This window comes from Brassica napus, chromosome C1, assembly GCF_020379485.1.
Source record: "Brassica napus cultivar Da-Ae chromosome C1, Da-Ae, whole genome shotgun sequence".
NCBI classification, from domain to species: Eukaryota; Viridiplantae; Streptophyta; class Magnoliopsida; order Brassicales; family Brassicaceae; genus Brassica; species Brassica napus.
Window position 1 is genome coordinate 23,083,484 of NC_063444.1, and position 71,757 is coordinate 23,155,240.

Sequence of the window (71,757 nt, forward strand, 5' to 3'; positions counted from 1 at the left end):
AGCCATCAGGTTGCAATCCAACATCAGATCCCTTAAGTAAGGATCCGGCATAGCAGAACAGTTTGCTGCTGTTGTATAAGGCATCTATTTCCACAAGACTCTGTCATGAGGCTGAGAGGAGATGTTTAATCTATTCTTCTCAATCGGATACAAATGTGTTATAGTCCATAAGCTCGTTTAGTCGAGGTCCATGACCTAATAATATATATTCATTGTGTGATATGATCCACAACAACAGAGGTCATGAGACGACATCAATATAAGGATATGACTGCAATGAAAAACGAATATGGCATTGCCTAAGGCAATAGAGATCGATGACCACATGTGAGATTCATGAGTGTATTTGGCCACAGTGCCATAGTTAGATAAGATTGTAAAATTCATTACAACAATGATCATTGATCAAGTCATGATCTTGGACACTCATGAGACAAGTTATGAACATGTATAAAAGAAGTCTATGACTCAACATGGATCGATCAGATTAGTGCATAGTCGATGGTAGTATAGAGAAAACTCATACAGTTTGTTACCTATCAATCAGCATTTTAACATCGTCATAGGCGTAGCCAAAGAGAGTATCCGTGAGGATGTTTTTTGTCGAGGACCATAGTCCTACATGTCTGACCAAAGTATAGAGTGGTCGACAGCAAAGGTTCACTTCTTGACCATGTACACACGATGTCAGAAGACATGAGAAAAGACTGGAAAGATCAAAATGGTCCAATTACAGTTCAGTAATAAACTTGGCCGATTTGATTACTCCCTTCCTGCACGTCCAGGAAAGATCACGCATCAGATGCGTAGACTAAAGAACCTACACTGAGGTTCACATCAGGGGGAGTAGTACGTGTTGTACTCTTTTTCCTTCATAATGGTTTTGTCCCACTGGATTTTCCTGATAAGGTTTTAATGAGGTAACATTAAGCGTATTACAATCCCTAAATGGTTATGGGATCCAAGGGGGAGTGTTATAAATCAATTGATGGATGTCCATAACCGGCCCGGTCCATAACCGGTCCATACACTTAGAGAGAGAGAGAGAGGCGGCCGTGACCTTAGGAGAGAGAGAGAGAGAGGCGGCTTATGCTTTGGAGAAAATGAAACTCTATTTTCTTTTCCTTGTAATTGTTATCTTTCCATTATTATGTATTAGTAGTTTTCCTAATCCTAGTTGGTTTAGGTTTTTGGATACTTTCCTTTTCTATGACTTGTAATCCTTATATAAAGGAACTCATGTTATGATTAATAATACACAGACAAATTCCTCATACTTTTACAACACGTTCCGCTTTTTTACTGTTTTGTGATTAGTGACCTTTTCAATTTTCATTCCACGTACACAAATACGCACCGCTTTTCATTCACCTATCGCAACCTCAAGATCTGGACCAGATATAGAAAATATATTTTCTATGTTGCCGAAAGTAAGATTTTCTAGATTTTTTTCTTGTTTCACAAAGATAGATTTTTTATATTTTTAAGATACTTTTGTATACTTTTATAAAACATTAATTACAAATATTTGAATTGATTAGATTTAATTGGTGGAGAGTAATTGGAAAGTGTGTAAAAAATTAAATAATAAATTAAACTGTAAATATTTATTATATTTTTAATAAACGTGAAATCTCTAAAAAAATTTACTTTCGGGAATAGAGGGAGTAATAAATATGGCACTGAAAAACCAGTTAATTATTTTCACACTACATAAACTGTTACTGTGATATATAAATTAAACAAAACAAAATATTATTGAAGCCTACAACCGGTCATTGATTTTAGAGATCAATCAAGCAATAATGTAAAGAGATGGCCAGAGATTCCGTTTGATGAAGTGTATTAATCAGGCCGGAAAAGATGATACAAGTTTTTATTCTTCAAAAACAAAGAACATGTAGTCAACAATCTAAAATATGGTAGTCGTTCTCTCTCTTATCCCTCTTATGATATCTCCCTTTATAAAAACTAGGGATCGTTACCCGCGCCTTGGCGCGGGGTTTTTGCATTTTAATCTATTTTTTTCTATTGCTTACTAATCTAGCATTCAGTTGTTCAATGCATTTTATCTTCACCATCTCCTCTTGTCTTGTTTACATTTGTTTTCACGTTCTGTCGTTTGATTTGTCTTAGTTTTGGCTTGTGTAATAACTTAACCCTACTCATTCTTCTTTCATTCTTTATTGATTGATATTTTTATCTCGCTTAGCTCTGTGTTGCCACTAATTTGCTCGAATCATTTTTCATCATCTGCTTCGTATTCTTTTCATATTCATTAACTATTGTCTCCAATCTCTTTAAATCCTAAAAATCCTACATGTTCTTTTGTTTATTAAATCACATATTAAATATTGTTGAAACTGTTTATTTATTCTAATAAATCCTTACGATTATAACTAAGATGATATGGATAAAAGACTGATTATAATTTAGTTGAAATTAAAGTCTAAAGTAAAAGTTATTAAACTTGCAATCCTTCTTTTTGTCATCCAAGATAACTTTAGTCAAATCAATTATATTGATTTAGAAAACCCATAAGCTATTTCAATCCCAAACAACAAAAAAACATGCGCATTTGTTATTGACGCTGCGCCGGGTTTCCTTTACTATAAACATAATTGCTTGTCACAACTGTTAATAAACCCAAATGTGTTTACAAAAGCTACCCATATAAGAGTTTCATACTCATTTCTCTTTCTCTAGTCATCTCCTATGTTAGTAGCTATCATAATACAATCATCAAACAAAGGACATATCTCTTGGTTCCATATAGAATATGCAAAAGGACTGTTTTCTGCAAACTTCATGATCACTGAGTATTATAAATATCAAACTCTGTCTATGGTATATTTATATGTTGAGGTAATGCCTCGAAATGTAGCTTCCAAATAATGATTTCCAGGTCAACACATTGCATGTTAACCTCCACAATGGGATCATCGGATCTGCAGATACCGCTACATGTCGAGTCGAACGCAGCTACACATATGTTCCCTGCTTGTGTCTTTCATTCACAATATGCAATTCTCCCCAAAACTAGAATCAATGTTACATGAGGTAAAAGTTTTAGAGTCACAACAGACTTTGTATAACCAAGCCCAATAAACCAAGCACCCAACGTAACATCCCCACTTGCCTATTTGTGAAGAAAATGACTTGATCATTATATAGTAGCACCGAGAAGTTTGATGGAGAATGAGGTATGAATGCAAAGTAGACAAAACATTTAAAATCTTACTGATTATGGGAAATATAAGAAATCAATTCTCTTGAAATGACGTATAACTGTCCAATAGCGTGACAGAAGTACTTGTTCATGTTCTCACCAAACTTCCAATTCTAAATGTATATATAAATCTATTAAAGTTATTGTCAGCGTTCTGTTGTGATATTTGTTAGCTAAAATAATTCATCCAACATAATAGGAAAAAGAAACCAACGAAATTGTAAAGCTAACCATCAGCTGAGATGCTTTTGATGTCCTGACACATTGCAAGCTTAGTGATTTCACTGTCAAAAGCAACAAACTAAGCAGTCATATACATTCGAGACATTTATTTACAAACGCTTCCTAGCACAGAAAAGCATATTATTATGTTACGGATGATAAGTTTGATGCATAAATACAGTTTAGAATTTTTTTCAACTGAACATTTGTGCCTACTGAATTACCTTACAACACCCACTGCATTGTGATTTTGGCATGTTAAAGCTGAGAATCAACATTGGAGCTTGCGTTAGCATTTGGAACATGAAATATAGCACCATCAATTTCCAGTGTTAATTCCATTGACAATAACTGTGCAAAAGAACTCTGCTAGTAAGGTAATCGTGATTAGTAATTCTTTACATCTTAGTGTAGTACAACTTCAAAACGATAGACACTTACAATCGACGGCTCTCAAAGATGGACCGCAAACCATCTAATGATATGCTTACCTCGTCGTATAAGTAATCCATGTCACTTCCCTCCCACGGGTAACGTTGCTGGTGCAGATCAATTCCCTCCACCTCTTCCTCATCATTAGGATGCTCTGCAATATACCCTCTGTAAGGTTCAAATTTATGTCACTAGAATTATCAGAGAAAGAAATATAAATTACCCTCCAAATCTTCAGGAGACATTTTCTTTATTCAATGATCTTCATTCAACCTAACAACCATCAAAATAAAAAGAATGTGAGACACATAATCTTCAAAATCCAAGTTTAATGAATGGAAAAAAAAAACTCAGTAAGACAGAAAATGTCAAACACTCACTGGCTTCTTCTTCTTTTACTTCTTGGCTCCCGTGAATGAACTGTCAAAGCAATCATTATTTGAAGGAAAAAAGATTAAACAAAGCAACTGATGAAAAGAAACAAATATGATTCACAGCACATAAACTCTTCTTGAACATTCAGGCAACGGATAGTATGTCTCCCGTGTGACTCAGCTGAGTCCTTGATGGCATCCTGAACGACAAATGTCTTCTTCTTCTTCTTGGTTAGATCAAAGGGTGCAAGCTAAGGATGACCAAAGAAAATTAAAACCACACAATCATGATTTATCAGGCAAAATAAAAGAACTGATAATGAATTTATTAAAGATGGGGAGATGTAGAGACTAAAGAAGAAAAACTGATTCATGAAACTCAAAGAGTCAATCTGTGTTTCTTAGGTGAGTCATGAACCGATGATTAAAAATTGAAAGCCCTAAACTTCTATTGAAGAGAACGCTTACAGACCAAAGAGGTTTATTGGGCTTTTTTTTAACGAATCCCATTTCAAAAAATGAGTTATAAAGTATTTATTAAATCATTAGATAAAATAAATAAGTGTGGGTCCCACAGAAAAAACCGAAGAAACAAAGGTTTTCGACCTTCATAAATATATATTTGTTTCAGCCATCAATGTACAAAGAATCCTTTAGCTCAGTGGTATAAATGTTGTTGTTTAGATCTCAATAACCCGGGTTCGAGTCGCAAACTTGACACTTTTTCACACTTTTTAAAAGTGGAACCCACATATCGCTGACGTGTCACATCAGAAGTGATGCAACTGCCCTATTATAATGTAGATTTATTAATAAGAATGTTGCGAGTAAAAGAAGACATACATGGTATAACAAAACTTCCTCTTCATCTCTCTCCATGCACTCATCTTCGTCCTTTTTTTTTTAATATGTATATATTTATTTATATATTTTTCAACCCGAAAACGAGAATTTTAGATCCGGTTACAAGCCCACATTAAACAATGAACAAAAGCTCCTAAGTCTATGTATTACAAAAGCTAAATCTTTGTCATTTTCTTTGCGCAATAAACACATATTCAAGATTTTCAATCTCTCTTTTCTTGCTGCGATCAGATTTGATATAACTTCATACTATTACTTTCGCTTTCTTAGAACAACTTTATTAGTGAGTTTGTAAAAAAGAAGTTCGTATAAACAAAATAATAGTATTTAAATTAAATATTTAAATTTTTATTTAAATTAAATCATTAGATTAGTTAGATAATGACACCTGGAAGAAAGATGCATTTATAGGTTTATGCATTTAGGTAAATCAGAACTTTTTTTTTCTTTTTCTTTAATTTCTTTTAATTTTTTTTTTCTTTTTATGTTTAGATACCCTCTTCAACTTCTCAATGGAACTGCTCTTACATAAACCCTCTCGCGGGAGAATCTGCCTCCCCTTTCTTCTTCGCCTGACTAGTCGTTTAGTGGAGTATAAACGTATAAGATGTCATGGTGAAATACTTTTATAGAATGCACGTGCGTTTGGATAAAAAAAACAAAATACTAAGAAAATTGTATTCTTGTTATAAATCAATTCATGGATGTCCATAACCGGTTCGGTCCATAACTGGTTCGGTCCATAACCGGTCCATATACTTAGAGAGAGAGACGGCCCAATCCCAGAGAGAGAGAGAGAGAGAAAGGCGGCCGTGACCTTAGGAGAAAGAGAGAGAGGCGGCTTATGCTTTGGAGAAAAGGAAACTCTATTTCATTTTCCTTGTAATTGTTATCTTTCCATTATTATGTATTAATAGTTTTCTTAATCCTAGTTGGTTTAGGTTTTGGATACTTTCCTTTTACTTATCTTGTAATCCCCTATATAAAGGAAACATTTATTCATTAATGAAACACATAAATATTCAGACCTAAAGCCTTTGTTTTACAACACGTTATCAGCACGATAGTCCCTAAACACCCTGAGCCTAAAAACCTAATCGAAAAACTCCTAAACCTAAAAATATAGCCGGCGACCTTGAACCCTAACCCGACGAATCCTAATCTGTTCTTGCAAGCGTTCCAGCTCGTGTTCATCCGATCAGCCTCAGCCCTAAGGTGTTTCTGATACTAGACGAACACAGCCTCAGCTCCATCCATTCTCAGCTTGCATTCCGGACAGATATAGCTCGCGTCCCCCGATCAGCCAGCTCGCGACGCGACAGCTATCAGCTCGCGCGACTTCAACTCACTACAAGAAAATAAATGTATTGTGACGAAATTTTCCGTCACGATAGCAAAGAATTCGTAACAATATTATCATTGTTACGTTTTTGTGACCAATTATTAATGGTTGCAATACGTGTGTCACAAATTTTCTGGAGTAACAAAAATGTCACAATTTTTTGCGACTAAATTTTTTGTAACAAATCGTCACACATAGTTACGTTGTATATTAATAACAAAACTGTAGTAATTTCTTACTTATTAAATTGTATCAAACTGACTTAATTTGTGACTGTTTAATGTGACAACTATATCACTTCTAGTAACGGATATATTGTCACAAAATGTCACTAATATTGACGACTTTATAGTTTTTTTACTGTCACCGATACTGACATTATATATATTGCCCCAAACTGTCATTATTTATAACTAATTTAAAATCTTAATTTTGTAGCCTTTTTTGGTCAAATTTTTTTGTAGCCTATTATAATCAAAAATTTAGTCACAAAACATAATGATCAATGACGAACGAAATAATATTTATCCGTTACTATAATTGTGTAACAAAATTTTTGTATTTTGTAACCTTCATTATGTTATTAATTTGTCATAATTAAACCTCACAAAGTATGACAGTAGTAGTAACATCTCAGTTTCAATTGGTTACTCTATAAATCGAAATAAAAATAACTCGGTTTACAAAATGAAATTGGTTTAAAATAAAATTAGGTTTAGATAACTAAACCAAATCATTAAAAAAAATTCAACCCTAAAAAAATAAGCGGCAATGCCTGCCTCGCCTTGCCTCCTCCAGCCGCCATGTGTGGCCTTGCCTCCGCCGCACAACAGCCACTGCGACCACGGCTGGTCTTGTCTCCTCCACCATCAAGCTTCTTCTGCATCCTCCACCATCAAGCTTTTTCTGCATCCTCCACCCTCCTTTACAAAAAAACAAACAAAAATCAGATTCAAAGAGAGGGACAAAGACAGCGACAGAGAGATATATGTCAAACCGTGGAGTGGTGGTGAACGGTGAGCGTGACATCAAATGATGGAAGACAGAGATACCACTCATTCAATTCTTCAACCTGCACCAAAATCAAAGTCACGCAGAAGAGAGATGATGGAACTAAAATTTATAATAAACGACCATTAACGGAGGTGGTAGAGAAGATGGAGAGCGATGAAGGCAGAGATCTTGCGAGGGTGGAGAGATCTTCTGACGAAAGAGAAGAGAGGAGATGCGGAGGCCAGCAGTGAAGAAAGCTATGTATGGAGATCTGAAGAAAAGGAATAACTTTGGTCCCTTGGATCCAATCTCATCCGACGGTGAAAAGCTTGATCCTTGTGTTTGTGAATCAGCCAATAGGAATTTTTTTAGTTGTTATACTTTTTTTCTCAACTGACAGAATACATTTTATTCTTTAATGTTAGTTGTTTTAGAATTTTTGTTTCTAATCTCATTTTCGTACAGGGATAGAATTTTACTTTCTAATTTTTCTTTAGTTTTTATGTTTATTATAAGTTTTATTGTTGATAAAAAAAAGTTATTAAAATTATAAGTTTACTTCACTTAGAGTACATGTTATATAGTTCTAGAAATGAAAAATAGATTTAGAAATGAAATTTATGATATATGATTTGGAGTTTGAGGTTTAAGTTTAAAATTTAGAAAATATTTAAAAATAGTTTGAAGTATGTAATATGACTTAATGTCTTAAGATATAAGGTTAAGTATGAATATATGGTTTGAAGTATATGTAAGGTTAAAAGTTTAAGTTTAAAAACTTGGGATTAAAGATTTTAAGAGAATAAATTCTGGTAAGAGTTTCTTTCCTTCCTTCAAGATTCAACATATACCAAGAGCAACTAATCTAGTGGCGGACAAGCTTGCACGAGGTGCTCGGAGTCCCCCTTCAGCTGTGTTCTATGTTGATTCCACCCCACCGGTAGGCCTTGGAATATGAGTTTTTACCCGCGGGACCCGGCCCGTTTGACCCGCCGCGGGGCGGGTGCGGGTCGAACAATTTAGAAAAATCGATTCGCGGGTGCGGGTGCGGGTTATGAGCATTTTATGCGGGGCGGGTGCGGGTTGGTGGATTTTGAAACGCGGGTACCCGCCAACCCGCAATTTTTTTTTTTTTACATTTAAAAAAAAAATATATATTTTTTTTGTGAAAATGTATATTTTGTAAAGAAAATATGAGAATTTTAAAAAATAATAATCAAAATATTTTAAAATAATTAAAATTTTAATTATAAATATATTATTTATATTATATTTTACAAAAATTAAATTAAATAAATATTTTTTAAAATAAAAATATAACCCGCGGGTCCCGCGGGTCCCGCGGGTCCCGCGGGTTATCCGCAAAATTAAGCGGGGCGGGTGCGGGTACAAATATTTTTGTTTGCGGGTTGTGCGGGTCGAATTTTTTGACAAAAAAAAACTTTGTAACCCGCGGGTTGGCGGGTCAGCGGGGCGGGTTTGACCCGCAACCCAGCCCTACCCACCGGCTTGGCTTTCCGAGTCGGTAGGACCTTTATCTTAGTTTAGTTATTATAGTTGTCAAAAAAAAAAGAATAAAATCTGAGTTTATGTCAAAGATTTAGATTTTAAGTTTAAACTATTATATTTGAAGTTAAAATTTATGATATAGGATTTGGTGTAGTTTAGGGTTTAGATTTGAGATTTGGACTTAACTTAGGGGATTTGAGATTAAGTGTTTGGAGTATATTGGTTTAAATTTTAAAAATATATATTTGAATTGAAAGTTTAAGAATTAATTTCTAAATTTTAAGAAGATCAAATTAATTGTTTTGTATGTAAATTTAAATTTAGTGTTTATGTTTAGGGAATAGTGTATAGAAAAGTTTCATATTCAACCTCAAAAGAAAAATGATAAACAATGGTTTCTTTTTAAAACTCAGGATAAACCATTGTTAAAACTTGAGCTACATAAATAAACCTTACAAGATCACCCAAATAATTTTGCGCTTGAAAAGTTACGACATTTTTTATTTGTTATCCTTTTCAATGCATCCATCACGAACATTTAGTTTATATATCTTCATAAACGGAGTCATAGCCTTTAGTCACATAGTTGTCGCTATGGTAACAATAAACATAGTTACAATTATGTCACATTTTTTGTCTCATTTATTTTTGTCATATTTATGTCACTAAATGCGACATAATTTGGTTACGACATAACCGGTCACAATATTGTGACTAAATAGCTACTCTTTTTTGACATAATAGATCAGTTACAAATCGGTGTATGTTATGTCACAAATATGTGACTAAGAAATCTAGTCTCAAAAAATCGTAACAATAGCTCCTTTTTCTTGCAGTGACTCCAGCTCGTTCCAGCTCACGTCCGTTCGAGGTTCTCTTGGTGGTCCGGTTTCTACAATCTGCAAACAAAAGGTAACCCTAATTCTAAGAACATGAGAATTGAATTTGGATTGTTTGTAAAGATTGAAACCCTAAAAACTAATCTCTAAGATAAAATCCTAGGATAATAGATCAAACCCTAAAAGAGTAAATCGGAGCTCGAATAAGTCCTGATCCCATAAACCCTAAATTGAGATTGATCCATTGATCAATTAAAATCATAACCTTAAAGGTTTTGAATCTCAAATCAAATATCTTTGATCAAAGATCAAAGTTTCGAAATCCCTAAAACCTTAAATTGGAAAATCGGTTTTAATTTTGATTTGAAACTCAACTGTTTGTTTGATCACCTAGAAATATTGATTAGGATTGTTTAAACCTGAATCTGAATTTCTTGACTTGGTTAAAACCCTAATGACTTTGTTTTATCACTTTGAAATCGAATTAGATTGTGGCCGTGTGGCCTTAATATATTCTATGTTAAATTGTTCTAGATCATCATCCGTGGCTGTGTGGCCTTGTTGCATCCATATCCGAACCTGATCACTACTGATTGATTGCAATTGAACTTAGATCTAATTCTAGGGATGATGTTGAATTGAACTAAATAGCCGTGTGGCTTGTTCTATTACTTGGCGATTGGTTTGTTTGTTTGTTTTGATTGAATCATGAACTGATAGAAACCAACCACCTTAGGATTGCAATTACATGTAAAACTATATGCATTAACCCTAAATTGAATCTTGGCCATGTGGCTTCTCTTTCTTGGTCGTGTGGCCTAACCATTCCGATGCATTGTTCATACTCGCGGCCTTGTGCCCTTGATAGATCACATTGTTTGCATCATATGATTGAAAGCCGTGTGGCTTAATGCATCATAGCTTGGCCGTGTGGCCTAGAGAGACACCATATCTGAATGGTCGTGTGACCTTGCTTGCATATCTCATGAACCGATCTCTAGGATCGTTGTATCACATTACATGGCCGTGTGGCCTAAGCATCACATATAGACCTTGCATTCTCGACTTGTCTCGCACCATGGTCGAGTAGTAAATTGCTTTGATCAAGAGACTTATGAAATCATATGCACTGATTATTTGAATTGGTTGCATGAATTCTAAATCATGAATTGACTGATAATATGATTTCAGATGCCAAGATTTGAGCCTTTGGATTATGCCATTCTAAATCCCTCTGGAGAAAATTATCTAGAATGGGCAATGAACACTTCAGTTGTCTTGAAATCAAGAGGACTCGGTAGGAGTATCATTCAGGGTAATTATGCAACCGAAAGTGAAAAGTATAGGGCCATAACAATTATGCGCCATCATCTCACTGAGGATCTAAGAAATCAGTACCTAAATATTGAGAATCCTCGTGACCTTTGGACAGAATTAAAATCAAGATACAAAATGGTGTTATTACCAAAGGTCAGGCATGAATGGATGAGTCTCAGATTCCAGGACTTTGAGTCTGTGGATGAATATCATTTTGCTTTGTCCAGAATCGTTTAAAAACTGAGACTATGTGGTGAGGTGGTAACAGAGGAGGATTTACTGGAAAAGACCTTCCTCACAGCCGATCCAAGAGATCTATTGTTACAACATATCTATGGAGAAAAACGTTTCACCACCTATAATGATCTGCTCTCATGCCTAACTGAGCAGAGCAATCAGTTGCTAAAAAAAATAGTGAGATGAGATATCCTGAAGCAAATAAGACTGATATGGATCAGGATGAATCCAAGGCAGCCGTGTCCAATGTAACTGATGGTGTGGCCAGCATGTCTATTGACTAAAGAAAGATCTCGACATGCTAATTGTGTTTTAAGTCTTTGATTTGTGTTTTGCTTTAAACCTAATTGTCATTCACGATTTTATATATAATAATAGAATTGATTTGAGTTCATTACTATTATATCTTGCCTGGTCTTACTTGATAATGTGAATGATTGATAAAGAAATCGCCTAAAAGGCATTATGGTACGGTATAGTAGTCTAGTAAGAAATCTATGGCTAAGGCATTGCCTAAAGGACATTATATACACCCAAGAATATATGACCCATTGAGTTAATATGGTTTCCAAATAGAAACAATGGGCAAAAGGAAACAAGTTCCTTCAGATTTAAGAAAGAAAGAAAACGCCTAAGACCCTTTAAGAAAGTGGTCAAGACTATACCTATGTAATCTACTGATCAAAACTATGCTACAGATCAGTATGATAAGAGGCAAGCGCCGTGGTGATCATACTGATATATCCCACGAAAATTATACACTTTATGGCAAGACCGGATTAGCCATCCTAGTCTAAACTTGATGCAAAGATTGATATTGAGAAGGCACAAAGAGTAATCTCATAAGATCTCACGTTGTGAAACATGTACACAAAGGGAAACTCATTAGGCTTTATTGTCCTAAGCATCACGAAATTATAGTATGTTCATGAGGGGGAGAGAGGATAAACCCGTGATACATGATCAATACTACAAATTCGTGAACCATGGTCTATGACCATGATATAAACGGCTTGGCCGTGCAGTCCATTACCTATAAGGATCAGACATCCATCCTAAAGCTTAGGGACATCATGGATTCCCATCTCAGATTGAATACGGGTCATAAGCCAGACATACACCATCTTAAGAGACTTTGAATAAACCACCACAGACATATGTGCCATCTAAGATGGAACCTCAGAAGAGGATTGGGAATATATGTTGGATAAGAGTATGACTTTCTCCCACGACTTCTAAGAGACCTTGAGCGAAATATGGGTGATCAGAAAGTGGCCAGGTACACGGATTGTATGATCAATGAATCCGACTATCCAACATTAAAAAGAGAAAGCTATAAGCTGGTAAAGAGTAAAGAATGATAAGAAACAGAATGGTATCAACCATCATTGTCTTGGCAAAGATCCTCGGATTAGAATTATAGACGTCCGAAGAAAGAAAAGATTATACATAGCTAGCTAATCGAGATGCCAGACACTGACCCGAAAAATGACTAAGTCATAACCAGCTTAGCACCAAACGAAATCTGATGTCCTAGAAAGAGACACAGTCAAGTTGCTACAGAGTCTATACAAGATAGACCAAAGTGTTCCATAAGATTGGGAACCTCGGAAAGAAAAAGGTGCATAGAATACAAATCTGAGGTCATAAGGAAACCAGACCAGACATAGAGAAAAGGCTGCGCAGATAAACATTTAAGGTACCAAACCATGTAGCTTGGGACGCCAAGCTGCTAGGTAACAAAGGTCCTGGATAATGAAATCTCAAATCGATTAGATCATGTCTGGAACACAATGGAACCATATATAAGTGTCGACACATAAAGATATATTTGTACATAAGAGAGTAGCACTTGAACATAAAGATATAAACGACGATCAGAACCCACGAAAAGAGTACTCATAAAGAATAAATATTAGATTGAAAAGATAAACGTGGGGTTTAAAGTATCTATAGAGAAAGATAGGCGTATTGGCCACATACATATATACAGAAACGCCATCTTATATAAACTAGTGAAATAGATGGGTCTTGTGAGGGAAAAGAAACCGTGAGATATGGTACATGATCACAAGGTCTAAAGGTGTTCATGTTTCCTACTAACATCATTCGATCATAGCTTGTTACACAAGGATACTCACATAGACCATGGAACATATTATAAGGAGATAAACTCCTATGTGGTGGATGCTGCTACACAATTTCGAAATTGACAAAGGTCTGTTCATAAGAAAGAAATTAGATTGACATATAAAGATGTAGTAAGCAGCATATGGATCACTGGATAAAGGACAACATTGTTCCTAAGCTGTTCATGGACTGAAACAAAGCAGCTGCATATAGTATATAATACTAGTAAAGGAGTTCTATAAGAACGATCAAATTCAGTCCATATGTAAACTAATAAAGAAATTTGAATTCCTTGTGCTTATGCTAAACCAACCCAAAGAGAGGTTAAAAAGGTTTATACAGATCTGTAACACTAGCATGGACCGACTAGATTGTAGTACGGGCTAGTAGAAACGAAAGATCAGCCATCAGGTTGCAATCCGACATCAGATCCCTTAAGTAAGGATCCGGCATAGCAAAACAGTTTGCTGCTGCTGTATAAGGCATCTACTTCCACAAGACTCTGTCATGAGGCTGAGAGGAGATGTTTAATATATTCTTCTCAATCGGATACAAATGTGTTATATTCCATAAGCTCGTGTAGTCGAAGTCCATGACCTAATATATATTCATTGTGTGATATGATCCATAGCAACAGAGGTCATGAGACGACATCAATATAAGGATAGGACTGCAATGAAAAACGAAAATGGCATTGCCTAAAGCAATAGAGATCGATGACCACATGTGAGATTCATGAGTGTATTTGGCCACAGTGCCATAGTTAGATAAGATTGTAAAATTCATTACAACAATGATCATTGATCAAGTCATGATCTTGGACACTCATGAGACAATTTATGAACATGTATAAAAGAAGTCTATGACTCAACATGGATCGATCAGATTAGTGCATAGTCGATGGTCCGTTACCTATCAATCAGCATTTTAACATCGTCATAGGCGGCTAATAGCCAAAGAGAGTATCCGTGAGGATGTTTTTGGTCGAGGACTATAGTCCTACATGTCTGACCAAAGTATAGAGTGGTCGACAGCAAAGGTTCACTTCTTGACCATGTACACATGATGTCAGAAGACATGAGAAAAGACCGGAAAGATCAAAATGGTCCAATTACGGTTCAGTAATAAACTTGGCCGATTTGATTACTCCCTTCCTGAACGTCCAGGAAAGATCACGCATCAGATGCGTAGACTAAAGAACCTACACTGAGGTTCACATCAGGGGGAGTAGTACGTGTTGTACTCTTTTTCCTTCATCATGGTTTTGTCCCACTGGGTTTTCCTGATAAGGTTTTAATGAGGCAACATTAAGCGTATTACAATCCCTGAATGGTTATGGCATCCAAGAGGGAGTGTTATAAATCAATTGATGGATGTCCATAACCGGCCTGGTCCATAACCGGCCCCTACACTTAGAGAGAGAGACGGCCCAACCCTAGAGAGAGAGAGAGAGGCGGCCGTGACCTTAGGAGAGAGAGAGAGGCGGCTTATGCTTTGGAGAAAAGGAAACTCTATTTCATTTTCCTTGTAATTGTTATCTTTCCATTATTATGTACTAGGATATAGACCCCCGCGAATCGCGGAGGAGAAACGGTACTAGTTTTAAATATAATTAAAAATACTAATTATATATATAAATATTTAGAATGTAAATGATGATATATAAAATAATTTTTTAAAATTTATAATATCTCTAAAATTGAGGCTAAGATTAATGTATGGGAAATTCTTTAGAATATCCATTTTTAAGTTTTTGTCACAAAAAATCATTCAATGAAGAAAATGACCAAAATAAGTTTTATTAAAAGGTAAAAATGTATTTTTACCATAGGTTTAACTAATATAGACATAGGGTTTAGAGTTAAGGGGTGGAATTTTGCGATAGGGTTTCAAATTTTTTTAAAAAAAAAAAATTAAAATTTTCAAAATATAAAAGGTTATTTTGGTTATTTTTTTTTCTTGGTGGCTAGTATGTGACAAAAATTTAAAAAGAGATATTTGAGAGAATTACCCTTAATATATTCATAGAATATATAATATGTGATGTTTGAAAGGAACCATGCATTTGTTATAAATTTTGTCACTGAAATTAAAATATTTATTTTGGTAGAATTTCATGTCTTCAGTATAAAATTGCACAATTTTAGTGGTTTTGTAACTTTGTGATGAGCTAATATCATAGAGAAGAAATTAAACATTTAGTTTTAATATCATAAACACATTTTTTAGAAAATATTATAACGGGAGGTTACTGGAAGATGAATTTGTGTAGAGTTTGTGAATTTTGAAAGTTGATAAATTTTAAAAAATAATGTGGATTGTGAAAATTTATATACATCGACTTATAAAATTTGATCATAACTTTTTTAGATTGATATAGATTTTCATGAATTTGTATTACCTCTTTTCTATCATTTTTTTGTAAAATAAATATAGAATTTATTTATTTTTTAAATCATATAGCATAATTATTTATTTATTGCTTTCAAATTAAAAAGAAAATAATACTGATACATACAAAATTGAACAATTTTCTTAAATAGCCATTTTAAAATACTTTGTCACAAAAAAAACATTAAAAAAAGAAAATGACCAAAAAAAGTTTCTTTAAAAAGGTAAAATACAATTTTACCTCTTGCTGTATAGATGTAAGTAAAAAATATATATATAAAAAAATAAAAAGTTGGTTTTATATAATTTCAAATTATATGTTTTGAAATTCGAACATTTTTCTATTTTTTATAGTTTTTCTACTTTTTAAAAAAAAAAATTTCAAATTTTATTTTTGAAATTTGAAAATGTTTTTTGAAACTATTTAAAAAGTATTTTAAAATTATTAATATTTATATTAAAAATTTTAATATTTTTTAAAATAATTATATATGAAAAAATGTAAAAGTATATAAATGTAATGAATTAAGATCGGTCAAGTTTTAGGTTATAAGAAATATCTCTAAAAATAAAACATCCAAATGTCCTCTTATTTTCTTAAAAAATGTCCTATTATGGGAGGGAAAAGCCTACTTGTTGGACGAAACATCAACCCCGATTGGGAATGGACCGTCAATCGGCTGCGTACTATGGGAGGGAAAAGCCTAGACTCAATCCTCGCAAGGATGCTTTTCCAAACAACCGTGTACTACATCTGGAAGGAAAGAAATTCAAGGCGTCACCGGCAAGGAGGGATACAGACTGATCAACTAAGAAGATTCATAGACAAGGCGGTGCGAAACCGCATCTGCTCTTTGCGATACGCTCATGGCCACAAACTGGAAGGGCTACTTAGAAGATGGTTCGAAGTTACTCTTTAGTATTCGTATTCGATTGGTTTCTAGTTTGCATCTAAGACTATAACCAACTTTTAATCCTCTGTAAAATTTCATAGGTTGATCAATAAATTTCAAATTTCATCAAAAAAAAAAAAATGTCCTATTATAGAAGGAAAATATACAATAAATACAAATAGAACTTCAATTTTCACCAAATACATTTTATAATAATTTAGAGTGATGAATTTCTATCTATTTTCTTCTTTAATTTTATTTTTTTTTGATATTCTTTTTAGGAAAATATTCCATAAAAAATATTTCAACTAAATTTTGTTTAACTTTTTAATATCCAAAGTTTTTCGCTATCCACTTTAACACCTCAATTAAATATTTTGTCCATTTTAATACACAAACTTTTTAAAGTGTGCTTATTTTAATACCCAACATTTTTTTATTTTAATCAAAATATCAATAACTTTCAAACAAAAATTTAAAAATCTCTAAAATCTAAGAAAAAATCTTTTAAATTCCCACTTTTTTATTAAGTTATAGAAAAGAAACTAACTAAATTATGGAGAAATGTTTAAATTTATAAAAACTTATTTTTTAACAAAAAAATAAATAATTTTTTTTTTATTTCCAAAAATAAACCAAATTTGATATTTAAAATTTAAAATTTTTATTACACAATTTAAGACTATCTAAAATTTGGTTACTTTTATTTCTAAGACTTAAAATAAAATTAGAATTTGTAAGATTGTTTCGTGAATTTTTGAGATTTTAAAATTTTATTTGAAACTTATTAATAAGTCCAATAAAATAAACACAATTTGTGTATTACAATGAGCATGATTTTGAAAGTATGGGAAAATAATAAGTTGAGGTATTAAATTGGGTAGTAAAGAAATCTGAGTATCAAAAAACTTAACAAAATTTAGTTGAGATTTTTTTAATAGAATTTTCCCTTATTTTATGTTAGAATTTGTCAATGCTCACAATTTCTTATATTGAAACGTAAGGTTTTAATATTTAAATTTGAAGTTTGCTATGGTTAATTGGATTATAGTGGCTGATCATGAGACGTTATAATGGTTGATCATCCGATGGCTAACTATCTCACAGCAATGGAGCATTTAAACAATTCAAATGTTCATATACAAATACAATGGTTTGCTTAAATTATAAATAATTTAATTAAGTTTTCAATAAACTTTATATGTTAATTTCAAACATATTTGTGTTGGATTTTGAAAATACCCACAGATATTATATAGTAAACAAAATTTATAATGATTTTTTTAAGATTCCAATGGTATCGAGACTGAAATGGTCAATAATGTTGGGTTGCAATGGTTGATCATCATCTGTTGCATTAGTTCAACAGTTGGAACATTTATATTTGCAAATGTTTACCAAATTAGCTGCAATGATATAATCTACTCTATTAAAATAGATTCCTATTCCAACTTCCATTAAAATTGTCATTTAAGTTTTAAATTGTTTCAAATTTGTTAGTATATTACTTAATTTATTGATCATATCGAGTTAGTTACAATATAATTATATTAGACGCTACTATTACATTAGAACTGGACAACTTAAATTAAACCAACAATATACTACTCTATCTAATCTATTAATTTATGGTTCTATTTTTATCTACTATTAACAAGTCATAGTAGGACCAGTTAAAGAATTATTTATTACAAAATATTTGATTATTTACATTAATCATAAATCAACTATAAATTTGAATTTTATTTTTTAATTATAAAAAAATATGTTGAGAAAGAAAACAAAATCTTACAAAAATTTAAATATTTTATAAACTAACACATTAATTAATTGCGTAATTAGTAGCATAATATTATTATAAAACAATGTTAATTAAAATTTTATTATAAAACAAGAAAGAAAAATTCTATGCTATTTTTTTTATAAATTTATAATTTCTGTATTATATAAAATTAAACATGACGAAATTATATTAAATAGGAAAATTAAAGGAAAATATTTCTTAAATTGTTTCGTTTAAATAAATGATCACTCATCATTAAAATTGGTTAAAATTCGTAAACTATATAATATGCAAAAATAAATTTATTGACGTAGGTTAAACTTTTATATCTATAACTATATATATATTTATATATATATATTTTATTTATTTTGAAACTCTCAACAATATATTGTTTAAAAATATTTATATACAAAAATATAATAGTATATAATAGACGACTATAATGGTTTAATTAAATTGTTCTCTCTCCTTACTTCCAACTCCTCTTGTGTAGTATTTTGGAGACTATCTCGTCTTCATGCTTTTCCGTTAATTCTCTGTGATTTTGTTTCGTTGCCGGGTTGTGTAATGGGGTTGCTGATAAACTTTCATAACAGCCTAGCATATGTAAACTTAGCCTTCGTTAGTGGAGCTTAGCTTTATAAAAAGTCTCATTTGATAAAAAAAAATACATATTAAATTGCTGTAAATGATTCAATTAAATTTTCAGCAAAACATTTATTTTTTTTTCCTAATTAAATTATATATTCAGAAAAACATTATATAGTAAGTGTCAGTTCTTGTACATCTGAATAACATTTATTCAACAAACCATAGATAATATTTTTGAAACTTCATACTACCAGCAACCGGTTAAAAGTAGACTTTCTTGATATTTCTAAATTGTTTTGAAATTCTATAGATTTCAAATATCTTCACATAATATAATATATTTCTTTTATCAAATCTCAGGTTGATATTATTCTGAAACTATAATTTGCAATTGAGAATACGATATACAAATTTATATATTAAATGTACGCTCCTATCTGTAAGCAAATATGCTCGACGTTTTCATGCACATACTATTTTTAAATTCGTTGTAAAATGGAATAGGTTACTTATCTCTAATTTGTTATGACGGTGGTATCCACCATTTCAATCTTTAAAGTTAAGCTAGACGAACGGATCTAAACAAGTGGCAACTTCTAATGCTACGCATGAAGATTTGTAAAATAAAAAGTTCAAAAAAAAAAAAAAAGATTTGTAAAAGAAAGTTATCAGTGAAGACAAAAAGGATAAGAGATAAAAAGAAGCAAGTTTTTGTCCCTTTTTCTTCCACTTTGAAGTGAGGTAGTAGACATGGTTACTGGAGTTGAGCACATCATTATTTGGTAAGATGTTTTGTAGCAGTTCTCTAGTGTTGTCTATACGTTGGGATAAAAACAATGTGTCAGAGATATAAGGTTTCACTGCTGTTGCTTACATGTGGTAATGGATTGAATTGTGGATTTGGTGGTAAAAATTTCCGGTTCCGTCCCTTGAAAACAGGTGAAAAGAATTTAACAACGGTGTTACTATCTCTTCGGCGCAGAAGCCAAACGGAGAAAACAACATTAACATAGTTTCTTAACTTGCAAGCTATTAATTATTTCATCGTCAAGTTTTGGGATGGATACAAAGCTTCTCGCCACTTAAGCAAGAATCATGTCTCTATCAATGTTCAGTTATGAATTTCACCGTCCTGAGTTTGATAGACAACGACACTGTAGAAAATGAAGCAGTCTGACACAAAAAACATCAGAACCAAAACCTCACGCAAACTAATTTTTTTTTTTCAAAATTCTACCGTCATTGGGATATTTTCTTAGCAGAAAGAACCTGCTGTTGCAATCACTGAACGTAGTAGATGATTCCATCAGCCTTCTCGGTGATGACAAGCACCAAGTTATAACAAATACATCGAGCATAAAAGCCACGTCTACACCCAATAACTTCTTACATCCCAGAACAATCTCTTGAATGAGTTCCTTTAACTAATCTTCACATGTAACATTCAAGCAACAAAAAAAAGAAAACAGCAAAACTTCAAAAAACTAAGTGATTGGCAGAAACTCAAATAGCATATTCCAATATTCAAATGATATATTGATCACGTATTTCATGCCCTTTATGAAATTGTGACTATTAGTGGCCTGAACTCTTTACTCTGATAGGTTTTCTTGAAATTTGTGAAAAGGATTCTTCCAGTTTAGCAAGAATAACGTGTCTCAGCAAAAACAACATCTGATAGGAATCAAACCTTTAACCCTATTGCTATAGAAACATACCTTATTCTGTTGTGATTCGACTACGAGTCTGTAAGGATGGTCCCTCAACCTATACCATATCATTCATCAGGATCTGTCATCCCTTGTAAGCAAAATATGTTTCTCGGCAAACATAATCAGTTTCATTATTTTAATTTCTCTTTTTACTCTCTCTGTTTTCCTTTAAGTTTGTTTCATTTCAAAGAGCAATTGGTGGGAAGGAGCGAGGGCGTGAGGAATATGGTATTGATCAACGGCAATGAATGTCCAGAGAAAAAAGAATTTGACAGGATTTTTGGATGTGGGGGAAACAGAGAGAAGAAAAAACAGAAGAGACAAGAAAAGAAGGAGAGAAACCGATTAATGAACTACAAGAAATATACAAACCTGTAGAATTTATTATATTAATGAGTTTGCGAAAAGAGACGACTCTTGAGATAATAACGGTTTTGCGATTTGTGTAAAAGGCGCCTTTGAGAAGTTACGATTCGGTGGATTGAAGACGATGATTGTACTGAATCGATGACATCATAGTTTTATCCTTAACAAAATCTCATCCGTTTGATCTAATAACAGCAACAATCTTCACCGTGGGATTTGATTTTTATTTTCCTACAAAAAAATAGTGACATCAGCAATTAAAAAATTCAGGTTTGCTATTATATATAGATTCATTTCATTTTCTTTCTTCAAATTATCCTTTTTTGTCACAAAATACCTTAAAATAGAGCCTAGAGGCCCAGTCCAAAAATGGTCCATTACAAACATGAGTTTATGAGGACGGCTTTAGCTAAATCGTCTGCCTCCTCGTTGTTCTCCCTAGGAGTATGAAAAAAAGGCGATCGAAACAAATACAGAAGACAAATCATGGATGTCTTTGATGATTCCCAACAATTCCTTCCTTTGTGTCATGTTGTTGATTACTCCAATGAGCGTTAAGTTGTCAGAGCAGACCCAGAGATTTGAGATCCCTTGATTTGAATCCATGTAAAGCCATTCCTTGATCGCCAGAGCTTCAGCGACCAACGGTGAATCGACATAGTTGTGGACCGATGGTCCTTCCCTCACAGAAGTACTCGCTGCTTTGATTATGATCCAAGCTAGGCCTGACTTGTATCGAGTCGCGTCCCACGAAGCATCCGTCTTGCAGGTGGCAATCTGAAGATTGGGCTGAATTGATTCCCTGATTCTATTGATTTGTGTTCCTGTATGAGTCTTTTGGCCTTTAGAGACCGGCGATTGTGTCTCATTCCATTCCCTTGCTAACGCTAATCCTTTTGTTGCTATATCTTCAGGTTGTTCACTTTTTCCTTCAAAGATGAGTGTGTTTCGGTCCTTCTAAATAGACCAGAATACCCATGGGAGAATGGTGTTTGATACTTCAGTGGGGGGGGGGGGGGGGGGGGGGAGGCAGGTTGCTGAGCGAAAGTGTACCACCGTTGATCTGAAGTTATCTGTAACAGCTATGTGAACTACTTTTTTTAGAAGTATGTTACTCCAGATCTTTTTTTGCAAACGGATAAAGAATAAGATATGAATAAGAGATTCAATTTCCTTACATCTTGGGCATCTAATATCTTAGCTGATTCCTCCTTTTTGAAGGTTCTCGCCTAGGGACAAGGCGACTTGGATGATCGACCAGAGAATGACTTTCATCTTAGGTGAGCAGGAGATTGACAATACGTCCTTAATCCAGTTAAAATCCCCAATCGAGCTACTGATGTTTTGTTCTTGATTAAGGTTTGCCACTGAATTATACCCTGATCTTGTAGAGTAGATACCAGAGGGGAGAGGTTGCCATATGTAGCGGTCTTCTGCTCCTCTTTGACTTGGTTTGGGGCATTGGATTCACTCTGCAAACTCAGGTAGAAATCTCTCAATTCTTTGCTTGTTCCTTCTTTTTTATTGGTCTTTCTTTTTTGCTAGGTCGGGTCAATTCGGGGTCCATATGGATATACGGTCCACTTCCAACACACTTCTAAACTCGTATAGTTCTAGTCAAATGAGTACGTTTACCAAAAATAAATAGACCACACAATCTTTCATCAACTAAGGATGCGTAAAAATGCCATAGTATTTGTAGAATACCTTGATGCCCCTAAAGAAATTTAGGAATCATATGACAACAGATGATAGAAGATAGGGAAAAAATAAGGGTGAGGTCTCATCAGCATGTTCTTGATTAAGACTTTTCCATGTATCCAGTGCCATGATCTTGATCATTTCTTCGGCTTTAACTACAATTGCTTCAGCGGGAGCTGCTATCAGTATTGGAAACGTCTTCAGTTTTGGGCTTTTCTCTAACCGTAGCTATTGCATTGTTTGCCCCAATGATGGCCTTTTTGATCTTATTCATATTCTGATAGAAGAAAGAAGGTTTCATTCAATCTCATGGCTCACGCGCAACCCCTCCCTGCTTCTCCCTTCCCCCTCCCCCTTACCGTCCAAAACTCAGAGGCCGTATGGAGTATAGCCAAGTGGTAACGCACCAGTTTTTGGTACCGGCATGCAAATGTTCAAATCCTTTTACACCAGATTATGAACACCCAATCGGATCTGTCAAGAACGAGCTGACGACTACAAGGGAAGCTCTCATTAATTAGTTGATAAGGGGAAGCGGCTGATAGCAGTCCCTGAGCTAAGCCTTGGAAATCTAATGCCTTTCAAATCCTCCTAACCATTATCCTACTGCAACAATTCTTGCTAAGAAGAACGCCCACCCCTATCTGTTTGATAACAGTTTCCTCCTAGTTTGCTTGAAACCGATAATCTTGCTCAACTGAAACAAAAAAAAGAGCGACTTATTGCATTGCTCTCACAAACTATTAATTTTATAAGAGAAGAAAGATCATTAAAAAAAAAAAACGTTTGGATTCGAGGCGGATCCTTTTTTCGTTTCCTTTACGAGTAAGAAAGTGGTTACGCTCGGGGAGTCGGGGACTTTAAATTTCTTTTACTTTGGTTCGGGTCCACAAACCACTAAGATTTCAGGCTAAATCCTGAAGAAAGCTAGAAAACGCTGTTTGATGAGCCTGCCTAGTATTAGTTAGTTGGTTAGGTAAAGGCTAACCAAACCAATGATGCTTAGCTTTCCTAAATGAATAGATTATCGCAGAGGCTTTACATGGAGAAAGAGACGATATCCCATGGAAAATATTAAATTTTAATTTCTAAACTTAAGAATTCTTTAGATCTCATTTTGGTGATATTAAGAAGTGATTATAGGCACTTAATTATCTATTCCCCTTTCTACAGTATTTTGTGCTACTTTACTTTGGAGTTAATGAATATTCTCATATCTAAGTATAACATATCTACAGAGAGTGAAAGGGATTCCTACATGCAGACTGAAAAGAAAAGGAAAAGGGACAGGTGTGCACCAAAGCTCTGCGCTCTTGATGAAAAGAAATGTAAGGAATTCTTTTCAAAAGTGGGATAGAATACTCTGATAAGCTCGATTCCAGTTGGATGGTCAGATGAGTCCCAGTTGAAAAAGTGTCATCCTAGCTAGACTCCAACATCTAGATCTAACTTCTAAAACTACTAGCTACGTTCACATGCGAATATCCTTAGGGAACTCCTTATTCATTCAATTCAACAAGGGGCTCGGGGGGAGAAAAGGAGAGCCAATGGCGTAACCAAAGAGAGAGGCGGCCTGGTGGTGACACCACGATACGATAGGTGAATTTAAGTAAGGTATCCTCGGATAATCTATATAATCTATCAATAGAAGTCTCTTCACCAAATGATAATACCCATGCTTGAAGGGGAACCTTCAAAGCAGGATTTAAGTTCGATAGCTATACAATTCTGGGGAATCGGCGTGCAGGACCGTACAACAAAACTATGATCCATACAGTGGAAGCTCTGGTCCCACTAATTTACCTAAGAAGGTCTCCTTAACTTAAGTAAGTGCATGTCTTTTCTTTTGAAGGTAGGGGAACATACCGATGAAGATTATCTCTACCATACTACTACTAGGCAATATAGATGAACAATCCATGCCCACCCCGCCTCAGATCAGCAGGAGTCAGACACTGCATGGCTCATCCATCAGGTAAAGAAAGGCCAACAATAGAATACATGTTATTTATGGTTGTTTGTTGCGGGAAGAGTTTCATCAAGAGAACAAGGAAATAAGGTATCTGCAGAAATAGGAGTTTACGGGTGTAGAAAGAATAAGGGAATCAATGTTGTCTATCGGAACAACTGGTTGGGCTACTCCTTGTTTGAGGAGTTAGTTTCTTGATTCTTTATCTTCGATATCTACTCTAGAAATATTTTCAGTGCAAACTCTTCTCATACTATCAAACTGGAATAACTCGATTGTGAGGAGAGGTTTAAATAACTCGTGGAACCTTATACTCTCCTTTATCAGTATCATTTCGTTGGACCTGTTCTTTTTAAGAGATAGGGGCTACATTTTCTATTCATGCCGCTTTTTTTTTGTATCGCTAAATAAGCAGGCTTCCGTCAAGCGGAGTCAGTCAAAGGGAAATAAGAAGAGTGAGCGAAAAAGCAATGAGCTTACTCTTTAAGAATTGATTACTGTTGATGGCAGGGAACGGAAACCTTTCCCTTTCTAGTTGTGAAACTAACTCCATTATTTTATTAAGTGACAATAATTATAATACATTTTTATTATTTTGATTTAAATTATTTTATTCACAAAAACATGTCTTTGAATTATGTTTTTGGCTACGTAATTTTTCACTGATTGGAACTAAAATAAAAATAAAAATTTAGTAAAACAAACTAAATCGAACGCTTAAAAATATGCAAAACCCAGTTATTTTACATTTTTGATTTTACAATTGGCACAAAGTTAATGTTGATTAACTAATAAATAAAAATCTGCACTATTATTATTATGGTAAAATAATTAATAATGTGATGTATTGTTAAGGCAATATAATTAATGAAATTGTTAAACTGAGTGAAATATAGAAAGACAATTAATGTAATTATATTAATAAAATTACTAGTGTTACAAAAAAAAAATTAATAAAAAATTACTAAAAGTACACTATCCATGTTTCCAAACAATTCTCATTTATATTGGTATCCATGTTTCCAAACAATTATTGTTTATATTGTAATTTATGTTTCCAAATAGTACGAAAATGTACTTCAGTTTTAATAATATTAGATATAATGCACCAACACTACTTCAGAAACGTGTCTAGATTTACAATCATTCGCGTACCAAGGTTGTGTATTCAATCTATTGGTAAGCATGTTTTTTCGTGTGGACGACAATATTCTGGTTAAGACATGAGCATTCGAGTAGAGTGAGTTGTCTTTGAAGTGGATAGTTTGGTGCTTGCTTATATAATGTGTGGTTTCTTGGTGTGTAAGGCTCTAATCTCCTTGTCTTGGAGTGCCATGTGCCTTTTAAACACACAGTGCTTTTCATTTGAATAAACTGAAGAGTTTTTTTTTTAAATGACATGGGTAATAGGCGGTCCTTCTTATAGTAAAATAGGCACACCATAGGTAGAGTAAGTTTCTTCAGTTTTACTGATTTGGAACTTACTATTATTGCAGATCCTGGTCGAGCATTTGGAGACCTTATGCTAAGTCGGGTATAACAGATGAAATGCTAGATAGTTTGATAACCGGGAATGACTTCTAAGGGGTCGATGGACTGCCTCCCCTAACCGAGATTGAAAACTTGAGAGTTCGAAGAAGTCATCAGGAGCTGAGATAGAGAACTCCAGATGCAAGAGGAAATCGCAAAATCACGGGTGGATGAAACAGGTAGAGCCTATGGAACCTGGAGAAGTAAATGCAGCATTTCTGGGGTGTGAATTGTACTTGGGAAAGGAGAGTTCCGTGTGTATTTACAGATTTGTGTGTTAAGGCTTTCTTTCAACGATGTGATACTTGCGACCAAGAGTGTAAAGCCGCCTTGGATCTTTGAGCAACTTTTGTTCTGGAACACATGTATCTTTCATGCACCTTATGCAGAGAAACATGGCAAATTGTAAACACAAAACCCATTACAAGGAAGCAAGAGTAAACAAACTAAACATAGTTGTAAGTTAAAGAAAAAGTTTAATCAATAGTGAACCAAAAGCCATAAGATGTCCCAAAAGAGCAGGAAAAACATATTAAGGACCATATTTCCGGACTGAGAATGTTGTAAGCTATTTTTGAAAGTTTCAAAAAGACAAGAACATAGTTCCACAAATACTTTAGATTCAACATTTGGAATGACTTAGGTCATTTGATGTATTTATGTTGACATAACTTAAGCTTGAAGTTATCTTGTTGTTATCCTAATGAGATTAGGATTTGAATATCTTGGTTTGTAGTTATCTAGTTAAGTTTATCCTAATGAGTTTAGGAAACTATGAGTTGTTATATAAGGAGCTATCATGATGTGATAGAACTTAACGTGTTGAGAGCTTTTAGTTTTTGAGACTTTCTAAAGGCAATAAAGAGTTCTTGAGTTTGAGATTATTGAGTTTGATTGTTGAGCTACGTTCATATCTTTGGTTTCAATAATTGGTATCAGAGCATAAATATTGAAATCAAAAACGTTCGAGAAGAGAAGATAAACATGGCGGATCTGTCGATAACTCCTTTCAAATCTAAAGAGAATGGTTCCTCGGCAATCAAATGTCCGATGCTCACCACCACCAACTACACGGTTTGGAGTATGCGTATGAACGTTCGACTCAAAGTGCATAAGGTTTGGGAAGCAATCGATCCAGGTGGTGATGATGGAGACAAAAGCGATATGGCTCAAGCTTTCTTGTTTCAATCTATCCCTGAAAGTTTGGTTCTTCAAGTTGGTACTTTAGCAACAGCAAAGGAAGTTTGGGATGCGATTAAAGCAAGGAATGTAGGAGCTGATAGGGTCCGAGAGGCAAGGTTACAGACGCTTATGGATGAGTTCAATAGGATGAAGATGAAGGACACAGAAACCATAGATGAGTTCTCTGGTAAAATTTCTGAGATATCCTCCAAATCAGCAGCATTAGGCGAGATTCTTGATGAACCGAAGCTGGTTAAAAAATTCCTCAGCAGTCTTCCAAAGAGGAAATACATACATATTGTAGCTGCGCTTGAGCAAGTGCTTGACCTCAACACTACAGGCTTTGAGGATATTGTGGGAAGGTTAAAGGCTTATGAAGAACGAGTTCAGGATGATGATCAACAAGATGATCAAGGGAAGCTTCTATATACTAATACTGATCCTAAAGGACAACAAGAAGGTTATGGCAGAGGAAGAGGCCAAGGTGGTCGCTATAACAACAGAGGACGTGGAAGAGGACGTGGAAGAGGACGATATAACGGTCGAACTAACTGGAGACAAGCAGGTGATTGGACGCAAGGGAGAGATGCATCCAGAGTTGTTTGCTTCCGCTGTGATAAAACAGGGCATTACGTCTATGACTGTCCTGAACGAGTACTTAAGCTGCAGGAAGCACAGGAAACTGAGAATGACAGCACACATGAGGCTGAAGATCTGATGGTTCATGAGCTGATCTATCTTAACGAAGAAAAGGTAGTACCAAGTAGGTTTGAGACCCAATCTGGTGCGGATAATATTTGGTACCTAGACAATGGAGCTAGCAATCATATGACCGGGAATCGAGAATATTTCACAAGTCTGGATGAGTCTATTACTGGAAAGGTGCGCTTTGGAGATGACTCAAGGATTGACATCAGAGGCAAGGGGTCGATTTTGTTCATTACTAGAGACAGAAAGCGGAAGGTCTTGGCCGATGTGTATTATATACCAGAACTGAAGAGTAACATAATCAGTCTTGGTCAAGCAACAGAGTCTGGCTGTGAAGTTAAGATGAGAGATGAGTACCTAACACTCCGTGATCGAGAGGGAAACGTGTTACTTAAATCAGTAAGATCAAAAAATCGTTTATACAAGGTCACAATGGAGGTTGAAGGAACAGAGTGCCTCCAACTTGAGAAGGTTAGTGACTCGGCTCTATGGCACGGAAGGCTTGGACACGTTGGTGTGGATGTTATGAAGGTAATGATAAACAAGGAGATGATCACTGGTATACCAAAGATAAGTGTAGAGAAAGAAACGTGTGCCTCCTGTCTTATGGGAAAGCAAACAAGAGCGTCTTTTCCTAAAGTTAGCCCCTACCGTGCCACAAAAGTTCTAGAGTTACTTCATGGTGATCTCTGTGGACCAATCTCACCATCAACAGCCGGAGGAAGCAAATATATTTTTGTTTTGATTGATGATCATTCAAGATACATGTGGTCAATTTTGCTGAGTGAAAAAAGTGAGGCTCTTGAGCACTTCAAGAAGTTCAAGCAACTCGTTGAAAGAGAAACCGGAGCTACCATTCAAATATTACGTACTGACAGAGGTGGAGAGTTCATGTCTCGAGAGTTCAAAGAGTTTTGTGACACGCATGGGATTAAACGACATAGGACCGCGCCATATTCTCCACAACAGAATGGCGTAGTTGAGAGACGCAACAGGACATTAATGGAGATGACCAGAAGTATCATGAAAGCTATGAATGTGCCACACTACTTATGGGGAGAAGCTGTGAGACACTCCACCTACCTGATCAATAGGGTCGCTACTCGAACGCTGAAGGATCAATGTCCATATGAGTGTCTCAAGAAGAAGAAGCCTAACATGGGGCACCTACGTATATTTGGCTGTGTATGTTATGCTAAACGTGACACTCATCTCCTTAAGAAGCTGGATGATAGGTCTAGAGAGCTAGTACAGCTCGGGGTTGAACCAGGCACAAAGGCATACAGGTTATATGATCCAAGGAGTCGCAAGATAGTAGTCAGTCGCGATGTTGTTTTTGATGAAAGCAAGGTTTGGAGTTGGGATAAAATTGAGAAGAAATCTTCTGGAGTAACGTGTGAGATCACGTTACCAACTCATAAAGAGGTAACAGTCGCTGAATCTGAGACTGGAGATAGTGAAGCTGAACAAGATGAAGAAGATAGTGACAGTGGGGATGAGGAGAGCGATAGCCCAATACCTAGAAGATCAACAAGAGTTATCACACGGCCGGGTTACTTGGATGATTACGTCCTTAAAATAGAAGTGGACGAGACTGAGAGACTTCATTTACTCATCAATGAGGAAGCATGAGAAAGTTTGGAGAGAAGCTTGTGAAGATGAGATAGCTTCTATAAAGAAGAACAAGACATGGACACTAGTTGAGCTTCCTGCTGGATGTAAAGCTATTGTATTGAAGTGGGTCTTTAAAGTAAAGCGCCATGCGGATGGAAGTATAAGTAAGTACAAAGCAAGACTTGTAGCTAAAGGCTACGTACAACGTCATGGTATTGACTACGAAGAAGTGTTTGCCCCTGTCGCAAGGATAGAGACTGTCCGAGTTATCATTGCATTGGCGGCATCCAATGGATGGGAAGTTCACCATCTAGATGTGAAGACAGCATTCTTGCATGGAGATTTGGCTGAAGAAGTATATGTGTCTCAACCTGATGGTTTCAAGAAAAGAGGAAGCGAAGATAAGGTGTACAAGCTTCATAAAGCTCTCTATGGTCTAAAACAAGCTCCAAGAGCTTGGAACATCAAACTGAAGTCAATTCTTAAAGAGTTAAACTTCAGTAAGTGTTCTAAGGAACCATCGCTTTTCAAGAAAAGAACGAATGGGCGTGAGTTGTTAGTTGCTGTTTACGTAGATGATCTTTTGGTAACTGGATCTTGCGTGGAGATCATACGAGAGTTTAAAACAGAGATGGCGGCAAAATTTGAAATGACTGATCTTGGCAAGCTTACCTACTACTTAGGGATCGAAGTGATCCAGTCTGAGCTTGGCATTGTTTTGAAGCAAGAACGATATGCGTTAAAGATCTTAGAAGAGGCAGGGATGAATGAGTGTAATGCAGTCCAAATCCCGATGGACTCAGGCGTAAAACTATCTAAGGCAGAAGAAGAAGAAGACGTCAACGAGACAGAGTTTAGGAAGAACGTTGGGTGTCTTAGGTATTTGATTCATACACGTCCTGATCTTGCCTACAGTGTATGGGTTCTGAGCAGATATATGCATAATCCTAAAGTCTCACACTCAGTAGCGTTAAAGCAAGTGCTGAGATACGTTCGAGGAAGTTGTTCTCTTGGTTTGTTTTATAGAAAAGAGAACAAGAAAGGGCTTATAGGATACAGTGATAGCAGCTACAATGTGGATCCTAATGATGGAAGAAGCACAACCGGCTTTATCTTCTACTTTAACGAGTGCCCTGTTTCCTGGTGTTCAATGAAGCAAGAGATCGTGGCTCTGTCTTCTTGCGAGGCTGAGTTCATGGCTGCAACGGAGGCAGCAAAGCAAACTATTTGGCTTCAAGAGCTTATAGGAGAGATTGTGGACGAGTCTAACAAAGCTATGATATTGATTGACAACAAATCCGCTATAGCCTTGACTAAGAATCCTGTGTTTCATGGTAGGAGCAAGCATATACATAAACGGTTCCATTTTATTAGAGAGTGTGTAGAGGATGGGCTGGTGACCGTGAAACATGTAGCTGGTAAGGAGCAGAAGGCTGATATCTTGACTAAGGCACTTGGGAGATGCAAGTTCAAAGAGATGAGAGGCTTCATTGGCGTTCAAGAAGTAAAGGAAGAACACATCAAGATTAAGGGGGAGAATGTTGACATAACTTAAGCTTGAAGTTATCTTGTTGTTATCCTAATGAGATTAGGATTTGAATATCTTGGTTTGTAGTTATCTAGTTAAGTTTATCCTAATGAGTTTAGGAAACTATGAGTTATTATATAAGGAGCTATCATGATGTGATAGAACTTAACGTGTTGAGAGCTTTTAGTTTTTGAGACTTTCTAAAGACAATAAAGAGTTCTTGAGTTTGAGATTATTGAATTTGATTGTTGAGCTACGTTCATATCTTTGGTTTCAATAATTTAGACACACTTGAAGCAAAACAGAGTTGATCACATCCGATACCTGACAGCTAAACTCAATGACATACACCTCGCAGGCGCAATAGCAAAACACCTTACTCTCTTTCTATCAATATTCCCCAACCTATCCGGATGACGAACCACTTACAAAGCCAACATTGTAGCTACACCAGAATGTCCAGCAAGTAAAACTCGGATACTTCACCACCAATTCTTTCAAAACTTTACATTCCTCATCTTCAACAGCCCGTTGTGCACATATCCGGCCACCATCAAACTTCGTTTCCCTAAGCTTGTTATCTAAAAGCACAGCATATTCGCAACTCAGCCCCCGGATGGCAACAACGACATCTTTATGATCATGATCAAGATATAGTATATACGCTGGAGCACGACTCTGAGTGTCTTGATAAGTCTTCTTTAGAAACAAGCAATATATCTTGTTTCATGATCATAAACAAGATTGCTTGATATGGGATTGCTTGTTTATCCCATATCCATATCCTTGTGGAGGCTCCCATAGAGGAATTTGGATGTCATCTTCGTAAATCGATAAGATGTAGCGGCAAAAGGCAGAAGCTCTCCGACAATCTTGACTGTCCTGACCAGCAGTGTAAAGATAGCGTTTGTAATCCCAACGTGCAAAGCCAAGAGAGTAACAACATTCTAGAAGAGGGCAACAACCACATAGAATCAACATGAACAGGTTGGACTCACTCATACCATCATCATATAGCTATGAAACAAAGGTATAAACTTTAATTTTTAATCCGAGAAATTTTGTAACTTTAGTACACGCTGAAGTAAAAATTACAAAAAGTAACCAAATTTTGTTTTTTACGAACAAAATTATCCACTATGAACTTGCTCGTCTCTGATTGTTCTTTTTTTTCAGTTTGTTTCTTTTATCCCATCTTGGTGAGAGCAATTTGGTCAAGGTGCAATTATTGTGTGTTGCCTTAAGTGTTTGTACTTCTGTTCCACGTTGAACAGTCTCCAGCTTTCTCCAAAGTCTTTAGACAAGACCAGCTTCAGAGCTTCCACCCCTTCTGCTAAAGCTCCATCGATCTTTTCCCACAAACACAGAAGAGATGCAAAAAAAAAAAAAAGTGAGATCATTTCCTAGTGTTTGATTTAAACCACAACGTTTCAATGTCTATAAATGCTCAAAAAGACTTTTACCCGTTCACGAGCTAGCATGCTGAACTTCTGCAACAAGAACGCCTTTGGATCCATTTGTCCAGGAGGCTTCCCAATTCCTTTTAACATTAATTAGTAGATGATAAGAACAACAAGAGCTCGATTTAGAACCCAAATATCAGAGAAATAATGTTAAGTTACAAGAGAGGGTCCAAACTAACCGATTCGTAGCCTTGCAAATTCCTTATTGCCTCGGAAATGGTGCATTACTGATTTTAACCTGAGAAGAACACAAGCAAGTATATACATAACAGTTTTCAATAGATTGATTCACATATTATAATGGTCTAAGTTAAGCAAGTTACTGATGAACTCTGTTTTACACATGGCCACACAGCCTATATAAAATAAAAATGTGACACACATACATACCCGTTGTGACAGCCATGGCCTCCTTTTTCTTGAAGACGAAGAACACCACATGGCAATTGTGTGTCATCATGCACCTACATCACCACAGCAACAATGAAATTAAGTGTCTTCTGCGGAAAAAAAAAAGATTGTAAGAATGGGTAGGGGCTTGAGAGACAGAAAGAGTAATAGGATTTACCACAAGCACACGATTGAGAGGTAGCTTGTAATAAGCCGTGAGAGGTCCACTCTGATCAGTTTCAGGAGAGGTGGAGTTAGTAAGAAAAGCAATAGATTCTTATGACCCATACATCTCTTTCAAAACTACTAAAACTATCACACATGAAAGCTTCTTATCGACCTCTAACATGTTTATCAAAAAATATATATAAAAAATCTAACCTTGGTTTAAATATCAATGGATGAAACACATAGATGATGTTCAAGAATATGTTTGGTACAAGAAGAGACCACTTTAAAGCCTGACGAATCATTCAGGTTTCATCTACTTTTCTACTCAACCTGGATCTCGCAAATTTGATATGCTGCCAAGATGCAATAGTTTACACATGAATAGGGAGAAGCAAAATTACTGATTCACCGCTCAAGTTCATGTAAGTTTGCGGCTTTGCCAGGATAACAGGGAGATCGCCCACGAAACCTGACAGAAGGACAAGAAAAAATTAGAAGCCCTCCTTAATGCAAACATCAAACTAACAGAGTTATTTGTTCATACATGTTATGGGATAATACCTTGTCCCATTATAGCCTTGAAATTTAGCAGGTTCATCTGAATCCCCACTGACTCAGCAAAAACATCTATCATCTCGAACCCAATCTGCAACATAGTAGCCAAACAAGAGCAGACATCTTGAGAATCAACGCAGGCAGATCCAAGTTGTTTAAATAACTTTAAGGACTAAAACATGTGTGGGTACATTGTGTCTAGTGCCATTGTATTTGTCGCCAGGATTTCCCAATCCGAGAAAGAGCCATGGCTGCTGAACAGAAGTGCAGTAGCAACGCCTTGACAACTTGCTAAGCATCATAGCTCAAGGATTCAAAGTTGAAATCTTCTCCAAGTTTAATAAATCCCTAAACCTTTATTTCCAACAGCACGCAATCTGACAAGAGAGACAAATTAGTGTGTGTGTTTTTTTTTAAATACTTCAAATTTGATTGATCTGTGTAAATATCAATGTTGAGCTATTTACATGGAACCATTCACATCCACAACGCAACAGCAGAATCAGTATACTTGTGGCATAGTAAAGAAGCTAAAACTTAGTCGCAGTTCATTTCAAACAACCAACAAACTAATCACCAGCAAGAGTGGTAATCATAATGTTCAAATCAAAAAAAAAAAAAAAAAAAGCATTAAGCAGGTCGAGAGAAACATAATAGTGCAAAACAAAGACACTTCTGATACAGCTAATAGCTAAATGATAGAACAAGCGAAAACAGAAACTAGTAACATGGCAAGGATTTGGAGACCACAACCATAGTAAAGTGAGACTTCAAGAGTTAGCAACCAATCTCAAATCTCAGGAATATATCTCTATTGAACATAAATAAGGAATCAAATTGTATTTTGCAGTGGTCGAACATTTGAAAGAAACTTCAAAGGGCGATTAACTTGGATTAATAAGCCAAAACAGACAACAACAAATCAAATAATTGGATTATCAAAGAGTTTTCTCGAGTAAAAAAACAAAAGAAAAGGGTTGGATTTTACCAGATAACCATTGGATTGTCGTTGATAAATCATTCACTTGATTCGTTCACAAAAAACCTTTGGGAAGAGAAGGAGGAACCAAGAGAAAGAAGGTGGTGGTCAGGTACTCGGTTTCCTTTGGTTTAAAATTGAACCAAAAAGGCTTTCTTTCTTTAATGGGCTATTATTGCGGCCCAGCTCGTAGAAGTGATATAGCTATTAGGGTTTTAGGTATTTATAACCGAATCAACAAACAACAAGCCCTTATCATTTCTCTCGTCTCGCCGCAACCTTTTCTCTGACATTCATGTGAGTTACTCTTCGTTCTTCTCTGTGAATTTTTATTGCTGTTACGACCTAATCTCTAGAATTACGCGGCCCTGACATCGCATTGATCGGTTTTCTCTCAGTTTCAACTTAAGTGTCCGTCTAGCTCCCGCCACTCCTTTGTTTCGTTTACTGTACTGGTTTAATCGTTTCGTTGATTTGTTGTCTATTTTGCCTAAGTGGTTAGTGAAAGTATTGCCATTTGGAATGAGTAACACTACACATTCATTCAGTAGCTCTGTTTTGAATCCATTTTATGTTTTTTTTTTTTTGGTATCTCCATAAGGAGATTTGAGATTCGTTGCTCGCTTCCATCCTTGCTTTTTTCTTATCTGTTTCTATGTTAGCGTATTTCAGAGATGGCTTAGCTTTGCAGTGTGAAATTTCATTAATATAATTTCTCATTGTCTAACTCTTGCTGATGATTTACTAAAAATTGCAGCTGAGTTGAAGAAATGAAGCACAACAATGTCATCCCCAATGGTCATTTCAAGAAGCACTGGCAGAACTATGTCAAGACTTGGTTCAACCAGCCTGCCAGGAAAACCAGGAGAAGAGTTGGTTAGTATTCAATCTTATTCAATAACGTTATGTGCTATGTTGTATTTTACTTGAACATGTGTTTGTTTTATGCTTTACTCAGCGAGACAAAAGAAGGCTGTGAAGATCTTCCCCCGTCCTACTGCTGGACCTCTTCGCCCTGTTGTACACGGTCAGACTCTTAAGTACAACATGAAGGTCAGAACCGGTAAAGGTTTCACTCTTGAAGAGCTCAAGGTATTTTTTGTCTATCTTTTTCTTTGTTTCCATTTCTTTGTAATCTTTACTTCTCTTTTCTCTTTGTCTTCAGGCTGCTGGAATCCCCAAGAAGTTGGCACCAACCATTGGTATCTCTGTTGACCATCGCCGCAAGAACAGATCTCTCGAGGGTCTTCAGTCCAATGTCCAGAGGCTCAAAACCTACAAGGCTAAGTTGGTCATCTTCCCGCGTCGTGCCAGGAAGGTCAAGGTATTACTCTCCAAACGACAATCTTCCTGTTCTTTTAGATTAGACTTTACATCTGTGCTCATGGGTTTTTATTACTTTTGAGACGACAACCTTTTGCTCAAGACTCTTCTTTTTCTATTTCTTTTGTGTCAGGCTGGTGATTCTACTGCAGAAGAGTTGGCCAATGCCACTCAAGTCCAAGGGGACTACATGCCTATTGTCCGTGAGAAGCCAACAATGGAGCTTGTGAAGCTGACCTCTGAGATGAAATCAGTCAAGGCTTTTGACAAGATCCGTCTGGAGCGCACAAACAAGAGACATGCCGGTGCTAGAGCCAAGAGAGCTGCTGATGCTGAGAAAGAAGAGAAGAAGTGAGAGAAGCACTTTATCTCTTGTCAACGTTTGAATCAGTTTTTTTTTGTGTATCAGACTCTGTTTTGTTTCTACTTCAGAGCTTTATCCTTCAAAGATTTTGCTGCTACTTGGTTTATCTGGATTTATGGAAAAAAAATCATTTTTCACATCTATCTACTTCAAACTCGTATCTTGCTCTACCATCTTAAGCGTCCTCTCTCTCCCTCTGAATACTCTTTAAGTTAAATAAAGTATTACATTTCATCCAACATTTCTTTCGACACAATCACATTAGTTGTTGATGCATTGTGTGGATTTTGGATTCATTAATTAACGTTAGTATTCACATAATTCAGATTCTTTAGCTACAAGGAGGTGCGTGTCTAGATGCAAAACAAACAGTTTCTGTATCGTTTTGTTCAAGTTTCAGAAGCTATAAGGTCTTGGCGCAGGCTAGATTCGTCTTCCTCTTCAACCACCATCCATGGCAATATAGGTCCCTGTTAAAACCACATAGACATTAACGCTCTTTTTGGATAAGATCAAAGCAGCATGCACTTGAATGTTTTGATTATTTGTTTTACCTTGCCTTCACGTATGACCTTGGGATATGGTCCTGTCATATCAACAATGGTTGATGGTTCAGCCACTCGAACACCTCCATCTACCAGAAAATCCAGACCCTGTAGAAAGAAAACTGAAAATGAGACTAGAGCAAGCAGAGAGCTTGTTTAGTCAAAATAGAGAGCAGCTATATGTACCTCTGGTCCATATGTGTCACCAATTATGGTTGGATCAATCATCCATTCGTTTTCTTTTGGCCCTTTCACACTGTCATTAATCATACATATTAATTACCACTCTATACACAAATGTAAATGATTGGGATAAAGAAGGAACCAACCTGGTGCAAATCAAAGGGGCATCCATGGCCTGCAGAATAGCTTGGCAGACAGCATCATCTGATATGCGTACACCCACATTCTTCCTCGAAGCGTATTTCACACTTGTCGTTCCATACCCTACGCATTGTTTAGGTAACTCCTTGCTTGCAGTCAAGATGAAGGTGTACTGCGCAAAACATACGCCATCATGTTAATGGACAGATGAAAACTGTTTGGATATTTTGCTTATACAAGAGTCATGGAGTATCTCACAGGTCCAGGCAAGCATTGCTTGACAGCACGGAAAACGTTAGCATGACCATGACCGTCACCACGAGGGAACCCCATTGTGTATGTGTCTATGTCCCTTAAGGAACGGCATAAGATACTAAGTGGCTGCATCATGCCAAGAAAAAAAAACAAAGAGTTAGCCCACAACCTATGTACAAGTCCATTTTACAGCTAGTATCTATGTTCATGGTCCTGACCTTGGAAGATTCAATCTTTTTAATCCTACAGCGACAAAACGGACCACACAGGGTATATGTTAGGTAATAGAATCGATTCGGAAGTAAAGTACACACACTCTTTTAACACAGAAAGGACTAACCTTCGGAGACGTTCTACAGCGGAATGGTTCTTACAGTCACAAACTATTGCATACACTGTATCAGTGGGGATAACACCAACGGCTCCTTGTTTGAGAAGCTCAATAACAGGTTCGAGTTTCCACGAATCAGCACCTGAAGGGTCCACCTCTATTGACACAAACTCCCCCTCCTTTGTGAATCGAGGAGTAGAGTATTTGAGACGCTTAGGGCTTCTCTTTGCCGACGCCATCGCAACATTTCGCCTCCGTGGAGTGAAAGAGGCGAAGCTCGGAAGCGTTGGGATACGGCGGTGAGTTGACGGGAAAGGAAGACGCATCGCCATGTCGCCGCCGTGAAAAGAATCCAACTTTCAGAGAGAGAATATACGAAAAAGGCTCATCTTTGGGCCTTAATTGGATGGACTCTGTTTTAGCCTCACAGACCATATCAATCACTTTTATCATGTTACTATTTTTAACTCAAAACTGTGTTTTAAAACGAAGATTCTCGACAAGATGTGTACACTTAATAAAGAGTCAAGGATACAAAGACTCTGTAACAGAGATAAATAAAACTTTGTCTTCAAGAAAAGGAGGAACCTACAAACGTCTCCTCTCTCTCACATTCATACGTTTCATCTGTCGCTTACTAGAAAGATAAGACCCTAAACCGATGATACCCGCATCAACGAGTCTGGTATCACCGCTTATCTCTACTTTCATAGCATCTTCAAGAAACCTTCGGATCTTTTCAGAGTCATCTTCTTTACAGACAATAGGAATTATCATCTCCCAAGTGTCTGAATGCAATGCATCCCCATTCTTCATCACGAGCTCCACCACATCACATGCTTCTTCTACTTTCCCAAAGCTGCAAAACCCTTTCACCAAACAATTTGAAACCGAAAAATGAGGAGAAAACCCATTCGATATCATCTCTTGTAGATACTTCTTGCCTTCCTCAAACATTCCTTGACCACACAATCCCCCAATCAATGTCCTATACGAGACCGAATCGGGTGAGCAACAGCTAGACGACATATCCTCGAGAACCTTCCTAGCATCCATAGCACGACCTTGTCTACAAAACCCGAGAATCATCGTGTTGTAGTGAACAATATCAGGGTTGCAACCTTTTAACTTCATCCTACATAGAAGCTTATAAGCCTCTCTAAGCTGTGTTTTCCTACACAAACTATTCAACAATGTAGTGTAACTCAACCTATCGGGCACAAACCCTTTATTCAACATATCTTCAAGTAACTCCATGGCACCATTCACTTGTCCTTTCCTGCAAAACCCTTGTATCAGAATCCTATAAGACTCTACATCAGGGACAACATCTCTCTCAAGCATTTTGCCGAACAACTTGTATGCAATACTCAAGTCATCGTTCAAACAAAAGGCTCGCATCAATACGTTGTATGTTCTCGTGTTGGGCATCACCCCGTGAAGCCGTGCACTCTTGAAAAGCACTAAAGCTTTCTGGAGATAACCTCTATGGCTTACGAGGACCTCGAGGATCCGATTCAGATGCTTGGGTTGTGGAGTGAAATTGAACTCGATCATTTTATAAAACGTCTTGAAAGCTTTCTCAGGTAACTTTGCTTCTGCGTAGACTTTGATAAGATACGTGAAAAGCTCTCCGGTGACTGGGTATCCACTCGATCTGTGCTTGGCGAGAACGTCGTCGATGAGATTGAAGTGCCTCGAACGGCCGAGTTTGAGGATGAGGACGAGGTGAGAAGATTGAGAGTGGCGGAAATTGGGATGTTGTGAGGCGTAATCGAAGATCTCTTTCGCGTGGAGAGGAGCCGATTGCGAAGCTATGAGCTTTTGAACCCGGGTCGGAGACCCAAATGGGGATTTAGGGTTCCGGTTTGATATAATGGGTTCATGGGTATTGTTTTCAGATGAAGATGATGAAGAAGAGAATAGAAAACGGGAGAATATAAAGATTGGAGAAGTCAGGTAACGAGACACGGCGGAGGAGTCGTTGATCGGCCGGCGAATCATTGGTCTGCGTTTTCCATAGTCAGCCGTTAGAAATCATGGCGGAGTATTTAATTGTTTTATGGGTTTACATTTAGGCCCATTAAGGTGAGACTTGAAAGGCTTCTTTCGAACATTTTTAATTTTAATTAAGAACTCGATTATTTAATCTTGTCCATTTTCGTTTTCTTACTAAGGCCAAGTTACTACAAATTACAATGTACCAATAAGTAGAAAAAAAAAAAAAATTGGTAAAATATTCCCTATTGAGAATAGATTTGTCTCTATATACTTCTGTATTAATTTGTCAATATTTGACACAATTACCCTTATATTAATAAAAATAATTATTGAAAATTATATATAAACTCAAAAAATATTTAAAAAATCTATAAACTTATGTGAATTTTTAACATGTTTAATTTACAAAAACTAAATTCAAAAAAAATTATATTTGCTGATTTAGGTTTTCTAGAACATATATTATAACCATTTTTACAAGGAAATAATGTATATTCAAACTTTTCTTCTACATTTTAGAGATTATTATACATATTGTAATGTTTCTCAATGATCTAACTAAATATAGAATACATGAACCTATGTTCTAACCGTAGTTCTTTGTTAGTCATAACATATAATACATATTGTAGGTTTTTCATTACGTTTTAGAAAAACATAGAAAGCGTTAATTTATGATCTATTATTTACTCTACTATCTGTATTAAATAAACACAACTAATTATTACATGTACATGTTATGTTTTAACGGGGTTATAATTTATATTCTAACCATATGTCGTCGTTTTACTTAGTTTAAAACATGTATTATATATTTTTGGTTTATTCTTTTTTTTTAATCTGAGAAAAATTAAAAACAATCGTAACTGATTTTATTTAAACTTATTTGTACAAATTTTCAATTAAGAATATATAATTTTTATAAAATTACATAGTTGTTATTTTGTTAATATGTTGATGTTATATATAATGTAATTAATATATGTATTGGACTGATATACAATTAATAAATTATAGTTAAGGTGTTTTGTTATGTTTTATACTTATATTTAAATAAATTTTATATTTTTTCAAAGGTTTAATGTTATATAATATATATATATATATATATATATATATATATATTTAACTTTTCTTGTTTTATATTTTACTTATATTAATCTCATAATTTTAATTTTAGTTTTATGTGGTTTACGTTTATTACGATTTCTTTATATAAAGTTAAAATATTAAATTAAATTATATTCTGATGGATATATGTTTATATTTGATTATTTTAAAAATAAAGAATTGATTATATATTATCATATACTAAAAATATTGTATAAATTACAAAAATAAAAATCCGAAATTAAATTATATTTAAATGAATATATTTTTAAATTTTACTAAATATAGAATTGATTATGTATTATACATATGTTTTAAATATTGTACAAATTACATAAATTATTAGTTTGATAAATAAACAAAACATAAACTACATAAATGTTAGACATTAAACAAACTGTAATTTATAAATTAAATTAGAGGATTATAAGGTCCTCTGCATCTTGGCGCTGTAATTCAATATTTGACACAATTACTCTGAATAGCCAATTTCTCCTAGAAGAAACGAGTCTTCAACTGGTAAAATTTCGTGACTGGTAGATTATAGATTATAAAATTTAGAAGCAAAAAAAAATCCATAACAAAAATTTTTAGTGAATGAAAAAGTAAAATTTACCAAATCATCTAAATGAATTATTGTTATACTAATATTTTATAAGTTGAAAAAAATATATTGATATATTATAAAAATTATATTAATACTATTAGAAAACTAACACAAGAAATGTGGTAAAACACTGTATATTTATTTAGTTTTTTTTTTCAAATATGATCTAAAATTTCAAGTCAAACACAAAAATAATCCATGTTTTTTTGAAACTTTATTTTTCCCTATTCATCCTAGAAGTTCGAGTTATTCACGAAAATGTCATTACATTTTTTTTTCTTTTTTTGAAAATGATTATTTTCCCTTATCATCCTCATATTCACCAATTATTTACAATATTGTCATTACCATCAATACATTAACCACCATGAACAACCAATTTGAAGCTCTTACTACACCAAAGTTTCGATTTTTACACTTCATATCTCATAATTATGCACACAAATCACTTCTCTTTCACCCTCTCTTCAAATTCATCCAAAAAAATTAAGATTTTGATTCCAAGCTTTGTATGGTTCATAGAGACATTGAAGCTCATGATTCGTGGTCATTAACGACTTGGTAGATTTTGTAGTGAAGTTCTGTGTGCTTGGAAAAGCAAAGCAAGTAATCTCACAGACTCAAAGTATGAAATAATTTTTTTTCTCACATCTGTTCTCGAAGACTTTCAGAAGACTTCACTAGATGTGTTTTCCATCAAGAAGACTTCACTAGAAGTCTTCTAACTTTCCTTTATTAAGAAAAACAAAACCGAAAATCCCAGAGAAGACTTCTCGAATAAATATGTTAGTTTTGCAATTGACTGAAGTTTGTCAGAAATTTGACTTTTTATAGATGATTTCTCGGGAAGTCTTCTCGGGAGAAACTTCTATAGAAGTCTTCTGAAAGTTTTTCCGAAGTCTTTTCACTATCGAAAGAAGTCTGCGTGAGTTACTTTTGCAAATGAAAAATAATAGTGAAACATTTAATATTAATGAGAAGACTTCTTGAGAAGTCTTCTCAAATTTTATTTCGGGTTTTGGTCAAACATTTGGTTACAAGAAAAGACTTCTATAGAAGTCTTCCGACGTCTTCTCTGGAAAAGTCAAATATAGTCAATTGAAAAAGTATTTCAGGTGGACTTCTTGCGGCATTGAAAATACTTTCAGAAGACTTCTATAGAAGTTTTCTCCGAGAAGTTTTCTCCGAGAAGTATTCTACAAAAAGTCAAGTTTCTCACAAACTTCAGTCAATTGCAAAACTAAGTTGTTTATCCGAGAAGACTTCTCAAGATGTCTTCTTTGGCATTTTCGAGAATTTTTCAAATTCAAAATTAAGCCAATATTTACAAATGAAGACTTCTCAAGATGTCTTGTAGAGTAGACTTCTTAAGAAGTCTTCCTTCGTAAATTTGCAATTGCAAAAATGACATAAATATGAGACTTCTTAAAGTCTTATACGTTAATGTTTAATAAACTTTCATTTTTTGTACAGTTAAAATGACTTTTACATATTTTCTTATTAATTCATGTGTATTAGTCAATATTAGGGCTCTTGGATGAAATTCATAACTTATTTGGTGATAATTATGAGATTTCAAATATTTATGTTTATTAATATTTCTAGCTAATCCGAGAACTCTTCTAGAGATAAGTCTTCTCCGTTAGATTTTCAAGAGTGTTAAGTAACTTCAAGGTATGTTTTTAACTTTCAAAAGTGTTAAGTAACTTCAAAAATATCAAGTCATGTGGTTTAATGTGTCTTTTTAGATTATAAGGTATAATTTTTAACTTACATAAGATCTAAAATTTCAACTTTCACTTAAAATTCAAGTTTGATCTTTTGTGAATTTGACTAAGTTTTCTTGTGAAGTCTTCTCTTTTAGTTTTTGCAAATTTGGCTAAGTTTTTGTGTTGTTTTGTTTTCTTATGAGTGGGTATGATCGTTAAACAAATTTCTTGGTATGTTGTATCAATAATTTCAATAATGTCAAGTACTTTGAAAAAAACATGAATATATATACCAAATTCTTTTGAATTACATCTCTCTTCAAGTTTACAAAAGAATTCAAAACTAAAATAGTACACATACAAATCATAAAACATACCATAAACAAAACTATTACACATGGAGCTAGATATCATTCCTCAACATAGATAAGCTTGGACTCCACTTGACATCATTCCTTTGTACCACTTTGGGCAGAAGACTTCTTCCGAAGTCTTCTAGCATAAAATACATTAGAATACTTCCCAAGAAGTCGTTCAAGAGTCTTCCAAGAACACTTTTTGGTGATAATTATGAGATTTCAAATATTTATGTTTATTAATATTTCTAGCTAATCCGAGAACTCTTCTAGAGATAAGTCTTCTCCGTTAGATTTTCAAGAGTGTTAAGTAACTTCAAGGTATGTTTTTAACTTTCAAAAGTGTTAAGTAACTTCAAAAATATCAAGTCATGTGGTTAATGTGTCTTTTTAGATTATAAGGTATAATTTTTAACTTACATAAGATCTAAAATTTCAACTTTCACTTAAAATTCAAGTTTGATCTTTTGTGAATTTGACTAAGTTTTCTTGTGAAGTCTTCTCTTTTAGTTTTTGCAAATTTGACTAAGTTTTTGTGTTGTTTTGTTTTCTTATGAGTGGGTAGGATCGTTAAACAAATTTCTTGGTATGTTGTATCAATAATTTCAATAATGTCAAGTACTTTGAAAAAAACATGAATATATATACCAAATTCTTTTGAATTACATCTCTCTTCAAGTTTACAAAAGAATTCAAAACTAAAATAGTACACATACAAATCATAAAACATACCATAAACAAAACTATTACACATGGAGCTAGATATCATTCCTCAACATAGATAAGCTTGGACTCCACTTGACATCATTCCTTTGTACCACTTTGGGCAGAAGACTTCTTCCGAAGTCTTCTAGCATAAAATACATTAGAATACTTCCCAAGAAGTCGTTCAAGAGTCTTCCAAGAGTCTTCTGAAAAGTCTTCCAACGTTTGCCTCAGAACTGAAAAAATCTGCTTATTCTAAAGAATTCAAATGGCTTCAAAACAAAGAAAACTTCAAAAATAAATTATTTATGTTTAAATAATAAACAAAACAATCACATTAGGTTGAATCTATAACTTTTTAGAATCTAATATATAAAACACACAAAATACATATCCAAATTTGTATCACTTTGGGCATAAGACTTTGTGAAGACTTCGTGGGAAGTCTTCTAGCATAAATTGCATTAGAAGATTTCCCAAGAAGTCTTCCGAGAGTCTTTTGAAAAGTTTTCCAAAGTGTGATTCAGATCTGAAAAATCTGCATATTCAAAAATAATCAAATGGTTTCAAAACAGAGAAAACTTCAAAAATAAAACTTTTATACTTAAATAATAAACAAAACAATCAAACTATGTTGAATTTATTTATAACTCTTTAGAATCTAATTTACAAACACACACAAAATACATATCAAAAATATGTACCATTTTGGACTGAAGACTTCGTGGGACGTCTTCTAGCAAAAAATGCATTAGAAGACTTGCCCAAAGTCTTCTGAGAAGTCTTCCGAGAGTCTTCTGAGAAGTCTTTTAAAGTCTGTTTCAGATCTAAAAAATCTGCAAATTCAAAAACATTCAAATGACTTCAAAACAGAGAAAAACTTCAAAAATATAATTTTATGCTTAAATAATAACCAAAACTGTCATATTAAGTTGAATCTATAGCATTTTAGAATATAATATATAAAACACACAACAATACATATCCAAAATTTATAGACCTACCTTTGAAGGAGTGAAAGATGAGAACCGTGTAATGAAAAATCTGCAAAAAAAAGATAAATTAGTGAGAAGACATAAGAAAAAAATGAGTAATGGATTTACAATTTGGTGTTTTGAAGTTCAAAGAGATTAGAGAGAGGTTGGAGAGTTTTAGAGTGAGAAATATTACATTTTTAATGCAGGCATTTGAGAGGAAGGAAGAGAATGTGTAAAATTTCTTTATATATGGAGACAAAAATTCCAACTAGGTTCAATATTTTCGATACAGAAGACTTCCCAAGAAGTCTTCTAGACCCTAAAATCAAATACATGAGAAGACTTCTGGAAGACTTCGCTTTGGGCGGAAAACTAAAATTTTACTAAAATTTAGGCGGAAATATGTTAGAAGACTTCTTCGGAAATCTTCTGAAAGTCTGCCTGAGAAGTCTTCTAGAAGTTTTTCAAACTATAACCTAATCAAATAACTAACTAAATAGCAAAAAATAATTCATTAAACTTAAAATCAACTTATATAGCGTTTAATACACAAAACTAAACACATGTATGTCAATTTTTTAAGTTAGGATTCTAAAATCAAACCCTAAATACAAAAAATACTATAACATATGTTACTAAACCCTAAACCAAAGTCTTCTTAGAGACTTCCAGACCTTATAATCAAATAACTAAGCAAAAACACTTCCTTAAACTTAAAATAAATTTGTTTAAATCAAGTAATTAGATAGTCAAACTTTTAAAAAAATTAAAAAAATAATATTTTAAAATCTAACCCTAAAATCAAACCCTAAATACAAAAAATACTATAACATATGTTACCAAACCCTAAACCGAAGGCTATCATGACTCAATCTACATTCATTCATCTATGTTAAAAATAATTCAATTTCAGTAAAAATTAAATTTTCATCATTTAGAAATGTTTATTAATTACTTTTAAGATCTAACTAGAGATTGACCCGCGCATCCGCGCATGTATTGGTTCTTACATTTTTATACAATGATATTTGTTTTACGTAATTAGTGTTATATATTTTAGATAATTAGTGTTTTATATTTTAGATGTGTCTTGATATAAAATTATAAATAATTGTATTCAAAAGACCTGGATCAAATCGAGTAATATGGTTTTTTTGGTACAAATATCCGAACCCGTTTCAGATACATTTTTTATTTAGATATTTTTAGATTTCTATACATCATAACCGAACTCATCCATACCCAGAAGGACCTAATTCAAAACCCGCACATAAATTTATAATATTCAAGCGGAGCCTAATTTCAAAAAAAAAATGATAACCGAGAGGAACAACATGTACTCAAATGGATAGCCAATGTTCATGCCTAGCTGATTTTATAAACTAATAAAAAGGACTATTTATATGTGTTTCACTAAATTATGTGAATAAAAATAGTTTTTTATTTAGTAAAATAATTATATGGAGTGAAAAATTAAGTGACAATAAATGTAATACATTATTTTACTATTTTGATTTAAGTTATTATTTTATTCACAAACATGTCTTTGAATTATGTTTTAGGCTACGTAATTTTTCACCGATTAAAACTAAAATAAAAAAGTTTTAGTAAACAAACTAAACCGAACGTTTAACCATATGCAAAACCCAGTTATTTTACTTTTTTGATTTTATAATTGGCGCAAAGTTAATGTTAAAAACTAAAAAATAAAAATATGCACTATTTTTCTTATGGTAATATAATTAATGATGTGATGTATTGTTAAGTTAATATAATTAATGAAATTATTAAAATGAATGAAATGTAGAAAGACAATTAATGAAATTATATTAATAAAATACTAAAAGGACAGAATTGTTTGTTTAAAATTGTTATCTATGTTTTTAAACAATTCTCATTTATACTACTATTCATGTTTCCAAACAACTTCAAAAAGTACTCCAGTTTTAATAATATAGACTAGATTTTGACTAATTGTTTAAAAAATATGATGCTATTTGTTTTTATGTCACTATTTAGGGTTGGACAAAAAACTCGAATTTGAAGAACCGAACTGATCCCAATCCGAATAAATATTACCAAATCCGAAGCGAAATTGATTAAATATCTGAATTATACAAAATTTTGGTATTTGAAGAACTGAAACCTAATCCGATCCGAACCAAAGTATTTTGGATATCCAAAATAGGTTTATATACTTATATATTTTAATTATTTTTAGATTTAATATATATAAAAACATCCAGAATATATATGATACTTTTAAGTTCATTTAAATACTTGAAAATATATATAAATAATCAAACGTAAATATCTAAATAGTTAAACTATACTCAAAACTCTAAAAATACTTAAATAATTATTAATTTATCCAAATATTTAAACCAAACCAATTTATATGTTAAGTTAGGTACTCTGACATATGTTATTCAAATTTATATGTAATATATTCTAGTGTTTATAGATTTTTAAAAAATTAAAGCATATAATAAATTTTAAAAATAATTTAAATTGGTTATCCAAATCCGAACCGAATCCTCAAAGATCTGAACCGAACACGAAATCCCAAACAAACCCGAAAATGAACCTGAACGTCCACCCCTAATCACTATTATATATCATATATGTGTCATCATAGGTTAAAAAAATATGTGTTATCATATAATTAATCGTATTTTATACATACCATCAAATAAGTAATCTTATAATTAATAATATTTTATACGTACAATCATATAAATAATCACATATATTATATTTTAAAATTTCAATGTTTAAATATAAAAACCATAATTTAAGTTGGTGTTTGAAATTGGGCTTTGTATTGTATTTTTCTTATATATAATAAAAACATATGTATAATAGTTATTGGAAAATATGTTAGTAAACATCAATTTTCGAATATTGTATATTTTTGAATGAATTTGTGATATAAATCAATTTTAAACTATTATTTTGATTTGAATATGTATATCAAGTAACATAAGTCCATTACTTTTTAATACTCCATGTAATGGACTTCCAATTTTTTTAATAGCATAAACCCATTACTTTTTTTTCTCTAACTTACTGTTATTCATGTTTCCAAACAACATTATATTTATTTTTTACTACTATTCATGTTTTCAAACAAATAATAAAGACAATTCTACTTTAATAAGATAGATACGTGAGAAGACTTCCCATAGAATACTTTTGGAAGACTTCGATTTAGGCGGAAAACCAAAATTCTTTTAATTTAGGCGGGAACCCTAAATTCTACTAAAATTTAGGTGAAATATGTCAGAAGACTTCTTGGAAATTCTTCTGTGAATCTTCCAGACCCTATAATCAAATAACTAAACAAAAAGAACTTCCTTAAACTTTTAAGATACTTGGACAATGTTTAAATCAGATTATTAGATAGTCACTAAACACATATATGCCAACAAAAAAAATTTAAAAACAAAAGATAAGATTTCAAAATCTAACCCTAAATATACTAACAATGTTATAACATATGTTACCAAACCCTAAACTCAGGACTATCATGAGTTAATCTTCTTTCAGTCATCTATATTGAAAACAATTTAATTTTAGTAAAACTAAATTTGCATCATTTAGAAATGTTTATTATTATATAATTTTAATTTTTTTCTCATCAAAATTATTTTTATAAAAAATTTAAATTATTTTTAAGATCTACTGAACAAGAAGACTTACGCGGAGGGTTATAATGGTAAAACTCAATACATGTTTTTTCTTTATAAGGATGTTGTTGTAATTTCATTAATCTTTTGGGTTACTTTTGCATTTGATTGAATTTGGGATATACTTTTGTATTCAAAATCAAGTTCCGAGTCATTTTTGGCTATTTTCCCTATTTATTTTTAATATATTTGTTATACACAACAATTTAGTGATGATGTGAAACCCAAACTATAATTTTCTTTATTTTATAAAAAATTAATTTATAAAAAAGTTAGTTATTTAAATGATATATTATTAGTCAATAACAAAATAATGTAAAACATTTATTTAAAGTCAATCATTCTAATTGGTAAAAAGGCAATTCTGTTGTAAACTTAAGGATTTAGAACTGTAAGTTTCTGTATATTATTAGTGAATAAGTGTTCCCTTTATATAGGAGTTACAAGAGAGATAAATGGAAATACAATAATAGGAAAGATTACAAATCATAAACATAAACGAAATAGCAAATAGGCAAGTTGTAGCCGCCTCTCTCTCCCCTCCAAGTCTCGTGGCCGCCTCTCTCTCTCTAGGGTTGGGCCGTCTCTCTCTCTAAGTGTATGGGCCGGTTATGGACCGGGCCGGTTATGGACATCCACCAATTGATTTATAACACTCCCCCTTGGATGCCATAACCATACAGGGATTCTAATACGCTTAATGTTGCCTCATTAAAACCTTATCAGGAAAACCCAGTGGGACAAAACCATGATGAAAGAAAAAGAGTACAACACGTACTACTCCCCCTGATGTGAACCTCAGTGGAGGTCCTTCAGCCTACGCATCCCAATCTGATGTGTGAGCTTCCTGAACGTGCAGGTAGGAAGTGTCTTGGTGAATAGGTCAGTTGAATTGTCACTGGATCGTACTTGGACGACCTGGACCTCATCGGCTTTCTGAAGTTCGTGAGTAAAGAAGAACTTATGCAATATGTGCTTCGTCCTATCACCTTTTATGTAACCGTCCTTGAGCTGAGCAATGCACGCAGCATTGTCCTCATACATCATGGTTGGCTTTTTGCACTCGGCCATCCCGCAATCAGCTCGGACGTGTTGGGTCATCGACCTCAACCAAACACACTCGCGGCTGCCCTCATGTATGGCCAAGATTTCCGAGTGATTAGATGAAGTGGCCGCGATGGTTTGTTTCATGGAACACCATGATATGGCCATACCTCCATGTGTAAAGACAGATCCTGTCTGTGATCGAGCTTGATGTGGATCTGATAAATAACCAGCATCAGCAAAGCTAACTAAACCATCTTTGTTATGGTTAGTATAATATAGATCCAAGTCTTTCGTTCCTTGCAGGTAACGAAGAACATGTTTGATCCCATTCCAATGCTTCTGGGTCGAACATGAGCTAAACCTAGATAGTAGGTTCACGACAAAGCTTATATCAGGCCGTGTGTGAGTTGCCAAGTACATTAAAGCTCCTATGACACTGAGATATGGCATTTCGGGACCTAGGTCATCTTCACCGTCCATCTTGGGACGGAATGGGTCAGTGTCCAGGACGAGAGACCTCACGACCATGGGACTGGTCAGAGAATGACAATCGGCCATATTGAATCTCTTGAGTACCTTTTCAATGTATGCCATCTGATGCACAAGGATCCCATCATTTATGTACTCAAGTTGTAATCCCAAACAGAATTTTGTTTTCTCGAGATCTTTCATCTCAAATTCTTTCTTAAGGTATTCAACCGTTTGGGAAATTGTATCCAGAGGTTCCTAGGATATTCAGATCATATATTTCGATGATTATCAATATTGTTCTCGAGAACTTATTGTACATTCAGCTCAATACCCTCTAGTACTTTCATTATCCAGTGGACCATATAAATATGCAGTCACTACATCAGTTTGCTGCAAGTCTAATTTTCTCTCTTATATAGCCAGACTTATGAGAAATCTTAAAAGTAACTGCATCCAACACATGGGAGTATATCTCCTCATAATCTATTACTGGTATTTGTGAGAATCCTTGTGCAACATTAGCTTTATATCTCATGATTTCTATTTCTCACAAGACCCATTTATATCCACTGGTTTTAACATCATCTGGCGTCTTAATCATATGGCCAAATACGCATTTCTTCTTTAAACTATTTAACCTCACGTTTTCATTCAATCTATTCTACGAGTGCGCACTCTTATATTGATGTGGGTTCATGATCCTCGCTTATATTCATAAATTCAAGTGCTACCTTGTATCATCTTATGTCGACATTCCTTATTGTGTTCCATTATGTTCCAGACATGATATAATCGATTGAGATTCATTATTATCAGGACCTTTAATACTTTGCCATTCCTTATTGTGTTCCATTATGTTCCAGACATGATATATTCGATTGAGATTCATTATTATCAGGACCTTTAATACTTTGCAGTTTGGCGTCCCAAGCTACATTGTTTGGTACATGTACCTTAGAGCCGGCCGGCCTTATCTCTATGTCTGGGATGGTTTCCTTGACCTCAGATTTGTTTTATCATTCTATGCACCTTTCTCTTTTGTTTCTGAGGATTCTTATCTTTTGGAATTTATTGGTCTATCTTGTATAGACTCTGTAGCAACTTGACTGTGTCTCTCTTGGACATCAATTTAGTTGGTGCTTTACAAACTGGTTTATATATGACTTAGTCATTCTTTTTCGGGTCAGCAAATGTGTCTGGCATTTGATTAGCTAGCTTTGTAAATGTATAATCTTTGGACGTCTATTTCACATTCTTTAGTCCGAGGATCTTGCCAAGACAATGATGGTCGATGCCATTTTGTTTCTCTTACCAGCTTATTATTTTCTCCCCCTAATGTTGGATAGTCGGATCCATTAAACTTTGCACTCCGTGTTCTTGGCCACTAAATAGATCACCTATATTTGGCTCCAGGTACTTCATTATTTGTGGAAGATTAATATCCAACATATATCCTCATCCTCATCCTCTTTTAAGGATCCATCTTAGATGGCACATATATTTGTGGTGGCATATCCAAATATCTCAAGATGTTATATGTATGGCTCATGACCCGTAATAAATTTGAGATGGGAATATCTATGCTCACTTAATGGTCTGATGCTTATTAGTTAAGATGCATGTAAATTCGTGTGTCTCCAAGCCTTGGACTGAGAGTTTGGACCTATGGGTAATGGCCAATACAGATTTATAAAAGGATTCAGCCAAGCTATATATAGTATGGACATGTGCGGATTTGTCCTCACTGCCCCCTCATGGACATACTATAATCTTTAAGTGCTTTGGGACATCATGGCCTAGTGAGTTTCCCTTTTGTTCATGCTACACACGTGAGATTCTATGGGATAACTCTTTGTGCCCTTTCCAATATCAATTTCGCATCACGTTTTGGACCAGGATGGCCAATCCGGTCATACCATAAAGTGTATAATTTCGTGGGTAAACCATTCCGGTTACCATGACTATTGCCTCTATCATACTGATCTTGGCATAGTCTAGATCAATAGAGAAGGCATTTATAGTTGTTTTTTTCTTAGGACTCATTATGGCCTTGGGCGATTTTATACATATATCTGAAAGAATTCTTTGTTTCCTTCGCCCATTGTTTCAATATAGAAACCATTCATTCTTATATCTCTATATAATCTCAATGGGTTTTTCTGGGTGAATATAAATCATCTAAATGCTTGCCCTTATACATATCTTGCCATAGCCCTTAATGTGTACCATACCCGCAAATCATATTGGCGTTTTCAAAAATCATTCATTCCTTTTATTAAGTTTTAATAAAACAAGTTCATAGAAATGAAAAACATAGAAATGAAAAACATCAATACAAAGAACATAGAATTTAGATTACAAATGTCGAAATCAATCTTCAGTTTTTTTTTTCTTAGACAATCTGAAGTTTCATAATCCATAAGATCGTCCTTCTCATGATTGATGTCGTTTTCATCATCTTGGTAAGTCATATGGGCTTCAGGATTCTTCCCTTTCAAGCTCTCTTGATAGAGGTCAACTAGATGCTTGGGAGTCCTACAAGTCTTAGCCCAATGATTGCTCATCCCACATATATGGCACACGTATTTCTCTGATTTAGTCGAGTGTTGGGATTTGAAAGAAGATCCACGGCCACGACCATGGCCTCGTCCAAATGAGCCATGGTCCCGTCCATGGTCTCGACCATTTCCTCGCCCGCGGCCAAAGGATATTCGACCGCGGCCACGTCTGTTTGATTTGTCTCGACCACGGCCATGCTGGCCGTTTCCTTGGACGTGGTTGGACTCTTTATTGTCCTCTGTAGCGTGTGCATCAGGTAGTGGAGCTGATCCAAGTGGTCTCATCTGACTGTTTCTCATTAGTAATTCATTGTTCTGCTCTGCGAGCAAGAGACAAGAAATAAGATTAGCATAGGTTTTGAAACCTTTCTCTCGGTACTGTTGTTGTAACAGCACATTGCTTGCATGGAAAGTGGAAAAGGTTTTCTCAAGCATATCCTGTTCCGTAATACTTTCACCACACAATTTCATTTTAGAAACAATCTTAAACAGTGCAGAGTTATATTCGTCCACAGACTTATAGTATTGGATCCTCAGATTCGTCCAATCAAACCGAGCTTTTGGTAAGATCACTGTTCTCTGGTGATCATATCTCGATTTCAATTCATTCCAAAGATCTAGTGGATTCTCAATGGTTAGGTATTGATCCTTGAGACTCTCAGCTAGATGATGACGAATGATCAAGATGGCTCTGTAACGATCCTTTTCATTGGCATTATTGTTCTCGTTGATACACTCACCGAGTCCCTTGGATTTCAGGATGATCTTAGCATCGAGCGCCCACTGAAGGTAATTGTCTCCAGATAGATTTAGGGCAACGAAATCAAGGTTATTGATTTTCGACATCTGAAGTTATAGATTAATATTTTTAGATCTTTTAGGAATAGTTTTTAATGTTTAAACGATTAGGGTTTTATGTTCAAACAATCAAACAAGCCTTCACAGCCAAGATCTATGCCTCACGGCCAATGAGCAAGCCGCACGGCCATGGATGCAAACTAGTTCGTTTTTATGCATTTAGTTTGTCGTGTAATTGCAATCCTAACATGGTTTGTTTCTATCAGTTCATGATGCAATCAAAACAAGCAAACCTATCGCCCAAGCAAAGATCAAGCCAACGGCTATTTGATTCAATTCAACACCATTCCTAGAATAAGTTCTAAGTGTAATTGCAATCAATCAATTGTGATTAAGTTATGGTATGAATGCAACAAGGCCACACGGCCACACGGCCACGAGTATGATCAAGTCTAGAACAGTTTAACCTAATATGTAGTTTCAGATTTCGATTTTAAAATAATCTAAACTAGGTCATTAGGGTTTTAGTTTAAACAAGCCAAACAATCAGATTCGAGTTTGAACAATCCTAACAATAGTTCTAGGTGATCAAATCCACCAATCAATGTTCAATTTCAAACAATCAAAATCGATTTTCAGAATTAGGGTTTTAGTGTTTCGATTTTATTAACAAGCAATTTCAATTTCAGGATGATCAAATTCAATCTCAATCAATCAATCAATTAATCAATAGTTTTCGAATTAGGGTTTAGGGATTTCGAAAATTTGATCTTAGATCAAAGGGATTTGATTTGAGATTCAAAACCTTTAAGGTTCTGATTTGAATTGATCAAGGGATCAATCTCGATTTTTAGGGTTTGGGGATCGAACTTATAGAGCTTCGATTTACTCGCTTAGGGATTAATCTATTATCCTATGGCTTTCATCTTAGAGATTATATTTTAGGGTTTCATTCTTTACAATCAACCAAATTCGATTCATTATGTTCTTAGAATTCGAAATACCTTTAGTTTAGTTGTTTGTAGAAACCGGACCACCAAGAATGAACCTCGAGCTTAGAAACGATCGGGACGTGAGCTGGCTGGGATGCGAGCTGCTTCTATCGGATCGCGAGCGGCTCTGATGCGAACGAGAGCCGTTGCTGTCGGATCGCGAGCTGTCCTTGATGTAGGATGGAGCTGAGTTCGTATAGGATCAGGAACGCCTTGGGGCTGGAGCTGATCATGTGGACACGAGCTGGAACGGAGTCGCGAACGGATTAGGGTTCGTCGGGTTCGGATTAGGTTTCCAAAGCAAATCGGCGCGCACTGTATCTGTGCGTGAGGGCGCGTCGGTGGTCAGATCGATAAACGGTTTGCACTGACTGATTTGTCTCGGCCAGGGCTTCGATTTGATATCTTGATCGTTTTCTGGGTCCTCACGGTTTGGGAGAACGGCCTCTTCGAAGTTCCGACGCAGATTCCTTTTCATTTAGGGTTTTAGCGATTTGGTTTTAGGTTCAAGGTGTTAGAGGCTATCGTGCTGATAACGTGTTGTAAACTTAAGGATTTAGAACTGTAAGTTTCTGTATATTATTAGTGAATAAGTGTTCCCTTTATATAGAGATTACAAGAGAGATAAATGGAAATACAATAATAAGAAAGATTACAAACCATAAACATAAACGAATTAGGAAATAGACAAGTTGTAGTCGCCTCTCTCTCCTCTCCAAGTCTCGCGGCCGCCTCTCTCTCTAGGGTTGGACCGTCTTTTTCTCTAAGTGTATGGACCGGTTATGGACATCCACCAATTGATTTATAACTAATTCAACAATTCCGTCATTAATTTTTTTTAATCCTCAATTTAAGGATTTCTTAGTCTTAGGCCGAGATATTAAGGCCCAATATAAAAGGGCCCAATAAAGTTTGGTCTATTATGTTGTTGTCGCAGGAAATTTCTCACTATATAAAGACTCTTTGTACACTAGGGTTTTCTTTCTTAAAGCTTTTAGCCGTCACTGCCTCTCCTATCGTCTCGTCATCCTTGCCTCAAGCTTTCACAAAACAGCAGCCATGGCAGAACAGGTTATTTGATCTTTACACCCTTTCCGTTGCTTCCTGTCTATTTAGTGAATCTCATGCCCATTCTATTGCCCATTTGCAGACTGAGAAGGCTTTTCTCAAGCAACCTAAGGTCTTCCTTAGGTAACATCCGAATCGATTTCACTCTGTGTATAGAATTTTACTGTAGTATATTCAATGATTCGTTGTTTCAGCTCGAAGATATCTGGAAAAGGAAAGCGACCTGGGAAGGGTGGTAACCGATTCTCGAAGAACATCGGTTTGGGCTTCAAGACTCCTCGTGAAGCCATACAAGGTTTGTTTCCTAGCATCCTCTCTTTACCAGGTGGAACTGATAGATCAATGTCCTAAGCTTTAGTGAACAACCAAACCTAATTAGTTAGATTCTCAGGTGGTTAATGTTTTTGTTTTGAACAGGAACTTACATTGACAGAAAATGTCCCTTCACCGGAACTGTCTCCATTAGAGGTCGTATCTTAGCTGGTACTTGCCACAGCGCCAAGATGCAGAGGACCATCATCGTAAGAAGGAACTACCTCCACTTTGTCAAGAAGTATCAGAGGTAACATTCTTGTATAGTTTCTTGACTTTTGTATGGATGTTAAGAAAGTGTTAATCCTTTTCTTTGTCAGGTACGAGAAGAGGCACTCGAACATCCCTGCTCATGTCTCACCATGCTTCCGTGTCAAAGAAGGAGACCATGTCATCATCGGCCAATGCAGGTTTGCTTCTGGACCAATAACTATGTTGATTCGGATTTGTTTGTTTGTGTGTGAAGTTTGATTTGTTCTTTTATTGTTGGTGATTTTAGGCCATTGTCCAAGACTGTGAGGTTCAATGTGTTGAAGGTGATACCAGCTGGTGCTTCTGCTTTCGCAAAGAAGGCTTTCACTGGAATGTAACAAGGGGGCTTTTCATTTTAGTTTATGTTTTTGGATGCTATTCCTCTTATGGAGAATTTAACATTTGAATTTTCAGATATTAATGTTTTAATGCACCGATTTTGTTTACTTTGCTATACCATTTTCATCCAAATTTGAGATCTCGTTTTAAATATGTATTTATCTTTCTTTGTCAGATGAAATCCGGTTAAGCTGATTGGTCCATCCAAATACCGGTTTGATTCTAAGGATGTTGATGACTTTTAGGAGAAAATATCTTTATTGAAGTCATATTCATATATACACATCAAATTAGAACGTAAATAGAGTATTAAATGTTTTTGACGTTTTAAAAAATTCAACTTTATGAAGTGATAGAAGTCTAATTTAAAGTATTTACTCTTTATTCAAGGTCTCAACTTAATATCTTGTTTACTAACTACATAGATACCTGAATCTCTAATAGTATACACATATAGGCTCCAACCACAGGGAAAAGAATCCAAAAGAATGATATGAAATTAATTAGAAGGAAAAATTGTAGAGGAGAAATGTAACAAATTGTTAGTGAATGGTAACCAAAACAAGGAACAAAATTTCAAACAATAAATATTAGATAATTAACTCTAGAAAATAATAAAGAATGTAAGCAAGATTTTTGGTCTACGCTTCATGTTGCCACGTCCATTTCAATCGCCACAATGCATGTATCTCATAATTATAAAACAAAAACTTGTGTTACTAAAAGTATATATTGTGCTTTTTAAGAGATATAAATGTATCCAAGAATTTGTATTTTATAAGAGTTAAATATATATCTTATAATACTAAAAGAGCTTAACCCTCAAATTCTAAGCTGTCTACGTAGGCAAAAATTTCGTAGCCAATAATAGTGCCATGTCAGCAACAATGCCACGTTAAAAATCGTTGTTCGAACCAGGCTCTTTGCGGCCTTTAAAATTATTTTGTAACATGTCCTTCCTCTAAACCTAACATTGGCTCATTCTCTGTTTGGAACCTAATACCTGTAAAACGACAATCCTTCATGGTCGTCTTCTCATCCTATGACCACTTCCTTTTGTACAGCTTCCCCTTCAGCTCTTCAACTTATACATTCAACATATTAAACCTCATAAAGCTCAATTATTAACTACAGAAATCCTAACGCCATGAATCGATTGCTATCCCACCACCTCCAAACTATATATATCCCTCATCTATTCTTCCTATCCCTCTTCACCAGTCATGGAAATCAATCGATCAGAGCTACTAATGGAAACCAGAGGACGGAATCAACCAGTGATGCCACCATGACTCTTTTCTTCAGTGACGTTGTTGCTGGCTTGGCTGGAGCTTCTTCTTATTGATGAACAAGTATAACTTCGCATTTCCATGACGACTATTGTACTCCCTAAGATTCAGTTTGCTGATTGAAACTATTCTACTTGCAAACTCAATTAACAATTGACTTTCATATTTACCTGCGGGATCATGCTGCCAATGAGTTTTATCGCAAATTCACTGATAGCCTACAAACTCCAACCGATCTGTTAGTCACAACAGTCAACACAAAACGTATAGGAGGTACGCAATACCTTTTTACTCACTCTGTAACTCATTGTCATCCCCCACGATTTCTCAATTATTAGTTAGTGAAGCAACCTTAGATTTCACTTCTGCATGCCAGTACTTAACTATCGTTGGTAATACCCATGTGTTAACCAAATTTCAAAATACGCATGCAACGTTGCCCTCTGTTTATGTTTTTATTGACAATGATGTGCCTCCAACCATTGAGTATCTATCTTGGTCTTGTATTCATTACTCATTTTAATTGATAGTTGTGAACTCCATTTGACTCAAAAAATGGTTTAGGTTGGCTCAAAACCAAGACGTTTCTGCTATGGTCAATGCATCTGAGGTGACAGGTCAAGATGCTAACCATTCGTGAGATCTTGCCTTCTTGAAACAGAAACCAGCTCAGGTAATTATGAATTAGTTTCTGTACAAAAACCCATACATACTAAGTACATATAATGCTTAATCTTTCCTAATTGTAGGCAGCCTTTTTAACTGCATAGCCACAATTGATAATGTTGGGCAGAACACTAAAATGTTATAAAATTGCATGTAACTATGTAAGTGACTGCCAAACCAAAGTAAACAGAGGGCTGGCCTCATTGAGGTGTCCAAAATGTGGGAACGTGAATGCAACTGAAATTGCAAGGTTAGCTTTCCTGATCCTCACATTTCTTCATCGGTTATCCTTTCATTCTAAGTCGTCTGCTCTTCAATACAGGTATCTTTCTGAAATTTTGGCTTATGACAAAGACGAGAAGGCCATTTTTGTACTACTTGGTGATGTTGGTCCTGAGCTCACGGTGGTCAGCGTTAATTACAAATATTCCGATGTTATTTTTACTATTCTTAATGTTCTTTCCTCATGTTGTTTAGTGTCAGTTTAAAGATGTTAATGCCATGCAAATGGAGACATATGTGCTCATCATGAGATGCCAACACCACAATGTATGCTGGATATAATAGGGAAAACCCACAATTTCAGAGTGAAGATTCAGACTACAAATTCACAGCAATGAGGCAGACCATAACTGTCACCAAGATTATCTCCATTGCTCTCCTGTGCCCTCTACCACAAGCCGTTGAGATACAAATAATGCAGGTGATGATAGTGACCAGTTTCCTGGGGCAAGTGTAGCATATGAGTCTGCCTTAGGTACAAACTGCTCCAGTGGTCCTTCTTGTGCGGCAAGTGCTCCTAATAGTGGGAGTGGAGAGAAGAAGTGTGCAAAACGCAGTAACTAAACACCCCACAATGGATATCTCTCAACTCCATCGATGCTTCATCACCATTGAACTATCATTATATACCTCGCTTATGTTTTTGTCTTTCACTAAGATTTCCATTCGCTCTTATATTTTTTTTTAAAATTGGGGTTTTCATCGTTGGAAACAGTTCAGTTATTTTGATATGGCCTTATTTTCCTTAAACATATGCCGTAGACTGTTCGTTTTAGGACAGTATCATGCATTCACATGTCTGTAAACTCAGTGTAATTTTCGTGGTCCCCTTAAACATATTTTCGAAACCAGCAAACCTGAAATCGTAGTTGGGTAAATACCTCTTGGTAACCGGTATTCCTCCTACTACCTCTCCCTCTGTACAACACCGTCTTCAACTACAGAGCTACAACTCAGGAACTCATCCACTATCAGTGCAAAATATTCGTTAGAGTCACTCTACTGCACATTCGTTTGATCCGATAAAGGATATGAACAAAACTCGCTTTGCAGTGTAACGTTGTGACCATTAATTCCATAAACGGACGAGGGAATCATCTTTTCACTTTTATCAGCTTTCTGGTCAAGCACCTTTATCAGCTCAAAAATATTTACTATATTTTATTTACTATACTTATTTGCTCATGATAGAAGTAGGTACTAGGTAGTGATGACATACGAAGGAAAGACATTGGCACAAGCGAACTACAAAAATATACTATATGCTCCGCCAACCAGCCCTTTAATTTGTTCCCAATTCCTATAGAGATGTAACATTTCTTACTTTAACCATTATACACTCCACAAATATTATTTATTTTTGTGCATGCATTCATAGACATCCATGATAAATAGAAGTTTATTATTCACAAATGGAAACAGATTAATATATTTTCCGATGGAGTTATGCAATGTCGATAGTTGCACCTTTAATATTGTCATGCTTCTTAAATATAGTCATTACAAATACAAAATTTCCTATACTTTTGTAAATTGTTTTGCGGAATCAATTTCTCTAATTGCATACAACACTAAAGAAGTATAATTTACTGTCTTTAAGTAAATATCCTCGGCATAATTTAACGTATAGAAAAAGCTTAGAATGTTGTATGTCAAAGTGGCCAAATGTTTTAAAAGACTATTAAGTGGCCAAATGTTTTAAGCAATAAGGATATTTTTCGTTTAGTATAGGATAGATTACTGAACACAAGACTCGATAAATTTTCTGTGATATTGCAATTGTCTTAACTAAAAATATTCTTTATAGTATTATTAGTAATAAAACTAAAGTAATATAAAGTTTAGTTTGTTACTACATAGATATTCTAAGTTTTTTTGGCTGAATAGATATTCTAAGTTTTTAACTCATTTTACTAATACTATTCTCTCCTTTTTCGTTCTTATTAAAAAGAGGAGAAGTCTTATCTTTATGTTTTAGTTTTTTTTTGTCAACAACAAACAGACTCATATAGACTCTGCGAACCAATCCGGTAGCTCTGCATCCATATGAACGACGAAAGACAATTGTTTTCTGGCACATCGTGCTAGACTATCCGCCTTTTGATTTTCCGTCCAGGGGACATGAATGATCTCTGAGTTAGTAAAACGTGTCTTCAGTAGCTTTATGTCATGCAGGTAACTCTCAAACGCCGGCCATTCCTCTGGTTCCGAAACCATCTTCACCAATTGAGAACAATCCGTAGCAAAAGTAATCTGAAACTGATGTAAATTCCTCATACATTCCATTGCCCATATCAGCGCTTCTATCTCTGCATGAAGGGGTGAAAGACATGCCCTAGTATTCTTTGCACCCATCAATCCCTGAAAACCCTCAAGTATGCTATACCATCCTTGACCTGAATAAGGTTCTTTATCTTTCCAGGAACCATCGATGAAGCACCAACGACCGACCCTCGGCTGACAATTCAAAACCTCCGTCTGCTGCAGAGCCTGTTTAGTTTTCATCTCCTGAGCCTCAGCCCAAAGTATTGATTCAGTTTCTGCAAGCTTAAGTGTATCTCTTGGGTCAATATCCAAATTACTGAAAACCTTATTATTCCTTCATTTCCAAATATACCATAATATCCACGCAAAATGATGATCTTCCATCTTAGGGAGAACCCTCCAGAAAAGATGATCCATATTCGTAAATAGAGAGCTCGTGGGGAAATAGACTGGATTAGACGGTATCTTTGACAAGGCCCAAACTTGACGCGCAGAGGGGCACTCAAAAAACACATGGTTTATTGATTCCTCATCAGCTCCACATCTAATGCAACAAATATCTCCCTTCATTCCTCTTGCTTGCAAATTCTTTTTGACAGCTATACATCCGGATACCATTTGCCATAAAAAGTGTTTAATCTTCGGAGGACATTTAACCTCCTAGCAGAACGCTTTTAGAGCGTCCACTGTAGGGCCATAAAATGCTGGTGGTTTTGCCTTGTCCGGATAGACCCGTTCTAACTGATATCCTGATTTTACCAAATATTTCCCATTATTTGTGAAGTGCCATCCATTCCTATCCACCATCTGAGTTTTACTCAAAGGAATACTTTCAATAATTTGAGCATCCTGGGGATCCACCAAATCCCGAATTACTTGCGACTTCCAAGTTCGTGAAATTGGATCTATCAAAGAGTCCACTGTGAGGTCCTGATAAGTGTCATGTTGATTTTTGTTTGCTGGTCTCGGGCGAGTGGTTGGGAGCCATGGATCACTCCATACAGAGATAGATGATCCCGTTCCCACCCTTTTGATTAGTCCTTTGCTAACCAGAGATCTAGCAGATCCAATACTCCTCCACCCATACGACAGAGAGTATGAACGGATCGGTTCTAGGGGTGAGGCATTCCTATAGTACCGTCCTTTAAAAACTCTAGCAAAAAGAGTGAAAAGCTTCTCTATTAGCCTCCACAATTGCTTTCCAAGCATTGCCGTATTGAAATCCGTTATGTCCTTAAAGCCCAGACCTCCTTCATCCTTAATATCTTTATGTTTTAGTTTTCAAGTTAAATGCATTAATTAAAAGTAAAATATCAATCTTTTGTATGCAAGTAAAAAAAGTTGCAACATCAATTATTATTATTTTTTTGGTAAAAATGTATAGATTTTAAGAGTTATGGTTCATGAGAAAGCTTTTTATGTATTTGATATCAGTATATATTGGCATAAGAATTATTTTAGTAATAACAATCCATTTCCTTATATAAATTTTGATTAGTATTTCTATTTCAATATTTATGGTGTTTTAAAATAGTATATTATTTTTATTTAACTTTTAAATATTTTTCAAAATATTATTAGTTAATTGAAACATATAGAATTTTAAACTCTCGGTATTTTTTATATTGCTAAATAGAAATTAAAAACAACAATTCAAACTATTAATATTACACGACACCAATCAATATGTATTATTGATAGTCAGCTAAATATCAAACATATTGCAAGACAAACATCAAATTTGTTTACTTTAGCATCAATGGTGTGATTATAAAATTATTTTTATTATCTTAATATATATATATATATATATATATTTAATTTTAACACATATCACAATCTTAAATATATAATTTACATGTGTCACAATAATATTAATTAGCAACTTTGAAGAACCAAGCTTTATATAATTTCTTTTTAAATTATCTTTTCTTTTGGATTTTTAGAAATGAAAATTAGTATTAAATAAATTATTTTACGAATGTTTTTTTAGGATATTTAAAAAGAAAATTTTCTTTAAATAATACTATTATATAATTTTAAAATTTATTTTTACTATTAAATAATTTTTAAAATTACTTATTTCAAAATTAGTTGAAATAATTAATTTTAAATCTCTAGCTGTCATGTGCCATAATCATGTTAATTAGCAACTTTAAAAAACTATACTTTAAAAAACCATACTTTATATAATAAGAGATATGAACTATTATATAATATATCTTATATAAGTGTCAGAGTTTTCCAAATTTGTCGTATTTTACGAAGATTGTAACCTAAAGACAAAAGAATTGAGTTTATAAAAAACAATTATCCAATGTTTCACCAACTAATTGATAAATATTTTTTAAAAAATACAATGATTTTATTATTATGTTGTAGATAACAAAATTTATGAGGTTGACAATACAATTCCTCTTAAATAATTTTTGGTAAATGAATTAAGTATTGTATGTAACACCAACGTCTTCAATGATTTGTTAAGTATTCTAATTTTCTACAAAATCTAACATTCAACTTCTTTTTTACAAACTTTGCTAAACAATTTATATATATGTAGAATAATTTAATAAGACACAATCCGCGCATAGCGCTGACAAAAGATCTAGTAATAATAAAGGGAAAATGGTTTATTCCTCTATGAACTAATTGTTCCCGGCTTTTTCACACACGGATTTTTAAGCCATGCCAAAAACCACATGAACAACGAAAAAGTGGTTTATTCTCCTATGAACTAGTTTTTCCTTGTTTTTCACACACGAACTTTTAAACCATGCCAAAAAGCACATGAACAACTCTATTTTTTAAATAACATACACAAACTATCGATTTTTAAACTAATTCCCCTAAAACTGTAAATGGTGTTATTTAAATGTTAACTAGGTTTATGACGGGTGGAGAGCCGGTTTAATTTGGATTGATAAATACTATGTAGTTTTATCCTTCTTCTCTTTTTTTGTCAACTGTTCTTCTTTTTCAGAAATAGTTTTACTCTTCGTCATCAATTGGAGATAAAATTTATTTTTCTGCAGAAGAATAAAACGTTTTACATGATGCATAAAGAAAGAAAAGCAGCAACTACTAGCTTACAATCTCCATGTATTACCACAAGAAACTATAAAATCAGCGCAATATCCCCAACTGATGGTGAAGAGTAAAACGATTTCTGAAAAAAGAGCAATTGACAAAAAAGAAAAAAGAATAAAACGACATAGTATTTTTTATCAACCCTAATTAAACCGGTTTTCCGCATGTCATAAACCAAGTCAACATTTAAATTACACCATTACAGTTTTAGGGGAATTAGTTAAAATAGATAGTTTGTGTATGTAATTCTAAAAATAGAGTTGTTCATGTGCTTTTTGGCATGATTTAAAAGTTCGTGTGTGAAAAAACCAGAAAAACTAGTTCATAGGGGAATAAGCTATTTTCGTGTTGTTCATGTATTTTTTTGCATGGTTTAAAAGTTCGTGTGTGAAAAATCCGGGAACAATTTGTTCATAAAGGAATATGCCATTTTTCCCTAATAATAAAGAGAAAAACACAAACTGACCTATACTCGACGGGAGCCAAGTCTTTTATCTGACTACATTTGTGTAGCAATCTGATCTCGAACAATCTTCGTATAAACTGCCGTTGATGTTTCTTCATTTCCTCGTACATCATTTTCATCATCTGAATTATTCTCACTTTGATGCATATGCACACCATTGTTCTCCATAGTCACTTTGATGCATAAACTGTGTGTGTTTTTTCTTTTACACATAATAAATAATCTTAAAATATAGTTTACCTGCTTCTGTTGTTTTTAGATGTATTAGGGCTATATGAAAAAAGCTTGATGAACTAATATTATATGGAAGAAGACAAACCTACATACATTCAGAAGTTGGTTTAAAATGTCAGTTTTCTATAAATTTATTTGGTACATATTAACATATTAATATATCTTTTACCATTTTAAAAAAAAAAATCCTTTTAGTTCCTTATCTAATTTGACATGGAATATATTTACACTATATTCCTCATAAAAAAATGAACGTGGAGGAATTTCTAATTCCCACAAGTAATAAAATTTCCCTTTGGTAAAAAACCACAGGAACTGAGAGGAATGTAGTCTCTACAATTTTTTCCCTCAGTTGGTGTTATCACTTGGACCCATAGTCTTGACATTTTATTATGAAAGAACCTTTAAAGCTTTGCTGGTTAAAGAGTTAAATTAACCCAATCCACCTTTTGAGTTTAGGAGGGTTATTGCTTGCCAAATACTTTAACCTCAGAGTGCATAGGTATATATTACCAGACCACAACTTTTTTATTTTCTTAAGGCAACATTTATGCATAATAAAACGTTGGAATCCATAAATTAACCATCTTCTAGATGATTCAAGATAAACACTTTTTTTTTATAATCTTGGTGTGATCACAAAGACTTTCTAGGTCCAAAGACTAATCGCCAAGAGGCCCATAAAAATCTGGTTTTTCTTGCCACTTAAGGCGTTTATGGATGGCCAAGGGGAATCGAACCCATGACGAGCCTCCGGATAGAGACACTTAACCAATTATTTGAATTTTCATGAGGTCCAGTCAATCGAAGCTAGTATTTTCCTTTTTTTTAGAAACCTAACCTATATTAGGGGTTATCTGAAGATGTCAAACTAGACCAAAAATTATGTGGTTCATTGGAACTAGATGATGACCACCCTTTTTTACGGAGAACAATTTACGTTTCATCTTCTTTTTTTTAGAAAACTTAAAAATATGTATATAGAGCAATTAACAATTAGATGAGTGGATACAACAGAAATATTCCATAAGAAAAAGAAAAAAAGAAAAAAAGAAAAGAGAATTATTAAGAAGAAAGATAAACATGGCGAGAAAAATAAACATGGCGAAACGTGGAAATGTCGTCGCTTTCATCTCTCTTCTGATGATTTTCTTGTTGGTTTTGACAGGTAATACATATTTTGACAAATAAATCTCACAAAAGCTTGTTGTTTGTTTCTTTTTTTCAATCCTTTTTATTTTATTTTTTAAAATGTTGAATTTTTTTTTCCTATTATTTTCTTTTCATACAGTAAAACATAATTTATCATCTGGCAATAAAAAATCTAGGAAATAAATGGTCACAAAGTATTTTGTATTATATTTCCTCTATTCATATTAAATGTCACTTTAGCATTTTTTTTTCATGTTACATAAAAAATGTCATTTTGCAATTTCAATGTAATTTATACGTACTTTTAATTAAATATTAATTGTAAAATACATTGATTTTATAAATAAATGTATTTATCTAAAATGATATTGGTTAAATTGATGATATTAATGAAAACATAAATGCATTTCAATCAGTTTTTAATATGTATTTAAAATATATAAGTGATACTCTTTGTATCTTTGTAAAACGGATGGAGTATTATGGACAAATAAATTTAAAAATCAATTAAAAGCAAACAGAAGAAATATTAAATTATGTTTAGCTTTTTTTTTTTTCAAATGAACCATATAACGTTAAGAATTTTAAACAAAACTCATTTAGCAACTATAACTTAGGGCATCTCCATCCTTATTTCATAATTAAAAAATAAAGTATAAAAAAATAAAAAATTATTCCATAAATAGAGTAATTTTTTATTCTTTATTCATAGTCTATTTCCTACTCCATTTATGGAATAGATTATGGAATAGGAATAGAGATGCTAACACAAACATTTTTTTTTTGCATTTGCAGTTTTCGTTACAAACTTAATTCGGCAAACAAATTTCATCTAATTGTTTTTCACTTAAAACACACAAAAACTAACATATGAACAAAAAGTCAAAATGTATGATTTATGAATAAGATAATGTTTCTTTCTCGTGAAACCTTTTTTTTTTGTCAACGTGAAACCTAATTGTTACTAAATTATGTTTATTAATTAGGAGTTAAAAAATATTTATTAATTAAACGGATTTTGCTGATTCTTCATTGACTCCATTATGTACAGGGGAAGCTCAGGAGAAAACTAAGTATACTAAAGCCAAGAGTGCGCCAACTGAAGTCTGTTTGGATCGTAATTCTGGTGATGCTGTATGCACTCAGTATTGCGTTGCAGAAACAAATCCGAAAAGATGTTCTGGAAAATGTTTCCCATATAAAAATGCGGGAAGGAAGGAATGCTACTGCCATCCATGCTAAAAATGACAATAGCTGGTTTTGATTGTTTGTGTTTGTGTGTGTGTGTGTTTTTTTTTGAAAAATTATATTTTTAACCGGTCAATACTTTGGAGTAGTTTTCTAAAAGTTATAAATGCCAGTTTTAAAAGTTTTCACCAAATTTTAAGATAAAAACATAAATCATATTTTCTTGGGTTTGACCAAAAAATTCTTTTCTTTTACTCAGATGAGATTTTTTATTTTCATATATTATATAGTTATTTAGAAACTCAAACATATTCTAAAAACATCAGACAATCAAAGCCAATATACATAAAATATTGGAAATGAAAATAAGATTGTTTTTATTAAGTTATGCATTTTTTAACATTAAGTTATGCATTTTTCAGTGATCTAATTTCTAAGAAGTTATTATAATAAAGAAATGTAGTTTTTTTTTTTTTGAACAAGATGTATTTTTTCCTTTCAGACTCAAATTATAATGTTTACAAAAAATTATCTAGCACTCATTCAGATACAATCGGACAATCTGTTATCAAATCTTAATATTAAAACAAAAAGTTTTTTTTTTGAGAAAGGGTTTACTATTAAATTGCAGAAAAGAAAGGAAAACATCACCAGCCATAAGGCATTGTTTGCTGAGCTCGTGCCCAATTTAAATACATAAATACATAAACAACCCCACAATTTAAACCCATAAAAAACAAAAAGATTTCAATGGACCAAAAGAGATTTTCTTACTGGATACATTAACCGTAAGATCAAAGCCGTGCCAACATTAACAGCTGCCCCAAGCCAAAAACAAAGTCAAATGAAAAATATCTACAATAATATGAAGGCTATTGTAGTTCAGTGTGCAAGAAAATTTCTTTATTTATACAATTTAAATAATTAACAAATATTTTCATATTTTATTTAGTTTTTTTTTTAAATCTCTGTTTTTGTAGTCTCATCTTTTGTTTAACTCGTGAAGCTATTAACAAAGCTACATGTTTATATAGAATCACATTACATGAAACAAATTATAAGAAATGTCTTTAGTGTTTTGTATATTTTAAAAGATGCCCTAGGCCAATGCTTCTTATTTTCTCATGTAAGCACGACATTGCGTAAGATACTAACAATCTTTATCCACCTTTCTTATTGGTCGATTGTATTTGTATAGCTGCTTCATATTCAAACGACTTGGTGAGCTCATAATACAAATGATATGTGAAATATATCAGTTATGTGAAAATGCATTGTTGCAGAGTTACAAACATTTCATACAAAGCGATCATTAGCTCTATTTCACTCTAAAGATGTACTGCTTCTGCTTCCTGAAACTGTTCTCGTTCCGCATATATCAACTTACCTAAATCATGAAAACAGTAAAGACCTGTTTGCTATATTGAGGATATGTATTTTATATGAGGTTTAACAACTATCATGTTATATATGGCCTGCGAAAGAGAAAAGACGATTAGATTAAAATATACGGGAAGACGAATCTACACACAGATATATATATATATATAACTTATCTAAATAAAAATGTTTTAATAAGTACCATATACTTATTACCATATATTATAGAGCAGAAGGCATGTTATATATTTTTACATCAAGCATCAAACGGTAGTTGATGATGAGCTACAAGACTGAACCTAATTTAAGTTCTCTTATATTCTATTGCACACTAGAGAAAAAATCTGTCTTTGATACTGCAAAAGGTTTGAAAAGATATTTGCCTCGCATATCAAAAAGTTTCTAAACATAAATGTTGAAATCTAAAACTGGAAATCTAGTTTATAGACTAATCAAACAATAATAAGAGAGATTAGGGCCAAAGATTCGGTTTATTGAGTCACTACAAGAAAACCTGGTCATGACGACCACGAATTACGACTACAATAGTGTCGTCGTAATGTGACATCAGGTTTACGTCGACGAAGCATGATGTCATCCAAAAATAGACGTAAATTTGCTATCAAATGTTTTAGTCGTAAATTAGTCGTAAAGTAACGTCTTTTTAACGGCGACCTAGTTGTAGAATTGCTACGAAAAATCTTTGTCGTAAATTAGTCATAATTATACGACTAGATTACGACAACCTTTGATTTCTTCGTAAACACGTTGGTAAATTACGTCTATTTTCCATCTAATATTTTCCATCTAATTAACGACCTTATTACGTGGAATGCAGTTGTAAATTAGTAGTAAAGTTTATGGTGACATAAATTGGTCGTAACATTCCCACCTACCAAAATCGAATTTTTTTTATAAATATGCTCTCCTCGCTCTCATTCTCAAATGCACAAAAAAACAAAAAAAAAAGTTAAAAATGTCTCGAGATATCTATGAGCTTCGGAATTGGATGTATGCACACAAAGATTCTGTGGGAAGAGTGACAAGCGAATTTCTCAACGGAGCAGAGACATTCATGTACCAGGCCGGAAATACATCTCTCACGCAAGAAACAAGTAAAATGTTCTGTCCCTGTCATAAATGCAAGAATACCAAGTTTGCTCAGAGTGAAACAGTTTGGAAACATATAGTAAATAGAGGATTTACTCCACATTACTACATATGGTTTCACCATGGAGAGGGTGATAGTAGGAATGAATGTAGTAGTAGTAATCGGTTTGAAAATGTTGGTAATAGAGATGAACCGAGTCATTTGCATTCTGAAATCCCTCTGGAGGATCAGATGGTAGATCATGATAGGATGTATGATATGGTTACAAATGCATTTCGTGAAACTACATCAATAATAGAGGAAGTAGAAAATGTAGAAGGACCTAACTTGGAGGCAAAAAGATTTTTTGAAATGCTAGTTGCAGCTAATCAGCCAATTTACGAAGGTTCTAGAGAAGGTCCTTCTAAATCATCATTGGCAGCTAGGATGATGAATATCAAAACTGATCATAACTTACCTGAAGTTTGTATGGATGTATGGGCTGAGTTGTTTAAAGAGTATTTGGCAGAAGATAATTTGTGTGCTGAATCTTATTATGAGATTCGGAAACTTATTCATAGTCTTGGCTTACCTTTGGAGATGATAGATGTGTGTATAGATAATTGTATGATCTACTGGAGGAAAGATGCAGAATTGTAGGAGTGTAAATTTTGCAAGAAGCCACGATATAAAACAGAAGGACGTGGGCGGAATAGGGTACCGTACCAATGGATGTGGTACTTACCTATTACAGATAGACTGAAGAGATTATATCAATATGAAAAGATTGCAGCAGCGATGAGATGGCATGCCGAACATACTTAGAAGGAAGGCGAGATCAATCACCCGTCAGATGCAAAAGCGTGGAAACACTTGAATTCGGTTCACAAAGATTTTGCAAGCAACATTCGCAATGTTTATCTTGGATTATGCACATATGGATTTAATCCTTTTGGAACGTCTGGAAGACAACAATCGCTTTGGCCAGTCATCCTGACGCCATACAACCTTCCACCAGAGATGTGTATGGAAAGAGAATTTCTTTTCATGAGTATATTGATACTTGGGCCTAAGCATCCGAAGCGGTGTCTCGATGTTTTCCTACAACCTCTGATAGAAGAATTGAAGGAATTGTGGTCAACTGGGGCGCAAACATATGATTGTTTAATGGAAACAAATTTTACAATGCGAGCAGTTCTATTGTGGACAATCAGTGACTTTCCTACATATGTGATGTTATCAGGTTGGACTACACATGGGAGACTAGCTTGTCCTTATTATATGGGAAGCACATGTGCATTTCAGCTGAGGCATGGTAGGAAGACGTCTTGGTTTGATTGTCATTGTAGATTTCTTTCCATTAACCATCCATAATGACGAAACAAGACATTGTTCAGGTCAAAAGTGGTTATACGGGACACTGCAGCACCTTATTCATCTGGAGAGGAAATCAAGAAAGATATTGATTACTATGGTGCAGACGAAACAATCAGAAAAGGAAGTAATTG

General features: G+C 34.3%; 5 protein-coding genes and 4 long non-coding RNA genes across 14 annotated transcripts; 3 read left to right on the forward strand and 6 right to left on the reverse strand.

Annotated features, from left to right (window-relative positions):
• Positions 1–3,409: 3,409 nt before the first annotated feature.
• On the reverse strand, positions 3,410–4,124 carry LOC125580185. Its single transcript, XR_007317929.1, has 3 exons — positions 4,107–4,124; positions 3,676–4,037; positions 3,410–3,513 (listed from the first exon to the last, which is right to left on the reverse strand). It is a non-coding gene; the product is annotated as an uncharacterized LOC125580185 (long non-coding RNA).
• A 2,898-nt stretch (positions 4,125–7,022) lies between these two features.
• Positions 7,023–8,600, reverse strand: LOC106359680. The gene is made up of 3 exons (XR_007318664.1): positions 7,598–8,600; positions 7,461–7,535; positions 7,023–7,386 (listed from the first exon to the last, which is right to left on the reverse strand). It is a non-coding gene; the product is annotated as an uncharacterized LOC106359680 (long non-coding RNA).
• Positions 8,601–16,907: 8,307 nt separating this feature from the next.
• LOC125580980 lies at positions 16,908–22,114 on the reverse strand. The gene is made up of 2 exons (XR_007318690.1): positions 20,868–22,114; positions 16,908–20,578 (listed from the first exon to the last, which is right to left on the reverse strand). It is a non-coding gene; the product is annotated as an uncharacterized LOC125580980 (long non-coding RNA).
• Positions 22,115–32,488: 10,374 nt separating this feature from the next.
• On the reverse strand, positions 32,489–35,139 carry LOC106447836 (peptidyl-tRNA hydrolase, mitochondrial). 5 transcript variants are annotated; one of them, XM_048746306.1, is made up of 10 exons: positions 35,027–35,095; positions 34,456–34,475; positions 34,230–34,379; positions 34,045–34,129; positions 33,885–33,952; positions 33,491–33,541; positions 33,313–33,386; positions 33,102–33,160; positions 32,923–32,999; positions 32,489–32,808 (listed from the first exon to the last, which is right to left on the reverse strand). In XM_048746306.1, the coding sequence occupies exons 3-10, from the start codon at positions 34,338–34,340 to the stop codon at positions 32,674–32,676; spliced, it is 660 nt and encodes a 219-aa protein (XP_048602263.1). In that variant the 5' UTR covers positions 34,341–34,379; positions 34,456–34,475; positions 35,027–35,095; the 3' UTR covers positions 32,489–32,673. The 5 variants fall into 5 exon arrangements, with proteins under 5 accessions (XP_048602263.1, XP_022550754.1, XP_013745252.2 ...); XM_022695033.2 differs by lacking the exon at positions 34,456–34,475 and having other exon boundaries at positions 34,230–34,415; positions 35,027–35,136; XM_013889798.3 differs by lacking the exons at positions 34,456–34,475; positions 35,027–35,095 and adding an exon at positions 34,792–34,999 and having other exon boundaries at positions 34,230–34,415.
• An 83-nt stretch (positions 35,140–35,222) lies between these two features.
• On the forward strand, positions 35,223–36,845 carry LOC111197723 (60S ribosomal protein L13-2-like). Of its 2 annotated transcripts, none has more exons than XM_022695036.1 (5): positions 35,223–35,314; positions 35,775–35,893; positions 35,976–36,109; positions 36,183–36,341; positions 36,474–36,845. In XM_022695036.1, exons 2-5 carry the CDS (start codon positions 35,788–35,790, stop codon positions 36,693–36,695), a joined length of 621 nt encoding a protein of 206 aa, XP_022550757.1. In that variant the 5' UTR covers positions 35,223–35,314; positions 35,775–35,787; the 3' UTR covers positions 36,696–36,845. The 2 variants fall into 2 exon arrangements, with proteins under 2 accessions (XP_022550757.1, XP_022550758.1); XM_022695037.2 differs by having other exon boundaries at positions 35,311–35,428.
• Positions 36,846–36,980: 135 nt separating this feature from the next.
• Positions 36,981–38,575, reverse strand: LOC111202325 (uncharacterized protein YciO). The gene is made up of 7 exons (XM_022695032.2): positions 38,169–38,575; positions 38,047–38,071; positions 37,832–37,954; positions 37,579–37,745; positions 37,436–37,505; positions 37,259–37,357; positions 36,981–37,174 (listed from the first exon to the last, which is right to left on the reverse strand). The coding sequence occupies exons 1-7, from the start codon at positions 38,489–38,491 to the stop codon at positions 37,094–37,096; spliced, it is 888 nt and encodes a 295-aa protein (XP_022550753.1). The 5' UTR covers positions 38,492–38,575; the 3' UTR covers positions 36,981–37,093.
• A 77-nt stretch (positions 38,576–38,652) lies between these two features.
• LOC111202324 (pentatricopeptide repeat-containing protein At4g01400, mitochondrial-like) lies at positions 38,653–40,257 on the reverse strand. The gene has a single exon (XM_022695031.2). It carries the CDS (start codon positions 40,161–40,163, stop codon positions 38,748–38,750), a length of 1,416 nt encoding a protein of 471 aa, XP_022550752.1. The 5' UTR covers positions 40,164–40,257; the 3' UTR covers positions 38,653–38,747.
• Positions 40,258–56,095: 15,838 nt separating this feature from the next.
• LOC106436784 (40S ribosomal protein S11-3-like) lies at positions 56,096–57,257 on the forward strand. Its single transcript, XM_013877728.3, has 6 exons — positions 56,096–56,250; positions 56,330–56,370; positions 56,442–56,542; positions 56,665–56,809; positions 56,880–56,969; positions 57,059–57,257. The coding sequence occupies exons 1-6, from the start codon at positions 56,239–56,241 to the stop codon at positions 57,147–57,149; spliced, it is 480 nt and encodes a 159-aa protein (XP_013733182.1). The 5' UTR covers positions 56,096–56,238; the 3' UTR covers positions 57,150–57,257.
• Positions 57,258–65,937: 8,680 nt separating this feature from the next.
• On the forward strand, positions 65,938–70,301 carry LOC106436786. Its single transcript, XR_001287178.3, has 2 exons — positions 65,938–66,607; positions 67,643–70,301. It is a non-coding gene; the product is annotated as an uncharacterized LOC106436786 (long non-coding RNA).
• The last annotated feature ends 1,456 nt before the right edge of the window (positions 70,302–71,757 follow it).

Bases quoted from the DNA above. Each gene is read 5' to 3' on its own strand.
- LOC106447836 (XM_022695033.2), bottom strand. From the start codon at position 34,340: ATGATGCTTAGCAAGTTGTCAAGGCGTTGCTACTGCACTTCTGTTCAG. The intron at 34,130-34,229 runs GTACCCACACAT...ACTATGTTGCAG, and splicing joins ACAATGGCACTAGACACAAT to ATTGGGTTCGAGATGATAGA. The intron at 33,542-33,884 runs GTAATTTTGCTT...GAAACTGATCAG, and splicing joins TGAACTTGAGCGGTGAATCA to AGTGGACCTCTCACGGCTTA.
- LOC111197723 (XM_022695036.1), top strand. From the start codon at position 35,788: ATGAAGCACAACAATGTCATCCCCAATGGTCATTTCAAGAAGCACTGG. The intron at 35,894-35,975 runs GTTAGTATTCAA...TGCTTTACTCAG, and splicing joins GAAAACCAGGAGAAGAGTTG to CGAGACAAAAGAAGGCTGTG. The intron at 36,342-36,473 runs GTATTACTCTCC...CTTTTGTGTCAG, and splicing joins GTCGTGCCAGGAAGGTCAAG to GCTGGTGATTCTACTGCAGA.
- LOC111202325 (XM_022695032.2), bottom strand. From the start codon at position 38,491: ATGGCGATGCGTCTTCCTTTCCCGTCAACTCACCGCCGTATCCCAACG. The intron at 37,746-37,831 runs GTGAGATACTCC...TGTTTTGCGCAG, and splicing joins AGCAATGCTTGCCTGGACCT to TACACCTTCATCTTGACTGC. The intron at 37,506-37,578 runs GTTGGTTCCTTC...GATTAATGACAG, and splicing joins GCCCCTTTGATTTGCACCAG to TGTGAAAGGGCCAAAAGAAA.
- LOC111202324 (XM_022695031.2), bottom strand. From the start codon at position 40,163: ATGATTCGCCGGCCGATCAACGACTCCTCCGCCGTGTCTCGTTACCTG.
- LOC106436784 (XM_013877728.3), top strand. The intron at 56,543-56,664 runs GTTTGTTTCCTA...TGTTTTGAACAG, and splicing joins TCCTCGTGAAGCCATACAAG to GAACTTACATTGACAGAAAA. The intron at 56,970-57,058 runs GTTTGCTTCTGG...TGGTGATTTTAG, and splicing joins GTCATCATCGGCCAATGCAG to GCCATTGTCCAAGACTGTGA.